This window comes from Rissa tridactyla, chromosome 1 (assembly GCF_028500815.1).
Source record: "Rissa tridactyla isolate bRisTri1 chromosome 1, bRisTri1.patW.cur.20221130, whole genome shotgun sequence".
Taxonomy (NCBI): domain Eukaryota; kingdom Metazoa; phylum Chordata; class Aves; order Charadriiformes; family Laridae; genus Rissa; species Rissa tridactyla.
This window is the reverse complement of record NC_071466.1, coordinates 71,363,196-71,433,676: the sequence shown is the minus strand read 5'-3', so window position 1 is coordinate 71,433,676 and position 70,481 is coordinate 71,363,196. Positions and strand designations below refer to the sequence as shown.

Below are 70,481 nucleotides of genomic sequence, written 5' to 3'. Positions count from 1 at the left end.
ACAACCTCCTCAAACCATCTCGAAACTTCAGTAGTAACCTGAGCCAGAGGTGAAACAGAAGCAGAGTCAGTCCCCCGGAGGTAAAAAGCTCCTCATCACCTTATTAGCCAGGCCTCGATCAAATTTGGCTCACTTTGATCCTTTTTTGCCAACCTCTTATGCTTGAGCAGAATTCTTTTGTCCCAAGGCCAAAGGGAGGCAGAAGAGAGAGGAAGAGCTTTCACCTGTTTGTTCTTCATTTGTAGTAATAATTCATATTTCTGAAAGCATGTATTGCTAAGAAAAATGATGCTTTCACTCTTCCTTAATGTGATTTTTCAGGAAGGAATTTTTTTTCAAGTATAAATAAGGAGAACCTATTCAAGGCATTTTTGTTTATTAATAGTCAGATTCTTTCTCTAAAAAAAATAAAAAACCGCCTCCGCAACACCTTGATTGCGTTACTACTTCATATTTGCTTGCATAAATAAACCTGAAGCTTTACTGCAAGAGAGGCAGCTATTTTAAAGATGGCAAAATGTCAGCTTTTGGATGGTTGGTTTCATTTAACAGGGCTCCACATGAATTTATGAACTGTTCCGTAACGTCTTCTGCCTGCACCAAATGGCAGACTTTAGGCAGAAACCCAATGTATGTTTAGCTAATGTATAACAAACAGAGTATTTACATGGTCAGTGGACCCTATTAGGTATTAAGAATGGTCTCTTTCTAAATTTACTGTTAATTCCCTTCCGCAACAACCTAAATAAAGTGTTCGCTTCTCAGAGACAGCTAAGAAAATGCGTGCATCTATGTGCGCGTGTGTATGGGTCTTTCATTTTAAAACGTCTTTAACAAAACTTCTGACAGTTATCTTATTTTCTTTTGCTGCAAGGGTGACAATGTAGTTTAAGATATTGTTTCCTGACTTTAAAGGCGCTTTGTGGTTTTTAAGGATATTTCAGCAGCTAAAGAAATTCTACTGCAGACACAGTGTAACAGTTCATTTCTTAAGCAATAAACGGCAAGCAGGGTGGTGCTGAATAAGCATGCTTATATGGAATTTCTCTTTGAAAAGCCCACTAGTTAGGGCCTATAACACTTCACTTGATATTTCTACAGTGCAAACACGATAGTGGAAATTAAGTTGCCCCAGCAAATTCAGTTTAGGAGAAATTTGTTATGAATAAAATGCTGCTGCTGGCCTTAGAACATTGAATTTATCCACCAAATAATATCTTAGAAATACCACTTCAGAAGAAATCAGCTCTAAATAATTGATAAATTTGGTTTGTTTAGAAACCTTTTGACCCCTGTAATAGAAAGTAAAAACACATTTCAGTTATTAAAGTCACATATATTCCCTCTGGTAGGGGAAGCTTTTAATTTTAAGCTGGTCTCTGTTGGGGCCATTTGATAAAGCTTGGAAAAACCTTTTCAACTGCTGCTGGTGGATTTGGGTCAGCTTCCCTTGGGAAAATGGCAAAAGATAAATTTGTAGCTTTTCATAACACATAAGAAAACTTCAGAGATTTTAAACATCAAGAACTATTGGAACTGAAAGACAGAGTTTCTCTTTTGTTTCTCCCCCTCCTCCTCCTGCTCCTTCTTCTCTTTTCTTTCCAAAAAGAACTTTAAATTCTCTTGTTGTTTTAATTTATTATTTTTTTTTTCAACCATGGAGGTTAGAATGTTTTGGCCTCTCTAACTACACTACCAGTGGTCCTTATTAACATAAGATTTATTTTGAGATAGAAACATCATTATGCTGGTTTTGTTTTCAAATGGAGCCATTTCGTTCCATTGCTTTCAAAGCCAAGAGCAAAATAAAAAACCCTCTATCACTTTTTTTTTTTTTTAAACACATTCCTTAAACTTTGCTTCAGTTGCTGTCACCAGATCTTTATGTTCACAAATATAAAGTGGTCTCTTTTCCCCCGGACAGTAATCACAGCTTATGAACGAGGGCGCTGATTCTACTGGGATTGCCAAAATGGACCTAACCTCACCACACTGCCGTTTCACAAGAGGAGAACTGGCAGGGGTGTGGGAGAAAAAATGTATTTAATGCATATTAAAAAGAATAACACTCCATAGTTGAATATTTAAGTAGCCATTTGTGCATAAAACAGATACTTGCCGGCAACAAGGCAGATCATGCCGCCACCTGAACCTCAGACCTTCATGCATCCCTGCTTGTATTTGAAGATGTGGCTGCTGCTCCACGTCCCTTCAGGAGTTATCTCTGAGAAGTACCACCCGAAATCTTTGTGGTACGCATCCGTTTCTATACATTCACCAGAGACTGCTAGATTCACTTCATATAAACTACTGAATGGCCATCATTCAATAAAAACAGCCGTTTTTTCTTTTGCCTGGGATGAATGAGAACGAACACCCTAGAAGAGAAAATCTGTGTGTTCTTTTACAGTCTCTACGACGATTCAGCCTCTCTTGCCTGCTGTCAGTAAGACCAAAGGATGATTCCCTGGGATATACTGGTGAGCACAGAGAGAGACTGGGGCAGTAGATGGCTCTGGCAAGCTGAGTTCCTGCTCCTGCATTTCATGGTGAACGTCTCATTGGCACTTTTGAAATTATAGATTAGCTGATTTTTTCGAAAACTAAACAACTCCCTGACGATCTCCATTACACACAATCTGTGAAGAGTGCACAGCAACAAACTGGTAGAAGCAAAGTTTTCTCTCTAGCCAACTAGCCTTTCTTGAACAGCCAGTTATTTCTCTTTGCCCTTTCATGCTTGGTTGCTATTCCCAGTGTAAGAGACTTTGTTGCACAGACTCAGTGGTAAATTATTAAAAGGGTCTCTACTGGGTGTCCGTTCACGCAGCCACAAATTATGTGTTCGTGTACCTCTGCCTATTCTTGGCAGGTGCGGTTCCTCTGTGAGTACTTCAGCAATTCAAACACCTGCATTATTTCATTATGTTAGAGCCGTTCTTCAAACAGTTGCACCTACACCCCATTAGCACCCACAGGGGGAGGCCAGCCCTGGGTAATTTATGTTGTGAAGGGATTGCCTTCTTGGACAAAAAAGATGCCATGCAGGAAGCTCGGCTGTGATTTAACAGCCATTCTGTTCTAGCTTCCCAAATAAACACACTTAGCACGCATCTTCATGGTCACTTGCACCACTTGGGTGAGTGAACTGGGCCTCTCTGTATTCACTGTGCACTCAGTGTTCACATAGGAAATGACTGAGCAGCCACCAATGTTCAAAATGGTGACAGCCTGGAGTAGTTCATGGTGTTTTCCTCGTGCAGGAATGTCTTGGAAGGATGTGACATTCTGCATTGGAAAATTTCTTTTCTTTTTTTGGTTTTGGGGGTTTTTTGTTTTTATTTTGCCATTTATTCCTGTTGATGCTCTTCACCTGATGTCTAATGTTCTGTTTACACTAAATCAATGTAGTCTGTTCATCATTTATCTCAGACACGGTCTCACAACTCAATACATTCTCTGACACAAAGGCACGCTTTCATTGGTGAAATGAACTATTCAATGCCATCTAATAGTACACTTTGTCCTGCAGTTTTCATCCAGTTGCACTCGATCTCCTGGAAATGTAGGTGACCACCTTATCCTGTCTTTTCTTTGACTATGGCGTGATGCTACAGGCATTTCATGTAGTATCTCGACTTGTGGTTTTTTTCATTCCTTGGGTTATTTCTTTGTCTTTTCTCTTTTCCCACTGTTTTTTGTTTTTTGGTGTTTTTTTTTCGTTCTTCCCCCATCCTTATTCTACTCTCTCTTCCACCCACCTCTTCATAACCTCCAGCACATAGACAACTGCTGGCTGATCCTGCCTTTCTCATACTTCAGTAGGCTGATTCTTCCCACCTACTGCATCACACAAACTACTGCTGGCTAATTCCTCATCCCTAACAATTGCTAGCAGTATCTTCCCATGCGTATGCACCAGCACATATTCACCTGCTAGAAGCCTCTTTGTGCTTTTCGTCATCTGACACACTGAAATATAGTCTGTTTCTGGCCAAAACAATTGGATGCTTACACTGGTTACAGAGGAAGGAGCCGGCATATGTGAAATGCAATCGTTACAGTTATCTTGAATGGTAAGCCAGAAGAAAAATCACCACATAAGCAGGAATAAAGGAATATTTTTAAGTTTATGTAGAACCTAAAACATGAGTACAAACTTTTGGAAACTAATTGCCCAATAGCAAAAACTCTGAAGTCACAATGCAGTAGAAATACATTCTTTTGGGGTGAAAAAAAGGAATCTTGCAATTATTTTTGTCAACAAGCAGTTCTTGATGAATACATGTTGGACAAAAGCCAATCAAGTTCAAATAGGTAATGTCTGACATGGTGCAACTTGGAAACAGTTTTACAGACTCCTTTTTAAAAAGGTGAAAAACAGTGGACAGAAAGTTATATTGTTAAGAAGAGAAATTGTTGAGTGTGTTTACATATTTAACTTGATAGTTTCTTCTGCAAGACAGATTTTCCAGAACACCTGTCTACTGAGTAGCAGAAGAAGAAAGCCACAGTAAAATGATAAATTAAGAATACTGCTGACTATTTTCCACACAAATTCTATTAATTGCAAATGAAAAACACAAAATAGATCTACCTGTTCAGTGCTAGAAGGGGGTAACTCCAGATGAACAGCCACCAGAAGAGGCGAAATTATCCAGAGGATAAAAATGTTGTAGCACCATAATAACAAAATAACCACTTTGACTCTGTGTGAAGAACACCACTGTGTCACTGTAGCTTAAAGCAAGAAATCATAAATGGTAGAATTATCCCTCAGGCTTCTTTACATAATTAGAAAACAGAATCCGAGATGTCTTATCAAAAATAAAACACCCAACAATGAAATCAGCAGTAAATACTGTAAAGCAAACGCAAACAAAGCACTGAAACCTCATGAGATCCATGATCATGTCAGCCTAATGTTGGAACAGATTTATTTGAATCAAATGGGAAGGATTACCTCTTGTAATGATTATTTCTTGAGTATTTTTTAAATTGAGCTGTTGAACAACCCATTGATGCAACAATGTAATGACACATTGAAAATCACAGTTTGCTCATCACAGGATTCCAGATGAGTTAATAGCAGATAATTGCACACATTTCACAAGCATCTCATTTCAACAGTTCTCTTTGATATTTCAATTTTAGTGCACCTTGTAAACTCTGTCTATGTACAACCAAGTGTGTTGCGAAAATAGTCTTTCCAAAGAGAAATGAACTTAAAACAACATGATAAAAAGCAACCCAAAATCCACTAATACAACCAAAAAGCCTATATTTTCTAGTTTAAAATGTTTTTATGAGAAAGGCATACATGTTAGTGTCATAATCTAACAAGCTCTCTGAATAAAAGATACTTAAACCTAAGTTAGTTTCAAAAAATACATGTAAACTGGAAGCAAGGAAACGTAGGAACAAAAATGCCATAACTTATCTGCATTAGCAGCAGAACATCACTGCCAGGAGTTACAACACCAGCACCAAGACCATATACCATCACCATCCTCACTGTTCGTATTACTGGTGAAACATCTGTCCTTAAAGAGCACCCAGGTGGACACTACTACTCTGGTCTTGAGGTTACACAGATGCAGCCTTCTACATCTCATTGATTTTGGCTCCTAGCTGGAAGGAAGAAGACAATTCCGGGGCATAACACATTTCTTTCTAATGTAAACACCTAAGGCAAGTTTGCCTTCATAGAATCATAGAATCATTTAGGTTGGAAAAGACCCTTGGGATCATCGAGTCCAACCATCAACTCCACTCTACAAAGTCCTCCCTTACACCATATCCCTTAACACCACATCTAAACGAGTCTTAAACACATCGAGGGATGGTGACTCCACCACCTCCCTGGGCAGCCTATTCCAGTGTCTGACCACTCTTTCTGTGAAGAAAAAACCTACCCTGCTGCAGCTTGAACCCATTCCCTCTTGTTCTATCGCTAATTACCTGTGAGAAGAGACCAGCACCAACCTCTCTACAATGTCCTTTCAAGTAGTTGTAGAGAGTGATGAGGTCTCCCCTCAGCCTCCTCTTCCTCAAACTAAACAGTCCCAGCTCCTTCAATCGCTCCTCATGAGATTTATTCTCCAGGCCCTTCACCAGCTTCGTTGCCCTCCTCTGCACTCGCTCCAGCACCTCGATCTCTCTCTCATATTGAGGTGCCCAGAACTGGACACAATACTCAAGGTGTGGCCTCACCAGTGCTGAGTACAGGGGGACAATCACCTCCCTCCTTCTGCTGGTCACACTATTTCTAATACAAGCCAGGATGCCATTGGCCCTCTTGGTCACCTGGGCACACTGCTGGCTCATGTTCAGCCGCTTGTCAATTAGAACCCCCAGGTCCTTTTCTGCCAGGCAGAAAAGCCTTTTTCAGTCAGGTAAATCTCACCCGCGCTCACCAGCAATACCATCCAACAGAAGTAACATAGAAACGCATCAGAATGAGAATTCACTTTGGCAACTGCATTTGCCATAGCAAAAAGAATTGTTTGGGGAACAAAAGAGACCAGGTGATTTGAGTGATAGTTACTGACGGTTGTCCTAAATGCCATCTGAGACATTTCTATTCATGTGTGTGTCATGAATAACTGTCACAAGTTGGTAATGTCTTCATTTCAGCTGGTTTCGTTACCTGCATTTCATTTCCGAAAGAGCGGTGATACAGATCTCATGGTATCCGCTGCAATTAGTAAAAACTGATTTCTGCCCTGCTTATATCTGCAGAGAGGCTGAGCGATCCTCCAAGCAGCGCGGCTTCTGAGCCTCTGCCTTGGTGCCAGTGTCTCTGGCTTTATGTCTTGTTAATTGGCAGTAAGAGGCGGGGCAATCATCAGAGCCTCAGTTTATCCATTTAATGCAGTGCTGACATGTGCTGCCGAGCGTTGGCGTGGCTGGGGCTTTGTGGGCTTTCTTAGTCCTTTCCCTGCTGGAAGCAAACAGCAAGTAGGAGGAGGCATGTTCCTCTAAGGTTTGGCACAGTGCTCAGTGCCTCCCCATGCTGCAGAAGACCATCTTAGCTGGAAATATTTTACAAATGTCTTTAGTCATTAGAAACTCGGTTCACATGTTTGTACTACCAGTAATCTCCCTAGAAAGGGACTGAAGACGCTAGTCTGTTTGTCTAAATATAGATAGAAGGACCTTTATACTGCAAAGGTAAAGATTTCTACATTAGGTTAAAAACATTTTAAGGTACATGCTTGAGTCTTTGAACCGCTGCTATTCTGGAGTGAGCTGAAGTGAAGCTAGCAAGAATCACGTCAACTTTACTCATCAGCTGCCAAGTTCCTGAGAGCATATTTCATTTCAGAAACCCCTGTGAGGCTTCAAAAAAATCCCAGAATTCCTATGTCACGAGAAGTTCTGAAAGCAACATAGGATTTATCTCTGAATCAGTAAAGCCTGAAATGCCTCTAAACTAGAAATTTATTTTTCACCCAAATCTAGTTATTAAAAGCTTCAGTCAAAGGTGAATGTGGTCCTCTTGATATGTGTGTGTGGTCCTCTCCAGAATCTGATGATTGTGAATCCTGGATAAAATTGATACCTGAGCACAGTGAGCAGTAGAGGTCTATGCTTCAATGGTGAAGAAGGAAGTTCTAGCTTTTTGTTCCAGGGCAAGGAATATTCTTCCATAAAGTCCTGAGCAGGATCCCTCTACATAAGAAGTAAAATATTAGGAGTGTGCAACACCTTCAGGGACTGAGTTCACAAACTACACTAATGATATGGATTGTGAGGCTATCATCTAGGAAGTTCTTGGAAATTCTTAAATCTTGCTGTTTTTTTAACCAAAGAATGACATACATGAACTAAGATTGACTTTAGTGGATAGTATGTGTTATTTCTGAATATGAGAACATATGAGACTCCAGGGTCACAAACTGCTAGGGAAAAATAATTACTTGGACTGTAAAATCCAGCATTTAAGACTAAAATGTCAGCATTTTAGTTGTATGTGCTAACAACTTCTTACCCCCTGAATACCTCCGCCCTGATTACTGATATAGACAGGGTCAGTTGGAAAATGCAGTATGATCATATGAAACACATTTGCACCAGAGTGCATTAATGTAAAAGGGGATAAATTGGGGTTCAGAGGTATTTTTTAACTCTCAAGTACTAGCTGTTGCAGCCTCAGGAAAGTTAATTTAAAGTTAATTCTGTTGTAAATTATTTTAACACTCCTTTTCCTATTATTTCTGGTGTCATAAGTTACACATGAATCTTGAACCTTCTGTGTTACAGTACAGGATGCTATTGCTAGAGTTATCAAGAACTTCAACTGTACAGGTGCGCATTAGCTGAGGAAAGGTGCGCTTGTGTGTGTGTATGAACAAGGAAAACCTCTAGAGTCTACAAGGCATCAAGAAGCAGCCTGATCTGGCTTACCTGACTCCTACCCCTTGAGCTAAGGATTTTAGGGAGTGGTTTGGGATGGAAGTCGCTCACCTGGGAATTTTTTATAATGCAAGGGCTTAAGTGGAATAAGACCACAGACTTTTTCCCTTCTTCACCTGTCTTTCCTTTTTTTTTTGGCTTCAGCTGGTCCAGTGTGTCTCTTGGTGCTGGCAGTGCCAGTATGAGCCTGGCCAGCGGCCTAGAGCCTACCAGCATTTTCCCAAGAGAGAAAAATAAGAGAGGAGTAATGGCAATTTTTGTCACTTTGCATCCTAAACGGAATTTCATGGGACAAAGAGAAGACACTTCTGTGGCCCATGGGGATTTCCTCTGCTGAATATCAAACACCTTCTACAAACAACAGAAATGTGAGAGATTCTCAAAATAAAAGGTCATGGGGATTTTCTATAATGGAAAGGCTTTAACAACCTGAATACAGGGTGTTGTTATCAGCTGCCCCTACAATGAATCAGGGAAAATCTTGGTGAGGAGCTTCCTCAGTATGTTTTACTGCAATTCTGAGTGGCCACTAATTTGGGGAATAGTCACTGGAATCGTCCAACTTCGAGTCAGGGAGCGTGGCGAACCTTTAGTAGCAGCTCTGAAAGCAAAGAAGGGAAATGAGAAAGGAATCAAAGCAGAAAGGGAGATGACCATCATACTTGAGACGGCTCAGTCGCTCTGCACAGGTAGCATCTGTGTGTCGGACACAGGGAACAGCATTTGTTTGAGTGCTGGGAATAGCCCAAGTTCATTACTAGAAGGGCAGGGGAGGAACACGGCTGGGTAATGATCACTGGCTGCCTGAGGCAGTGAATGGCCTGGCAGCTGCAGAGGGAAAACAACTCTTCCTCTGCCCACCCCCCACTGGAAAAAAAAAGGTATAAGCGTCTATTTGTGACCAAATTTGGCTTGGAACCTGATCAAGAATGAGTAAGACAAGAGGTCTAGAAAAGGGCAACAGGCATTGTGGTCATCCTTGCACCTCATTATGTATCCTCAGAGGTGGGAGCTTCTCCTTTCCAGGAGTGGAAAGCACCAAGATCCACAGCTGGACCAGGCTATTCCTCTCACTCCAGAAGTTTGCGTGCTTGAGGGGTTACTAGCACACGTGGGAGTAGAGTAATAGCAAGTCATTTCAGCATGTGGAGAACATACTAAGAGCAAGCTCCCTCCTGCCCTTCTCTCTCCCCTAGCCCTGGCTCCTTCTAGCTGCCATCATCACCATCTGGCCACCTCCATTCTCCTCCCCCACCCACCCCTTTCCTTGGGACTCACGAGCTCCATTTCTTTGCGCTGGTCAGGTGTAATATTTCCATAGCCTTTATTTCTTTTCTGTTCTGAGCACAGGAAGGCATAGGGAGAGGAACGGCACCTGCACCCCATCCATTTTCAGAACAAAGAATTTGACTTTTAGACCTGAAGAAACTGGAGGCAGGGTGTGTGACACATTTGTCTGTGCTCAGGACATGTATCATGGCCACAGTGAGAGGCCTGTTGCCTGATCGATCATGTGGAAAGACAATGACAATTAATAGGGACTTTAAATATTCCGGAGTATGAAAGTAACATTGCATTTATATGTGTTCTTCCATAGATAAAAAAGAAGCAGGATGCATGAGATTTCAAAATTTGACTTCCTATTAAGCATGAAACACCTCTTAAAATACACGTTGTGGGTCCAGAAGAACATGTCTTTCAGTCTTTGAGAAGTATTTAAAATACTCCAGAAGATGAAGGTAAGAAAACATTCATTTCAGCTAGTCTTTCACTTTGATACATGCCGATGAGTATGGAAATGTGAAAATGAAACAACTTAAGAATGTGTAACTCAAATTACATATGAAAATCGTCCATTCGAAGTGTGGATTTAATCATTTTTGTCTTAGTCAGCTCATTCTTTCAAACACACATTTCCCATTCCAGGTTACAATACTTACACTGTAGTGTAGATTACTATAATTAACAGGTTAAACACATGAAAACAGTTTTTTCCCCTTGATGTGCCTTTGGGTCCTTTATTTTGCTAGCAGTTATACGGTAGAGTCACTTCTTACAAAGGAGAAACGACTGCCACAGGGTTTCTTAATGCTGCTAGTGTTCTTTTCTTTCTGTCTGGTAATAACAGTGAGAAATTATTGTCTGTAAATAAAAAAATATAATGGAGAGTATGTCAGGAAAAGCATGCTAAAAGCTGTATGTGTATCATCCATAGGTACAAACTGCTTATATTTACAGAGTAGCCAATGTTGGTTTTTATTAAGAAGACCCAATGAGAACCTTTCTAATCTCATTTTGCAGAGAAGCTCTTTTCTGATCCGAAGAAACCCCTTCAGTTAGAATACAATTTAATTCTACAGAATAAGAAAGGAAATATCCTATAAATGTCTTTTGAGCTGTGATATTTACAGCAAAGATCAACATTGTTCTTACTTTGTTTTCTCCACCAACACATGCCATGTGGCATATCCGTAGATTTATTTATTTTTTAATCATATGTCCTGCTGGTTATAACATAACTTAATGTACCAGCTGCAATTAACAGACTGTCAAAGGATCAACTAACAAGTGCTGATAAGCTTCATTTAACTAATTTGAGGAGTGGAAGTTTGATTTTCTTTTTTTTTTTTTTTTCCAGGAAGGTAGCTTGTTTCCTTATTTCCTGTCAAGTGAGCCAACTCCTGTGACCTGTAGTTAAAAGGGCCCTTTGTAATTAAGGCAGTGAGTCTCCAAGTGAACAGTTCTCACAGTGTGGGGGGAGGGGGAAAGAAAAAAAAAAAAGGAGGAGGATGCATGACACTGCTTAACTAACTAATCGGAGCTGAGCCAATCCATTTTCCTGCAGGCCAGTCAGTGTACCATGAGCGTGCAGAATCTCGCCCTTCATTGGCTTCGTGTCCATTTTATGGACCAGCGAGTCTATTAAGATCTTGGTGAGTGGCCCTATTTGAGGGCAGGGCTCTCTCCTCCTCGTCTGCCCATAGACTACCAGAAACTGATCAGCCGTGTTATATCAATAACGTTCTCACACCAGGTTGTGTAAATTGATCTTTTACAATTTCTCTCGGTGACAGTCTCTGTAACCAACAAGATAAATCATTCCTCCTGTGGCTTTTTTATTGATTGCTGAGACCTGTATAAAAATTACACTGCTCAAGCTGTGAAGTGAACATCCTCATAAAAGAAGACTTTCTATTTACAATCAAAATACGTTTGGGTCCAGATCAAGCACAGATTTACTATCCCAGCACCGTAAGAGACCAGAATTTAACTGAGATTCAAAGCACTGACAAAGGAACCCACATAAACTTTTAAAATACAAATGGTGCGCTACAACTCCAAGCAAAACAAACAAACAAACAAAAAATCTTCCAAGGTTATAAAGTCTAGTTGAAGTAAAGACAGTCGTAATAGTAAACCATCTGTTAAAAACAATGATGCAGAAGCACAGCAACACAATCAGCCAGCCTATTTTTTTTTGCAATTACTTGTACAAACACTAACACAAATTACTTTCTGATACTATTTTATCATCCATGCAAATATATATATTTTTAAATGGAACAATAAGATTTGAGAGCTCCTTACCTCTTCAGAAAAGAAATATTCTACAACTTTGGAAGAGACAGCAGCAGTAATATCATTCTGGGGAAATTGATTTAAGCTGCTGTATAGTATTGGCTTTATTGTTTTATTAAAGTAAAAAGTCTAATGGTGTTTGACATAGGCAATCAAATGCATCCATTGTTTTTAGGCAGTATCAACTCCACAATGATTATATTCCTTCCGCTTTATACCATCATTTTAACTCTATTAAAATAGTCATTAACTTCTGGTTTCTTAATTATTTAAACCTTATGCTAATATTGTTTATATACACAGTTGAAAAGAGAGTCTTTTGAAGCAAGTGGACTTATACTGAACAAAACCGTTAAATTCCAAATCATCAAGCATGATGAAAGAATTAGCAAGTGATTCACAGGGCTCAAGATTCAGATACTGATTGCATTTCTTGTACTGACACAGCCTGTGGCTTTGAATAAGACACTTGCTAGCCAATACCTCAATTTACCCATCTGTAAAAACGGTATTATAGGATCTAGAGGAAAAAAGTTATTCCCATATCATGCTGATTTAAATCAGTATAGATACACCCAAGTCAGCCTTGTCCTCTGGGAAACTGTGAAGTTTAAACTAGCGTTTGCAAAGTACTCTGAAACCCTTGATGATGAAACCCACAAGAGTGCAAGCTGTTGTTATTACGATTCTCTGGATGCATTCAAGTATTTCATGTTATCAGAAAACTGTGCAGCCACGATTGGTGCTACCTGGAAGAACGCTGTACCAATTAGTCTCTCAAAATGAAATATTCTGTTAAAGTCTCAACATAGTTGCCATGAGGACCAAAAAGTTAATTTTTTCTGTTGATATCAAAATTTGTGGTAGAGCTAAACACCTGTGATGCTGGAGAAAAGGTAGAAAAATCATCCAAAAAATTTTGTTTAAAAGAAATTGTGCACACGTAACTAGATGTTACATGTTTAGAACTGTTAAGTTCTAAACCATGCTAAATTATTTAAAATGGCAAAACCATTGGCTATTTTTACCATTCAGAAACTGGTGGCTCAGTCTTTGCTACAGAGAGAAAACTCAGAAATAAGATGTTGTGCATTAATCTGAAAATTCAGACTGTGAAAATTATGAACTTTTTGGTAATGCTGTAAATCTGTCCCTAAATGGCAGAAGCACTTCTCTATTTGCTCAGTGAGCAAGATGATTTCTCCACTTAAATGGAAAAGAAGGAAGGCAAGGAGATTTATTTTTTTTTTTGTTAAGAGCCATGGTTATGACCGCGCTCTTGTTGTCTAGCTGACTTCAGGATGAAATTTGGTGGTACTTTCCATTCACTTCTTTATTCCTCTTCCTCTCTCCTCTAAAAGCATTTTGAAAGAGGAAGAGTTGAAACAGGATTTCTTAGAGAAACTTGGAAGAAGTCAGTTCAGGGCCTAGGATCCAAAGACAAAGGACTAGTGCAAACAAAGGATTGCTTGTGGATAGTAAAAGTAGTGGAATATAGAAATGATGTTAAAGAACATGTTTTGTCTATATTTTGCCATACTTTGGCAAACAATTTGAATTACCCAAATCAGAAGTTTATCTTTTCATTAGTAGCTTTATTAATGTGCCACTCTCTTGCATCTTAGTAGCAAACTGATGAAGAAGAGCATCAGTATCGTTTGGGATTGAGGGGTTTTGTTTGTTGCCTTTAGACAAGAATGGAAAATAACTGGAGCTAATTTTTAGCAGCATCCTCTTGATTTCTCTTAATCCTGGATTGTGATGACTCTTCAAGCAGCTCATTGGAAGCAATTGTGGGAAAAAGACCATTCTCTTTTCAGCTGTTCTTCCAAACCCTAATGAGTTAACAATTGAAATACAGAAAGTTGCTTCAGAGGTCAGGAGAGTATATTCTACACAATGGTCGCAGCATTTGAAACCATGACAGCACTATAAATTGACAAACTAAAGCAGAGCACTTGGTGGTCTGAAGTGGAGAAAAGAACATCAGCCGAGAGCGGTAAAAAGACGAGCCATGAAACCACACAGAAAAAATGAGTGATTTTTTTCAGATCACCTTGTTAGAATTTAGTGTATCGGAGGTCAGACAAGTAGAACAATAATAAGGTCCAAGGTTGAATACCAGTGGGGAAGCTTAACCCAGGAACTCCAGGTCAACCATAAGTGAATGAGGTAGAACAGTGAAACAGTAGTCGCCCGGGAAGGGAACGTACAAAAGTCAGTGGGTTAAGGGGAGGAGCCCGCCAGTTATCAATTAGACTAAGAGAAAGCCCAGGCTCGAGCACCTGGGATAGAAAAATAATCCCAGTGTGATGAAAAGAGATTTTCTCCTGTGCACGGTTCTCGCTCTCTGGTTTTCAGGTTTTGAGAAATTTGAAATGTTGTGGAGCTAATGATCTTATATCTGTAACAGATGAGGAAATGCAGGCCAGTAGGATGCGTTTTCCCCATGTCTTATGTGCATATGACAATGTTTTGATCACACGCCGGACACTCTGCTGAGATAAAGGAGGCATAAAAATAAAGTTCTTTTAAAAATATTAACAAACACACGGATGCATGCACACACACACATACACGCACACCCTTGCAAGGGGATGTTTTTTACCTATTTTCTTCTTTAGAAAAGTGCAATTCAAACCAGTTATATTTTTATCTTAGGAGGAGGAATTTCTCAAGATTTGTGAAGAAAACTGCTTCAAGTGATGGAATAGATTAAGTGACATTTTACAATATAGAACATATATATATACGTGTTTTTGCAAAATGCCTATACAACTTCCTCTTCCTGTGAACATGCATCACCTAATTTAGTATTAATTTTGCCATGTTATAGGAGCTAGAACAAACCCAAAGCAAAGCAGATCATGTATGATATCCCATAGCTCAGCATACACCCTAAATATCCAAGCTAAGCTAGCCTTAACTATCCACCAATATGGACACGTTTTTTCTGCTCTGCAGATTTCCATGTATGGGTTGTTGTAATATATGAACAACGAGGGCATTACCTTTGTATGCATCTGTGCGCATGGGGTGGGGACAGGGGGGGAGTGTGTGCGTGTGTCCACACGGCAGAAATTTTGTGCAACATCTACAATATACAGCTGAAACATTATCCAGGCCTCGTGAGCAATATGTAGTAAAAGGGCAAGGATGTATAATGTCAGCTAAAATCAAGCGCCAAGCATACTCTATTTGTAACCCATCACCCTATTTTTCTATTTGTCTATTCTTAACCTCACATTTCTGAGGAATTACATGGTCCTGGACTGCTGCTAAAGCCAGCAAAACTCTTTGAGGCATTGGAAGTATCACCAGCTGTAGTAAAGCGTACAGTATCCCCGCTATCCTCTGGTTTGCACATACTACTTTTTTGGGTTACAAAAGACCCATTGTAAAAGTATTGTGATAACTTTTCGAACCCCTTCCCTTTTGCCTCTCCAGAACAACAGTATTAGTGCAGATAAAGTGGGGACTGACTGCTGAGCACACAGTACACCCTGCTCCATAGCCAACTCCTTCCCACCACCACCAATGCAGGTGCAGGGATTACATTGCCAAGTGGCAGCTTTCTGGTTTAGACAAGATAAGTTTTCTGACCTAAAAGCTCCTCCTCCAAACACTGAAGCAGAGAGGCCCAGAGGCAAAAAAAAAATCCTTTTTTCACCAAAAGAATATCAGTGGTGACCCCTGAAATCTAGCAGGACTGGAGAAAAAATATGGCCTACTTAAAGAAGCTGGGAAAGGGAAAAAGTTTAGGAAAGGAATGCGTAATTCAAGCACTGCAGTTTTCAAGCTCGTGACTGGGTATTGTGCTTGTTTGGGAAAAATAATTTAATATGAGGCCATGATCTTATTGCATATGATGGAGGAAAGACGTTGCAACTCCTTCACAAGTTGATTTAAAGATTTGGTTTGTCCAGAGGAAGAGATACTTGAATTTGATATATTTCTCTCTAAATGGTTCTTTTTTTGATGTCGTTAGACAGCTAGGTCTACATCCTGGAAATTATGAGAGGTCATGCCAGATGTAAGCAGGGGAATCAAGAAAAAAAGGATAAAAATGTCCCTTGTTTTAAGAGAGGACGTTCTTTATAAAATATTCTGTTGAAGCGTGGGTGGCAATAGCTGTTCTTTTGTGTGCAGCAGGGGAAGTTGGATTAACTAGCATTACAATTTAATATGCTTTTCTTAGAGGAAAGTTTGTTTCTTTAACTTCACACAAGGCATAAAAGTGGTACACCATTCAGTTTAATGACCATTTTTGCCTTCTCACAGAGAAAGTCAGCTTCAAACTCAAGTTGATAACATCTGTTTGCAGTGTTCCCAAATAGTGTTGCCTTTGCCCTCATGAGTAGGTAAAAAGTACTCTGTATGCATTAAAGATCATATATTTAAGGTTTTTATACAGCAAATAGTCCCAAGTCATCAAGATCAAAGGAATAACTGATGACTGAGTAGATGCAGTTCCGTTAACTGAGTCTGCTGATCCAGTATTACAGTAAGCTGAGGTAACAGTGGTAGCTTCATTTGCCAGCAACACGAAACAAAGTTTAGGCAAATTAAGCTACCAGTTAGATGGTTAGAGTTATCCAAACATAAACATATCAGAGTCTTGGGGAAGGATTTGTATTTAGTTCAGATGGGTTCAGGGTGGGGTTCAGTATAAGGTAAAGACATCTAAGTCTACATACAGATGTTGACATATGGGCTAGATGTCCAAGCCCCTCTTGTAGTCTGTGAAGATCCATTTAGAACAGACTAGAGAGTAATTCTGCTCATTCTGGTGCAGACATATGCTCAGCTGAATTGCTCTCCACACTCCATCAACTCTACTAACTAGATCTCCATTGATATGATGATAACTTAGACTCCTACATGACATGTAGACACCTACACCATGGGCACCTAAATTTAAGTGTTTAAGTCTATAGATATATATAGACTATAGATATAGTTTATATCTACTCGTCATTGGATAACTAGGTAGGCTTCTTGGAATAGCTGCAAAATCATCTGCATCTGAGCTGGCTTTTCTGTGATCCCCAGCAGTCAATATGAAAGAATAATCACTTGTAAAGTGAAACTCATCTTGCCTTGCAGTAAACACCTGAAATAAGTCAGATGAGTTACACCATAAACATGTATTATTTTCCACTGAAGATAACAGAAAAGTAGTTCAGATGAAGACATCTCCATAAGGAAAACAAAGCTCTCCTTAGGTCCCAAGCAGTCACTGAGAGACGGAGAGATTTGAAGTTTTGAAAGAAGATAGTGAGGTGACTTTCAGAATTGTTGGTCAGGGTAATCTCGCAAAGGAGGAGGACATCATTGAGATCCCATCTGAACTTTAACCAGTAGATGGTGGATGTCTACCAGAGACTTTTACAAGAACAACACCATGCAGTATTGATAAGCTAAGTCAAGAAGATGAGAAACATAATTTTCAGTGTGGTGGGGAAAGGAAATCCAGTAGAAGGACTTGAGGCAATGTCCCATGAGTCTGGAAAACTGTGATTGATGTTGTCTTTTCAACAGACATAAGTGGGAAACAAGAGCAGCTGTCAGTGCTGGAAAGGAAAAAAAAATGCAGTTCTCCAGATAAAAGTTAAGGTGAGTGGTAGGTAAGTGAGAGAAGGATGCATCTTAGACATGCGTTGCAGAGTCAGCAACATTCAGACATGGCCTGGATGTGAGAGATCAGGAATAGGTGTGAGTCACCAAGAGAAATAAGCATTACATGTGCAGTAACAGACGGGAAAAAAGGTTAAGGGACATTTGGCTGTTTTGCTTTGGCTCTGCTGAACTCGAGCTCATGGCTGGACATCCACAAGGATACATTAGCCAGTAAAGGTGAGGGGTTTGCTTGGACAGAATGCAAATTTGGCAAAAACAGGCATCTATATGGCCCAAAACAGAACTGCTAGCTACATTTATATTTGCAGACAAAATTATCCAAAGGTGAAAAAAAAAAAGGGTTGAAAAAGAGAGAAGGGAATCAGGAAAAAAATCAGGGGATCTTTACACATAAGATGGAGGGAGCATTGGGGGATCTAAGAGAGCATATAATGAAGAGGTATTAGAGTGTTAAAGCAGCTCAAAGGAGAAAAAGCATAGAAAACTAAATAAAAGAAAGTGGGCATGTGAAGTTAGACATGAATAAATTCTGTTCTGGAAGCAGGAAGGATGCCTGACGGATTTTGTTGAGAGGCATGGCAGTGAAGACTGATGGATCAGGAAGTGCTGAAGAAATAATTGGAAGAAGAGGAATCCGAGCCATTATAAGTATTTCAAAGGGACATGCTCAAGGAAATGGTGTTTGTTGAGTATGCAAGAAGACCTGTAGTGTTTCCTTGCTTGCTTCCTTGCATGTTCATAATGTGGTGGAGACTAAAACATATTTGCCTTGTAAGGAAAAACAGCAAAAGAAGGCAGACGTTCCAAAAAATAAAAGAAGTACAGGAGTATAAGTTGCGCAAAGGTGATCTGGGGATGCAGTGGAAGTGTTTGCTATGACATGTGAAATGCTGAGTGCTTCCTTTGAACTCCTGAAGAAACTGTGTGCCTTCAGTAGGAAGCACTCAGGTATTTGATGGATTCGCCACGTCAGTGGGAAACCCTCGCCTGTCAGGTGCGGCTGCCCCTGCAATTGTGGAAAAAGGATTCCCGATCACAAGAAACGGCAGATGTAACACTTCAGCTCCCCTGCCCTCAGCAGATTTAGATTCTGCAGGTTTAAAATGGGTCTTCAGCAGTTAAAATGTCAATAGACTTTTATCAGAGGCATGCTATTAGCTGTACCTCATTTTCACGTACAGTTAGAAAACCTGTGTAAATTGGTTATGCAGATTTACCAGTTTGATAGACAGCAAGACAAACTCTGGTCATCTTATAGTCTCTCTTAGCACTTTTTTTTTTTTTTTCACAGTTGAATGAAGACCAAAATGACTGATTACATCTTTGTCAAAGACTGCAGGGAGGGGACACTGGGAAACTGTGGGAGTAGGAGTTCATTGAAGTAAATCACGTGTACTCTCTTGTGTTAGTGCAGAGTGGCAGAGTGGACAGATGACCAGCATGATCAAGCCTATCTGTTTTCATAAAACCAGTGAATCCCTAACTATGGGCTGTAAAGGGCTCTGATTGGGAAAAAAAATGGCTAAAAGACCACAGTTAAAAATTAGAGTGTTAGTGTCAGACGGCCCTGTTATTCAACCTTTCAGCATGGAAAATATGCAAAGCTCTCACAAGGGAAGAAAGACAGATATAAATATGAGATAAGTTATTGTCATGGAAGCCATAATTCCCTCTACTCACCCATAATAGAAAAGATCAGTTCAAAAGAAAGACTGTACAGTTTTCAAAGATTTTGCAAAACCGGTGATCCTGGGCAAATCAACACCAACTACGCTGCTTCAAACAGCACTTCTTGTACAAAGACAATATTCCTTTGTGGCAGTGCTGGATCAAGTTGATACAATAAGAATTCTGTGGGAAATACAAGTTAATCGCACCACCAGTAATTCGCTTCCGAAGTCACTATAGAAAGACGTCTAGCAAGTGGGCAATCAGAAATGAGGGCATTACCTATCCCCTTTCACAAAGGGGCAAAAATATATCCTTAGAAAATTCAGTTCACTCTGGTGAGGGGGTGGAATGATTTTCACCCTTTTCTCATCAACTAGAATGCTTTTCACAGCCAACAAATCACAAGGTACAGTTAGATAGAAGACCACTTCTGTAGGAAAATGTGTTCATGTTAAAAATGAATAGAAATTATAGCAACAGAAGAAAATGAAACTTGCAAGCCTGGAGAAATAAAACAACTTGTTATTTATGATAAACAACAGGGGATTGTTGTAGGTCTGAAGCAATCAAAAGAATCTTGCACCACAAAGCAAATCTGAACAAAAATAATAATAATACTTAGGATTCAGACTTTTCATTTATTGAATTGTTTCTGTACAACAAGCTGTACAGAGTAACACAATACATACTAATGCTCTGGAATTAGTAATGAAACAACCTAGTTGTAAAGGAATATAGAGCTATACAGAACAGAGGGCTGTGATTTTGTTGGTTTGCATGCTTCTTACTCAAATATCCATTGTGTGTATTTTGATTCTCTGTCCAAGAACTGTTCCTCACATTAGTTTTTAAGAGCATAGGAGTGCATTTAATGATTAACTGGGAGAAATAACTGCTCAATAATGCATTACCATGTGTGGACCTAAACTGGATCATAGTCTTTTCTTTCAGTGCCTTTTCAATTCCCTTTGTTATTATTTTTATGGTATACTCCCCAGTCCAAAATCTAACTTATTCCATGGCTTTTGATTTGTGCCCTTGTTCATACTTGATACATCTGCTAAACTCAAAGGAGTGAATATAGCTCTTTTGCAAGTCCCAATCATAGGTCACAAAGAAATCAGTAATCACTGTCAGATTACAGACTTCTCCTTTTTAAAAATTTGCAAACCCCTAACAAACCCTATCTCAGCCTGCTCAAAAAACTCAACGTTCTAGTAGCGTACAAGTCACGACACCATTTGGTCTTACCCCCATGTAAGAAAAACACTGTATGTCTGTCAATGCCATCCACAAAATTGAAAACAATTTTTAAATTCAGATGTGTTTAATACTTAGACTTTCTCATACTCTTGCAATCAAATAAGAACTCTCCAGAAGGATGGTCTGAAGGCTTTGTCAGGGAAGCGTTATTTCTTTTTTTATCCTCAGCTGCAGTGCGAGCACAGAAGGAAGAAACATTTTCCTCCAAAAAGTTTAGTGGAGCTTGTGTGGCCAAAGCAGAAAGATTTTTCTTCCTCCTTGAAGAAATCCAACACAGCTTATTATCCTTGGAATAGCTGAAGAAAGGGAAGGAGTTACCCTACTGTGTCAGTTCAAGTCTGTCAAAATACTTCCTGGCTCTCTCAGGGGACTGATGATCCCTTCCCAGCAACTACCTTCTCCAGCAGAGTCTTCATCATCTTGCTCAAATATTAAGGAATAAACATATGTACACGGCAAATATATCTTAAAAGCCGCTTATATGCTAAAATTTGCCTGCGTAACAAGTGTATCCGTGAGTTTAAATAGTGAACACCTCTGGAGTGTGCAAAGTCTCTCTGAACTGACCTTTGAAGCTTTTGCATTGCAAAGAGCAAAGGGGACGAAATTCTTTGAACAGATTGTTATAACTTGTTCTCCTAAGTCTTTCAAAGGCTACTGGACTGCCAAAAAGTGTATTTTATCCACCAAGATAGGTGAATATGAATATGGAAAGTTAATCGCACAATATTGATAAAATGGGGAGAAATTCATGCAATAGGATTACATTTTATCTCAATTTTATTGAAACTAAATGGAAAGATTTTTGTATATGAAAAGAAGGTACACAATGATACTAAAAAAAAAAAATTAAAAGCTAGAAGAGGCAGAAATTCTCTAGCTACAAAGCATAAGCCATTCACTGGTTGTCTGGAATAAGAAAGAAGAATCAAAAGCTGGATATTTCCGTAAGTGTCTTGTTCATACTTCATTGCACCTTCCTTTGAAGTGTGTGGCTTTGATCACAGTTCACAGGACAGTGGACCAAATGGACTTCCAGTGTGATACAACTTAACATTCCTGTGATCCTGAATGCCGCAGGATTCCTTCATGCTAGAAGACTTTCAGCACGATGGATAAACTTGTGAGACTTTTCAGGGAGTAACAGATATCCTAGATCATTTTTGTCATTCTCCAAGAACTGTTTTTCTCAGCTGTTGTCCTGCCTCTATATTATTTTTTATGTGAATAGGCCTTTAGCTATTTTTACTGCCCAGGCAAATAGCCTCCCAGAAAAGTTTATGAAACTGGTGAATGCTAGCAAGTTGGACAGAGAGAAGCTAGCAACAAGTGAGCGAACACCTATAGCGCAGAAGTCTGATTTCATTCCCAGTTCTGCAGCGTGAGGGATTACCCCCACGTTTTTTCTCCAGACTTTACCCAAAAGCCCTGTGGGAACAAGATCGCATGACTGTTACATACAATTGAAGGTTTTATTCAGAACACAGCCGTGCCAGAGTTAACCTGATTCTCGTGGATGTGCTTAGGACCAAATTTTGTTATTCCTTCTCTAACCTTACAGAAACTGAAAATCAGGAACTGCAGACCGGGATACATGAGGTTCCAATGACCCTTTCCTGACTAAAAAGTGCATGGGCAGAAGTTATGTTAGTGTCACCCTGTGATTTTCAGGGCAGTCTTTTGTCCAGGATTATTGCTTTTAATTTGAACTGCTCGAAGTGATTTTTCTCTCTTTCTTTTTGGCACAAACCAGTGCACAGGGAAATGCTTTTGTAAGGAAACAAAATCTCCTTCATTTTGTGGAATCCACTAGACAATGAGGAATATTCAATTATACCCCTTCCAAATACATATTTAATTTCCCACGTTTCCAAAACTGTCTGATAATATTAGACTGTTCCTCTTTCTCACTCTCTCTCTGTATATATACATGTATTTTTTTCTTTTGCTTTGATTATTTCTTTTATATTGAAAAGTTGCCTTTACCACTGGAATAACTACTCTCCTACACAAGTCCCTCACTCTTCATGACAGCTGCTCTTGGCCCCAAAATTATTGGGCCTAAGCCAAAGTTCTTCACAGTTCAGCAATGTTTGTTCGATTCTTGTCATTCCATCACAGAGATGTTGATAAGATCAATAGAAAATACTTTATAAAAGTAACTTTTTCCTCACTAAAAGAAGACCAGCAATTTCCTTTTTGAAAGGGAAACATTTTCACTGAAAATTTCCATACTTCGAAAACCTCTAATTAGTTTCCAACTGAAACATTCATTTGTCTTCCAAAAAGCCTGCTTTTTGTTTAGTTTCACTCCTCTCTCTCTCCCTCTCTTTGCTTTTTAAGAATTTATTTCTTGTTTGTCAAGGAAGGCAAATATACTAACAGTGCCTAAACTATTTTTCACTCTTAATTTCCCACTAATTTCTCAATGATACTCTAGTTTGTAAAGTCATAGCATGTGAAAGCAAAGGAAGCTGCTGAAAGAACTGTACAGTTGCCAAGGTGGCCCAAGGCTGTTCTCTCACTTCTTGGACATGGATCTTTGCACAACACCGTACCTTTTCGATGATCAAATAGCAGGATTTTTCAAGCCCATTGTTCTTGCAGCAAGTCCTGAAATCCAGACAGAAACCTCCACTGTTCTAGTAACTACTAGCTTGCACATTAAGTGATACAGGATGACCGGGTGTCAGGTAGTCCATGGTCTGCTCTAGCAACCCGCACTGTCCTGTGTAAGTTTCAATATTCCAGGATTTCTCTCACTGGCAAGTGAGTCTAACTGTCTGAAAGACTGCCTCTCACACTGCAAGGTTTTTGTGCTGTAGAAACTAAATCCAGTGAAACACAACTTTCTGGGACCAGAGCCAGGTCACTCTCAGTTCAGTAGCCTTATCTTTGAATTTAGAATTAAGGGCTCACGCATGTCTCCTTTCATGAGAGGCAAACCTCATTCTTTCAGTGATCCATCCCCTCAAATATCAAACTGGTGCTACCAGTAGACTGCATCTTTGCACACATGATGAGATTTTGCTGGCAAAAATTGCGGTAGAGTTTTATTCCTCCTTGACTGAATATCTGTCACTTCCAAACTGATGTTAATTGATGCCTCCTTGCTGTGGTGGTGGGAGTTTCAGAACAGATGTTAATGAGCATGTTAAGGAAATTTAAAATATAAAAAGCCTAACTTCTGCTTACAGTCTATATATACTACTGCAGATTTATTGAAAAACAAAATAAAGAATATACTTTGCTGCTGGGGGTGGTGTCTGAGATTAACACATTCACTACATTTCTCAAACCAAGGCCATATGAATAGACCTAATTCCCTTCCTTATTTTAAATGTACCACATATCTCTTTCTGCACCAGGTAAGCATCTGGGATAGTAGGGCCTACCGATACACTGTTTTTTAATCTAGCACTAGCATCTAGCATGAGAGGTACAAGTCAGCTGAACTTAGAAAATATTGCTGTTAAATAATTACACAGTATCTCTAAATTATGGCTTACTGTTTCTGAAAATGACTGTATCATCCATCAAAGTATACTGTAAGCTTTTTAAATAAATGTATCGCGTAAATGTATTTTGTAAGATTACATGCAAATGCATTTTTTTCATTTGTATTCATATTTAATCGCGAGTCCATTATTTGAGAATCAAGATGGGATAAATCTAAATGTGAAGCTTTTATACTGCCCTGTAAGTTATACAGTATGGTTTAATATTAAGATTTTACTAGACAGTTACACAGTACTCAGTTTTAATATGGAATACTTCATCATGTTCATTATTGCCTATTTAGACTCATGTAAACTGACACTCCTGAAATAAGCAAGCTTTAAAATGTTAATATAAATGTTATGCCTCTTTTAATTGCAATAGACATCTCATTAAGTAATTTAATGCCGATGGGACCTCTTACCAATACACAAAAAACCCATACTTTGCCCAGCTTTTATATACAGTACCATATGATGGAAATATTTTTTGCCACAGTGACGTTCATCAGCTGTCCCCTTGCTCTCCATCACCTGCGTGAGGAAGCCCCAGCAGCAGGCTGCCTCGGCGGCCTGGGTTACCTGGCTCATACCAGAGCACCTTTAGCAAGGCTGTACCTGCCTGCTCAGGATTAACTAGCGGGACCTTGTCGGACACAGCACCGGAGAGCTACCTAGACCACGGCCATGGTGGAATTAGTTCTTCATCTAGGTGGAGAGAAAAACATGCATGACATTTTCATTAGCCTAGGAAGGCAGAAACATCTGGTAACTTGGTTCAGCTCATCAGCAGGAGAGCCTGTAGTTGATTAGCCCTTCTCTCAGTAGTAGGCGTTACTACAGTCAGTGGGAATTACTAAACATGGTTTCAGGGGACTGACGTTAATTTGGCTTGCCAAAATAATATGCAATTTTTTAAGGAGTTTGTGTTAATTAGTTGTATAATTTGATGTGATGTGATTGGGTTTGCACAAAGAAAAGCAGAACAGGGTTTGCTATTAGAAGCTGCAGTAGGAGAATCAAGAGGTGGCACTTAAATAGTGCACAGTATGAATTTGCAGCGGTGAAAGGCCTTAGTTCATGATCTAATTATACAATGGGATTCCCTTTCTCAAAAGCTAAAAGCCTTTTAATTCATATTTTTTCTTTTAAGATGTTTTATTTTGATCACTGTACTATTAGGTCTTGTGCACCTACTATTTTACCACAGATTAAGTCAATTTGGATATCTCATTTTGGCCTGTTTTGTATAATATTCCACTTTTAGCAGAAAAGGAATATGTAAAATGATAAAATTAGGCAATTTATAGTTTGTATAATTCCTCACTGTGTCTCTCTGCCTGCCTTCTACTCTTCATTCACTAACTCTTTTACAACTATTATTGGCAATTTAGGCTTCTTTGCTACCTGTGAAATGGTAATCAGTGGTAGCCCTGATGTCAGAATTACTATTTCTGCCAGGCTAACTGAAAACTATGTAGTCTGGGAACGTAGATGAGGTAGTCAACATCCTCTCATTAAAAGAGCCTGCTGCCTGATGGATGTTGGAAAAATTTTGTAAGGTCGCACTGAAAGGTATCTATCTGCTGCGGGTTCTGGCTGAATGAAAAGGTTGTTTGGTTTTTTTCCTCGGAATTTACTGACTATGGGATTAGACAATGAAAGCAAATCCCAGAAATAACATACCCTTCTATGTTTCTCTGTTCTTGTCATCTTTCTTGTCTATTTGGATGGCAGATTCTTTGGGCTGATGGCTATTTCTTCCTATGTGTTTGTGCAGTGCTGTGCACACTGAGTTGCCAGTCCTGGAGGTGGCCTTCACGCACAGCTCTCATAGACATGCCAGTTAATTAACTCACAGCTCCCTCCCATTGTCTACCATCCCCCACCTAGTATTTTAACATTTCATGTCACCTCCATGAGGAACAGGGGGCAGGACTTTATTTATCACTATTTGCATGGGGAAATCTGAAACATACAGTATGAGGTATTAAGACTATCCAAATTTAGCCACATACTTATTCAGGAGATTTGTCTCCTTAAGCTGTTTGTGTTGTTAATGGCTACTGCTTCAGATCACCCCTGAAGTGACACTGTCTCCCTCCATTAATTGTCCAGTGCCAGAAGTTCGACAGCGTGGACACACCTCAGGAATTCCATTTCTATCCTACTGCAAGAAAACGTCTTGATAGATATGTTTGAAACCCTCTCTCCACCAGGGATGGCCAAGAAGTAGAGAGAAACGTATTTGCGTTTTGCTTGAGAGAGATCCTCTCGGGACTGAGGTTTCCTACAAACTTGCTGGGCAACGGGGAACCTTCCTACACACTGCTGAAAGTTTGCCTGAACCCTGCATGCTGAGGCGCAAACTTCTCAGAGATGTTCACAAATCTCACAGTTGCCTGAAATCTCATACAATGCAGGTTTTCTATGATACAAGGTTCCCTTATAAATGTTGCACAGAGCCTTCCTCTTCAAGTTTCTAAAAAGAGGCACTGCATAATTTATGGAATGCTCTGTTCAACATCCAACCCCTGTGAAAAAGCCCTGTAGTTTAGGTATGACTTCATATAGAATAGCAAGTCCACCCAACACAAGAGAGAGAAGAGTCATAATAGACTCTTTGTCCGAATCATCAAGGCTTGGAAGATATGAGCTTACTAGAGGGAAGTTTTTAAGAGCCCTAGGTGTAGAAAGACTGGTGTCAAAGGAAGCATGTGTAGTAAGTAGTGGAGTGGAGTTGGTATTACACATAAATAACAGGAAAGCGTGTGAGTACAACAGGCTATAATTCCATTGAGCAGCTCTAGTAACAGAAAATGAAAAAAAGAATCCAAAACAAAAAAACCCCACCAACATTTCACTCGCACAGGCCAGCATTGAGGATGCCTGGACAGATTCCAGGTAATTTCCATTAGGTTCAGTGAGGGTGCCGGTGTCCATCAGGGCGGCTGTCTGCACAAAGCTAAGCTGTCCGTCATGGGATCACCTGAACCCTTTATGGAATCAGAGCCTCATAATGCTGATATGCTTGCTATTTATTTTCTATTTGAATATCAGTTATTACTGAAACCATATTTGTTTACCCTGAGCAGTCAGTTGGTACATATACAGCAATTCATAGTTACTCTTTAGCCCCTTATGCACGCTACCTACCATACTGACCAGTGTTGCCTGTTTCTGTTATGCCCTCAATTATCTGCCCCTTTGACTGTTGTCGCCTATCTTATGCCTAGCTTTCAAGCTCATGGAGAGTGAATTTCTGTATTGCTTTTAAGCTTTTGCAGAATGACTTTCTGTATTTTGTTCTGTATTTTCTACTCCATCTATCACAGTGGTGTCCATGACTGGGAATACTAGGAATTACAATAATGCTAATACTGAGCAAGATTGATAGGAGAGAATTAATGCATCTGAGAAACACTAAAAAATAAATGTGTAATTTTGTTCACTGAGGACACTTCATATGAAAGACTGTTGTAAGGCCAATGGTTTAATTACTTGTTGTAAGCCACTCAGAAACTGTACAGTAAACAGGCTTGAGAAGTTCCTCATTATTCAACTCCTGTGCTATATATGGGTAAATATCTCTTATATCAGAAAGATATGCCCCTCAACCCGTTATTAATTTACCAAAAAAAAGAAAGAAATTTCTTTGAGGAAGCCTACTGTTTTAGGTCTGATTGACTTCTACAGTCTCATAGTACAACTACAGAAATATTTCAATTGATGTAGAAAGGTTAAATCTTTGCGTATTTAATGAAAGGCGGTAGCAGTTAGTGGAAAACCAGGGCATAAGTACCATGCTAGTAACTAGGACTGGTTAAGCTAACCTATACAAAACTATATTAATTGTAAAAGACCTTTGAGAGGGGTTCCAGTGAATACAAAGAAAATTTTCAGATTTTACTTGGATATAAAAGAAGAAATGGATATAGAGATTAATAGTGAGTTTCCTTTCTTATCAAAACTGCATTTTCTTTGTTTCTCTCTCTCCTGTCCCCTTCGCTTCACCAAGTGATACCAGAAGGACTTGAGCCAGGCAATTTTCCTACTTTGGGGTGAATTACAGAAGTAGCTTGAGAACAATTGCTAAATGAATGGATTTTAAAGTCAGTAGTGGTATCAGTATTGAAAGAGATACAGAACAGACAGCTGAACCTCACGTAGAACAACAAGGTTGTCATTTCATAGTCACCTGCATACACTGTGGTATTCCCATATGAACTTCTAGACTCATGAAATCCAACAAGAGGGTTTTCATCTGTGTCAGTGGCACCAAGGTTTCACTTGATGTGTTTACACAGAATTTTCCTGGAGGGCCTGAAAAGCTCGGAGCCTGTTGTGCTATCAGTTTTCTTCTTGTTACCCACGTGTATTTTCCTTGTGAAGTGTGTTACAGCTTGGGAGTGTCCAGTCCTGTGAAAGGTAATTTAGTCAGAGGTCCCTAAGTCAAAAGCTTCACAACACAAGGAAATCACAAGGAAATCTAGTAGAACAGAAAGTACTGACATTACAGAACAGTTGCTGTAAATATGCAGATCCCTTTTCTTCATAACTCATGATTTTAAGATCACAGAATCACAGAATCACAGAATCTTCAGAGTTGGAAGGGACCTCTAGAGATCATCTAGTCCAACTCCCCTGCTAAAGCAGGATTGCCTAGAGCACATCACTCAGGACTGCATCCAGGCGGGTCTTGAAAAACTCCAGAGAAGGGGACCCCACAACCTCCCTGGGCAGCCTGTTCCAGTGCTCTGTCACCCTCACTGTAAAGAAGTTTTTCCGTGTATTTGAACAGAACTTCCTGTGTTCTAACTTGTGCCCGTTGCCCCTCGTCCTGTCGCTGGGAACCAATGAAAAGAGTCTGGCACCATCCTCCTTCAGCCCACCCTTTAGATACTTGTATGCCATAATAAGGTCTCCCCTCAACCTTCTCTTCTCCAGGCTAAAGAGTCCCAGCTCTCTCAGCCTTTCCTCATAAGGGAGATGCTCCAGTCCCTCAATCATCTTAGTTGCCCTACGCTGGACCCAGTCCAGCAGTTCCCTGTCCCTCTTGAACTGGGGAGCCCAAAACTGGACGCAGTATTCCAGTTGTGGCCTCACCAGTGCAGAGTAGAGGGGGAGAATGACCTCCTTCAACCTCCTGGCCGCACTCTTCCCTATGCAGCCCAGGATGCCATTGGCCTTTTTGGCAACAAGGGCACATACTTGAAGATACTCTTCATCTTTTGAAACAGGGCTGAATTCTCCACACTTCATCTCATTTCCAGATGTGGCGATTCCAATTTTTCAATCAGCATAGATTCAAATAACAGTTTGAGTGGGTACTTTCCCCCATTAAAAAAAAGTCAAGTACAATTAAAACTTGTTCAAACTTCTTATTCTAGCAGTCGAATACAAAAGGCCAACAACTTAATTTTAAAAAATACTGTCTATGTGTACATAACTTTAAAATTACCCATTGTCACATAAGTCATTCATAAGCATTTGAAAATGAGTTACCATTCACGCTGAGTTGAAAATTCCTTTTTTTAACCATTTAGCCACAAACTTTTTCCTAAGACTATTTAAGATTGCAGCTCTCTGCCTTAAAAATTTCCTAAGTTTTATTCAAGCATCCTCTGATGTTTGGATCTTGAAGAGAACTACAGAACAACATAATGTCATGGCTTTGGACTTATGACACTTCAGTGTCACAGGTTAAGTGCTTTATTTGAGGATCCACAAAATGTCAAAACAGAGAAACGGTAATGGGCAATATAATTAGACTGTGTCACAAGGTGTTTGCAGAAAGGCGGGAAAATAGTCCATTTAACCTTAACTTTCATACTCCTGACTTCTAAGTCTCATCTAGGAGAGGCCAAACATAGATCTGGTATGGAATTGTGCAGTAAGATCCCCAAATTAAACAATTAAGTAATACAATTAAAAAGCTTTTTTTTAATAAAAGTTTAAGGGTAATGAGGCAAAAAGGATTCACCGTCTGGCAACATTTCATTATGAAACTCAGTTACACAGCAAAACTATCAGTTTTCCCTTGTTGCCTTCCAAGAAAATGCTGTTACTTTCCAGAAGACATTATGCTCAATTAATCCCCGGTGGCATCGAGGGATGCTAGCTGCGTGTTCCTCCACCAGAAGCATCCTGTGCACGGTGAAGATGGCAGGCTAATTTGCACAGCTACCCTCCAGCAGGGATTTTGCCATTAAACTGGGTGTAACTCCAAACTCTACATTTACCTCTAACCTTCCCTTCCCTCTACCCCTTATGTGATGCTGAGCTATTTGTTTGCATGCAAAATCTGATGACATTACAAACTTTCCCTGCTCTTTCGTCTTTTTTCTTCCCCTCCATATTCACTTTTTGCTTTTTTCCCTGCCACCTTTGCAAAATCTGCCGAGGAAGAAGGATAATTAGCCCTCACTGAGCCTGTCTTCCTGGGGCTAGGTTACCAAGCGGCCTTACTTAAAACTGACTCCAGTATCTCCATGCGACTTGCAGTCACTTCTGTGTTCTGACTGCAACACAGACATAAATTTAGCTCAAGAACGCTTTGGTGGGGGAGGCTGTCTTTTCATTACATGCGCAATATCCATTATAATGGAACCTGGCTTCTAGTTCAGGGCCTGAAGGCATATCACAATGCAAATAATAGACAATAATGATAATAAAAAGAAAATTTTCATCACAAGAAACTTGATTAGTCTCCTGCATCCTGGGTAAAAGTGTCTATATTTATATAAAGTTTTACAATTTTTGTTTTGTGTTTTTAAATACAGCGCCAGTTAAGACTAATTCCCTATTTCCCCTGATTTCCATGCAGATATATTTATGTCTCAGTATTCCAGTGAGTTCCCTTGGCTGATGTTCGAAATGCATCTCTAAAATTACTGTATCATCCCAAATTTAAGCTTATGGAATCTCCACAGCAACAATTGTATCTGGGTAACAAATTGTTTGTTAAATGGAAATGGAAACGATCAACTACTTGGATTATTTCTTGTGATATTCTTGCAATGAGACGCTTTCATTCACATGCTGTTAGAGACTTACTGTGACATGCAGCAATGTTTTCAAGATGCCCTACAGCTCCCAGAGGTGTCATCACGAGAATTAGAGGTCTCAGCAGTTTCTTGATGGGATGGGATTTAAAGTAATATTTGTACATTACTTTCTTGTTTGAACATTACCCCTAATAACATACCCAGCTATACCTTCTTTTCTCTCTTCACTCATACAGAGATGAGGAGAGCCTACAAGAGAAGCAATCGACTTCTGGTAAACTTGCAGTTTTGAAGAGCAGATGATTCAATCACTTGGAGGTCTACTCTGGATCAGTAGTATCAGTCCTATAGCAACTGCACATGAGCAGCAATACGTTTTCTTTTGGGTTAATTTTCTACATGCCACAGTGTCCCAAATTAATGGTATAGGCTTTTATTTTAGTATTTATGTCACTAATTTGGTTCAAGTCACTCTTTGGGCCCTATAATGCAGTAAAGATAACTGATTATAGTAAAGAAATAATTTAAGAAAAATCAATAGAAAAGGCTTCTATGGCAAAATAATTGGCAAAAGACACAGATATCCAACAACATAGGGAGAATATGGATAAGTACCCATTTAATCACTTTCACAGAAGTTTATATGCAGATGTGCCCTAGCTGAATTAAATTTTAAGAATAATTTTATAAGATTTGTGTTGTAGCATTCTTTATGGTGAATGATTCTGTGGGAATTGATTCTCTATTCAATAACAGCCAGAGATATTGCTGCCACAATTTTATGTAGACTGTTCACTTGGAGTTTCCTAAAATTCATTGATATGTAGCTCATGGTTACTGAGCTACAGCATTTAGACCATTCCCTATTCCTGGCAACTAAGTGCTATTTTCTTTCTTCTGGATGTGGCAGAATGTGGCTGAGTCTGGGATGAACATGGTGAGAAAGTACCATCAAAACACTGAGATCAGATATGCATAAACTGCTAGTAAAAACATTAATGTACCTACTATTAGTGGAAAATTAAGCATGTCTTTGTTTCTACCTCATTAGCATGTAATGTCTTCAAGGGGCTGGTGACAGACCCATCCTTCCTGGATTTTTCATATTGGGGGCAAGTCTTTCATCTCAAGAAGGAGGATGCTTCGCCTTCTCCGAGCTTCCCAGCTTTCATTCCCACCATCCTCCCAAAGAAAGACTTGTTTTCTTCTTCCACCTCTTCTCCTGTGAACTTGCCCATCTGTTTCTATTTACTACCAGATTCCCCCCTCCCACACTCCCCATACAGTTGGTGAACCGCACAGTACCCTCCTCCTGCCTCTTCCTCCCCCAGGATTTTGCCCACGGCAGCTCTCCCTCCTCTTCCTGAGGACCCATTTCCCCGAGTGAGGGGGCGGCTCGCACCGGGCTTGCTGTCCCCGAGGTTTGTGTGTGGCATCCTGCCTCTGGGCTATGAGAGATTCCCAACCGACCTTGTAGCTCTGCTGACTCCCCGTCACCCCCTGCCACCCACCAGGTCCTCAGCTCAAACCCCAGGACACAGAGGGCCACAACACAGCACGTCGAGGCGTCTGTGCTGAGGGGTGTCATCAGAGGTGGTGTAAAATTGACGCTGCTTCTCTGGGAGGACATCCCACTCCAGGGCACGCATCCACACATGTGCGTGCCACGTTCCCAGCACCACAGCTCCTTAATACGTGTATTACTTCTTGCTCCCTCACCTGTTTGTGTGTTGGCTATAAGCTGCTCAGAGCAAGACATTGCTTTCTTAAATGCTTATGCAGCACTTAGCACAGAGACCCTACAAAACCAAGGCCACACAGCAATAAAAATGCTAGTAACAGATAATGAGTGGGAGACTTCAGAAATAAAGGAAGGAAACAAAACAGGAGCTGACAGGATAAATATTTGCAGAATAATAGTAGGGGTCAATCAGGAACCTGCATCCTCCCTCTCCTATCATCACACGAGGGTAAGGAAATACTGCCTGAAAGTAAAAGCTGATCTTTGGAAAGTCTCGAAAAAAAAAATATTTCCCCTCCCCAGCCACAGTGTAAAATTAGCTCGTGGCAATAATAGTTACACAGATAGTACAAAATACTTGTATTTATCTGTTTTCTAAGAAGGATGCTAATCCCATGCTTCGGGCTTTAGGTCAGTCTCTGTTAAAGACAAGGAACAGACCTGATACACTGGTACTTTCAGAGAGACTGAATATTAGACCTGAGAGACCTATCATCTGACAATGTGTGGCATTTTCTACAGTAAAGAAAGCAAGGAGGAAGCAGAAGGCTGGAGGGCAAAAGGAAAAAAAAAAAAAGAAAAGATCCATCAGAATAAAAAGAAAATAAAAGAATGGTAAAGAAAAAGAGTAGAGCTGATGTTTAGGTAAACTCTCTTTTATTTTGTTCCAGCTTAATATTTCAGCGGGGCTCTCCATAATTTTTATTTAAAGACTATGTGTTTACCTGTGTTTTATAGAAAAATGATTTTGAGGATCATATTATTTGACTTGGAAGCTACCTCCATTGTTTACCTAGGTGATTATCAATATACCAGTAAGACTGATTTTGTTCCCAGTTACATTTACAGTAATATTGATTTATTACTACAGTTAATTAATCCTAGAGAGGAACATCCAGCAACTAGCAATTTGTGAAGATCAGATACCATGTGCTGTTACAGTTAAAGTATATATATTTTAAAGCACCAGGTATAAAGACAAAAAGTTATCTACTTTAAAAAATAGGCTATTGGAGAAAATATGATTAAAAGGTATCTAATTATTGCATAAAGTAGGACAAATAGCAAAAGATTGATGAAACGTTCTGGACAGGATAGCAAGCTAAATATTTGTTGAGACTTGAGCAACTTTGTTTTGGTTTTGCTCCTCATGTCTTCCAAGGTTCCCCCCCTGCCAGCCAGCCCCCAAGAAAGAAAGAACTGATCTAATCCAAAATACTAAGACAAAGTTTATATTTTATGTGTTACCGACCCACCTGAAATCTTAACTGGAGGTAGCTTTACCTGAAAGCCTGAACAAAGTGGTACAAAGTTAATCAGTGTTATTGCGTAACATGCATTTGCAGTGGACCTATTCTGAACCACGTGTTGGAGTTACTCCTTTCAATATTTTTTGAACTGTCCTTAGTCCAAGTGAACTTGATGTCTTTCAAAAATTGCTCCTTTTAAAAAAAAATGTAGCCTGGAAACACAGTGCTTCCCCAGAAATCAGAAGTATTGACTGTAAGAACAGTATGTCCACCAATCAAAGCAGTGCTCCACAGTGTAATTTTTAGTCTGTGTTTTCAGTTTAACTCATAGCTCACTGTTGTTTTGAGAAAAAACATAATAGGGAGTGCCAGTGAAACGTTAAAACATAGAAAATTAAGTCTGGGACAGAAATATCCCATGCACACTTCCATTTCGTTGAGTTACTTTAGCGTTTCTGAGTTTTGTCTGGCGTTCATGCAAGACAGTAGTAATTGCAGCATAAACAAGTAAAGAGCAAATATACCTTTATTTGGGTTACTCGGCTTTCTATCCTACTGTTTTCTCCTTTATATTAGCCCCTATTCCATGCCCCAGGGCTCCTTACCAGCTCCTCATTAAGGCATGCACCTTCTTGTGGCTCCCTATCAGCCTCCTGCACTGCAGCAATTAACCCATTATAGTACCAAGTACACGACTGTTGCGGCATTTATTCGGATTCATAATACTCTCTCATTGCATGCCAGGTTTTAAAATTAATTTTGAAGGAAAGGAGAGATGCGTTGAAATACATCAGGTTTTTACCAAAAATAGATCATGCCATACTGCTCTCATAACTTTCTTCATAAATAATGGGTTTTTTTCAAAGAAAGGAAATACAATAGATCTCACTCCTGTGGGCATCCGTAAATCATATTATAGGGCGTTGCGGGGGGAGGGGTATTATTTAAACTGCAGAAAGCAAAGATCTGTAAGGAACTTACTGAAGAAGAGGTGACTGTGGGTCGTGCTGCAAAAGGATCCATTGGGGTGGGCAGGGATTAGTAGTGGAGTCCTACACAGGCTGCTCTTAGGACTGATCATTTCAGAGGGTCATTATTTTCATTAATAACCAAGCTACAGAAAAGGAATTAGGTGATATTGAAATTTGCTGGTTACACAAAGCTAGGAAAAATGACCAGTATCGAGTTGTGATAGACCAAGCAGAGGAAGGGGAAGCAAAGGAATGGGAAGGGACCACGTGAAATCCAGGAGTATAGCCTGACGATGGTACACTTCAGAAGACAAATAATGAAGCAGTGGGTTTAGACACCCAGTTTGGGTGGATGGCATTGCTTCAGCAGCTGGCTAAAAAGAGAGGTACAAGTTAGGTACTTAGACAATTTGGATCACACTCCTTGCTAATAAAAGGTGGCTGTGAGCCTCAGATAAGTGCTGCCTATAAAACAAAAGTGTGATGAGGGAGAGTTATCCAGCATTGGTGGGGTTTTCATCTGGTTTTTGTGGAATGCTGCTGCTCTAGACAAAGCACAGGCACACAGTGTACAACTTGAGTCACCCTTGTGCAAGAAAATTAACGCAAACTGGGACAAGCACCGGGAAGGTGTACTGGGAGGAGGAGGAGTAGAGGCTATCTAATAAGGAAGACTAAAAGTACTTCACTTGTTTACACAAATAAAACAAAGGCTGAGAGGGAACATAACTGTTGTCTATAAATATACAAGGAGGGAGAAGAGCTATTTAAAGGACAATGTTGACATAAGAACAAATGGTTATAAGATGGCCATGAATAAACTCAAACAGGAAATTAGGAGGAAGCGCTGGAATGAAATCCTGGAGCAGCCCTCCAACAAGAGTAGGGGGAGCAAGAAACTTCGGTGCTTCTAGTGTGAAACTTGAGCACTTCATGAAACCAATTACATGATGTGTGGTTGACAGCAAAAGCTGGGGTTTGAACCTGATGCAGGAGGTCCTTTTAAATCCTATTTCCTACGTTTCCAGGGGAAGCTGATTTAAATCTTCAGCAAGAGATGTCTTAGATGCTGATAACAATAATTAATACCTTGCACTCCAGTAATACCTTTCCATCTAAAGACCGCACAGCATATTGAACACACGTGGGAATTAAACATCTAAATATCCACCTGTGTTGTTACTGTTATTTTGCAGCCAGGAAATGGGGTGTCCTGAGCAACTCTTTTTGGATCACTTGGAAAAATCTGTAAAAATGAAGAATAGACCTCACAGATCTCCTAGTCTTAAGAAAAAAACCTATAGTTCTGAAAATTGCCATCATGTTTTCAAGGCTTTTTAATTCCAGAAAATGTATGAATTGTATACAATTGCTTGTACAAAGCTATAAGCCATATGCTGTTTAGCTTAAAATGTCAATGAGCGAGTCAGCAACAACAAGAAAATGAAGGTGTTTGTAAATGTTGCATTTAAAAAGCATTTAGAAAAATGAGAGCGGTCCTCCAAAGATGTACACATCTTCAAGATCAGAACAATGCAGTATTTCACAGTCATTAAATAACGTGTCACGTAGCTACAAACAAGAATCATATAGCTTGAAAAAATGTTGTTTTCCTCTTGGGGAGCTGGAACCACACCAGTTACATGTGTGTTAATTCCCACTCTGACTTCCACTGGGAAAGGCGCCAGGGGTGGCGAGGGACGGAGAGCAGTTGCTCCCTGGCTCTGCTCCCTGCCCTGAAACCCTTCCTTCTCAAACCTGCAGAACCCCAGCCACACTTTGCCGGTGTACAGACAGGCATCTGGCATGCAGAGGAGACTGAACATGCTAGCTTGGCTCTTTTCTGAGGGCTTAAAGTCCTCTGACTTGTCCCCGCTCTTCCACCTCCATCAAGGGAGCATAAGTCCCCCCTGGTTTCTTACTTGCCACAGGGCTTCTTGCACTGTGCTGGTCCCTAAGCAGTGAAGCACTGCATATAGAAGTGCATTCAAAGACCTGGTTTGCACAATTCCCACCTACCAATATCCTCCTGCTTCTTCCAGTGCCATGTCGGATGCTGGATATGGCCCCTGAACAGAGCAGTAAGGCCATTGCCTGCAGCTCCTTCAAATTTCTTCCCTCTGTGGCCTCTGCCAGGGCATTTACGAGCCCCAAGCAAAGGGGAGCCAGCTGGGCTCCCGTGCCTGTGTAGAGCCATACCCCAACACGACAGACTCTGCCCAGAAAAATATATACTCTAAGTCAAAGGAAACCACACGCACGTGTAGCTGAGCACTGAAGTTGGCTCCAGCGGTGAGCAGACCCTGTTAAAAGCAGGTGCTTGAAACAAGACCAAGAACCTGCCCAGGGTAAAGCAGCTTTAAGGCTGAAGACTACAGTTCAGCAAACACGGGTTGGGAAGCAGTGTCGTGCTGGGGGCGGGGAAGGATGGGAGAATTTTTCAGTCGTCTGAATACACTCCATGTCAAGAAATTCAGTTATCTTCTAGGTGGCTAAATTTTACGTACGCTTTTTTGTAATTGGCACAGATCTAGCTGTGCAGAGGACCGATGGTTAGACTGCCCACACCCTTCACCCGCTGCTCACTCTCCTGGACTGTAATCTCTCCAGTGGACAGTACAAAGAGCCTTGTTTTCCCAAAGCTCAAAACAATGAGGCCCTGATCCTCGTAACACCATACAAATAACAAACAAATCATAGGAATTCCCATACACAAAAAGGCCAGATTCTGCCCATAAAAATATATGCTCTGTTCAAGCCAAAGGAAATTGCACGTGTGTAGCTGAGCACAGAAGTTGGCTCAAAGCCCACTTGTAACTAAGCCATGCATGTGAGGACAGAATAGAGCCCATTGTCTCTCAAGAGCTTTTTAATTTTTCTTTCTTGTTCTCCGGACATGTATTACCTAAACCGAGAAACAGAATTTTTCTCTAATGTAACATGTCTCTGACAAGGATTTTTTTTTAGTTGTTTTTACTTTTTTTTAAATCTGTTAACTCCAACTTTAGAGGCTGCTGAGAGAAAGTGATGTATGTCTACAGTCTCTTCCTATAGACCTACCTGAGGAAAGTTTGATCTGCTGTGGATGGTGCCTGGGGCGGCCTCTGATCAAGTTCTGCCCCAACTCATTTCATCCGAGACAAGGGGTTTCTTCCCTCAGGTTCCCACACAGCCTTTTCAAGGCCAAACTTTTCCACATATGGACTAGAAGATAGACTGCACTAGAAGACAGAGTGGAAAAGTGTCCTTTCTGACTTTCCTCAGCTTACAATATAGTTTTACTGCCCTTCCCTTGGTTTCTGCCACTTCCTTTGTTTAAGGGCCTTCTGAAGAGCAAAGTGAAATACAAAGATTAAAACAGTTTCCAACCACATTAACTTTCCATAAGTTTCTCTGCAGTGTCTTAGCACAGTGGTGCCAACTCCTTCCTATTCCTCCCCTCTTACCTCCAGCGTTTTCTCCCTGTGCGTCCAGAAGGTCTTTGCAGAAACCCAAACAGAAGAAAGCAACATGACGCTTGTTTCCCTACTTTGCAGGAGAAAGATGATAGTGTGAGAAAGATGTTTAGCCTAAAATGTCTTTGTGGCTGCTGCTTTTGCCCTGGGACACACCGGCATATCAACTCAGATCAGCGTTTTTAGAAAGATCGGTACATATGTTTAATTGGAGAATCTGCCTTGGTTCCAGATAGGGCTCCTAAAATCTAAAGAGGAGATGGCTGGAAACCTTGAGGAGTGTCCATCTGGCTAGAAGTAACCTGGGACCAAACAAACTCAACAGCCAGTCTTCTGGTCCCTGACCCCATCTCCTCCTCTCCCAGCCTCGCTCCCCACCTGAAAGGGCTCCGTTGAACAGGCAGAACTGCATCACTAAAAATGAACCCCCAGCTTGTGTTAACAATCTTCATCTGTCTGCTCTCTCACATCCAAAACCTCGGTATCAAAAACAAAGGTGTGTTCATTTTGGTTTCAAAGCAGCTCAGGTAGAGCAGACGACAATTCAGAAACTTGAGAAAATCTGCAGAAATAAAATAGCTGACGATGAGCTGATAATGTATGACTTAAGGGTATTTCACCAGGATTTAATAATACTGCGGAGGGAAGGAAGCATTGAAAGAGGGGTTGTTTACTTATTATTTTCAACTTCAGCATTCATTTGATACATATTAGAGGGCTCAAATGCAACCACATTAGCGGCTAGGAGGTGCACTTCGCTGTGAGCTTGTGGGAGGTCTTGTGCTTGAAGACACTGAAGTATTTTGCTTTTAAATGCTCTGTGCTTTTTTCTTTTTTTTTAATAAAAGAAAGAGTTATGGGATTTAATTAAATCGGTGGTCTGCTGGCTTTTTCCAGGCAGAAGTTACACGTAAGCTGTCTCCTACATCCCTCGCTCTTCCTCTCTCCTCCTCTCTCTCCTTTTTCCCTCGCAGAAGGTTTTGTTAGGCATGTGCATCCATTTCAGAATCTAATCATAGACAACTTAAATCTTTCCAACGTTACCCACATTAGTAATTGCAAAATAATAAACATGACAAAATTCAGATTAATAGGGCATCCTGCGCAACTTGGATGGTGGGGAGAGCCCTCTGGAATTCTAAGCGTAATAGGTCTGTGTTTATTTCTCAACCGACGGCATAATGTGACTGATTTACAAGAGTTTAACTCAAGTGTTAATCTGACAGTGACGAAGAGCTTCTCAGTGGCAGAATCACTTACACTATCATATTAGTTGCCTCCTCTATTAAAGCAGTGTGGTCGATAATTGGAATGCTTTTATGTCTAGTGGTTCTGACAAGGCTCTCTTTAGGTCACATATGGGCGGTCTGGCTTGCTGCACAGCTGAACAGTGGCAAATGATTTAAACTGAGAAAGTATTGTTCTCCTCGTATTATGGAGCAAGGGCAGTTCAAGGAAAGTAAGGCTCTGCACCGGCTACCTGCTGGTGTGTAGTAAAATAAGATGGACATGATACTGGGTTGGGAGTACAATTAAATCTATTTTGCACCAACGTGTTGGTGGACAGATGAGTTTCCACATGGCAGAGCTTTATGATCTTTAAGGTAGACTGAACTAATAGATTGGTGTGGAGCGCACTGAAGTTACTAAGGATGAGAAAGCAAGCAGCAGTACATTTGAACTACAGGTTTCTCATATGCTCCACGTCATGCTGAGTTTTTATAGCTCCTGGCTTTCAAAAAGCCTGTTTCAAAGAGGTTTGCGCTAGACTGGGCATGCAGTTTTGCTCTGCAGATATTGTCGCTACCGATTTAGTGGAATGCAATTAGGAAGCCTAAATTAAGTGGTAATGGAGAACCAGCTCTTGAAACTGGGGTTTCCACGGCAACCACTGCTTACAATACAGCCTTCAGTTAGTTTTCCCACTTTATCTGCAAAATGCACAATTGAGCTTTAAAACAGCTTTGTGCTGAAAAGCGCACTGTAAACAACTGTTTGCAATGAGAGTTTTACACTGTCTTTAAATACAACAAGCTATCAAATAAAATTTACTTGTCCACACTAATAAAAAAAAAAAAATCCACGCAGTGCAAAACACTAAAGGGTCCAGAAACTTATTATTCATTCTGGAATTTTATATATAATACAAAAATTCAAGATCTTGTGGGTCCTCAATTTGTCTTTTAAGTCTTATCGTTATTCCTCAATTTTAAGACACATAATCCCGTATCTCTCAGTAGTGAGAAGAACTGAGCGTTTTGGTACAAATACTGCATTTATCGCAATAGCAACACTATATAGTTATAAAGTGCTTTTTGCCTAATGTGAACTAATAAATGTGCATTTTCATTAGACTTCCTTTAACATCTAGCAATCTTTTACAGATTTTTTTTTTTATTATTCCCTTTATAATATATTATTATGTCCTTCATAAATGTTCATATTTTATGGCAAAGTAACACTGTGCCATTTCTGAACTGCTTAACATTCTTGATTGCTTTAGGATCATAGCCCAACTTTTGCATCTTGTCAAATGTAACCGCAGGTGATTAAATATGCGTAAAATATGGGAAAGTGGAAAGGATGATGTTAAGGTCATATGTGTAATTTGTATTGACCGCCCTTTTCATGATAACCCCGTCAAACCGAATCTCTAAACTGAAATTACATGTTTGCAACCAATTGTTTCTCCTCTGTTGTACAATCACTAGTCCCGAATTAATACTGTCAGGTGATTTGTAAGAGTTGTGATCGTGGCAGTTTTTAATTTTCCTTTTTTTTTCCCTTTTTATACTTATTTGATTTAATCGAGACAAAAATCTCAGCGAAAACATTTGTGTAAACTTGACCAAGGTAATTTCAGAAGATGCATCACGTAATTTTGATTTGTGGCCTATCAGCTGGCAGAGTCCTCCCTCTTTTAAGGCAACGCTCTTCGGAAAAAGGGAAGAAACGCTTACACCACCGAAGGATTGCGCACACCGATTTGTGTCTCAGAAGAAGCACGGCAACCCAAGCACCTCACAGTGTTTCAAGGCTGATGCCCTTGTGTGCGTGTGTGTGAGCGTGTGAGCGTGTGTGTGTGTGTGCGTCTGTGTGTGTGAGTGAGTGTGTGTGTGTGTGTGACAGCAGCCACACCAGGTCGATGCAGAGAGAGAGAGAAAAAGGTGTGGGGGGTGAAGGTGGTGGGAAGGGGAGAGGAGGGGGAGGAGTGGGTGCCTTCCCTCGGGAGCCTGCCGGTCAGAGGACTGTATCTTGGCATCTGCAGTCATGGATAAATCTGGATTTGATATAGTCTCGGCAGACTTTGAACGTGCCAGGCAGGGAAGCTTGCCCTTCACAGTACGGGTGCGCTTTCAGCCGTGGCGACGGGGCTGCGTCGGTTCTGATCTGCTCGAAACAGCCTTTTCAGCGCTAACCGAAACCAGAATGAGGATGGGAAGGCTGATTGCAAAGTTCACATCTCCTCCGCCGTGTGCCGGTGCTAATGGGAGTTTCTCCTGTGATGGGTAGGTCATAAAACACACAGCTGTAGAGAACTGTGCAGGGTGAACAAATCAAAGAACTTAGTAATAAAAATGATGTGTGTGCCAATATTATTTAATATTAACTTGCGAAAATTGTTGAAGAAACACATCTTCGTCATATATCAGAATTGGCTCTAAAGCTGAATCAACGCATTAATAGGGTTATTTGTAATGATATTGTCCTCGTAAAGGCTTTATTATTTAGGAATCAGAGTTGGAAATCGTAATTTCTTTAATGATTTTTCATCACATAAATTAGCCTGCCTCAACTCCTCCGTCTAGAAGGCAAGAGGAGAGGTTGAGCTGGTCCCCTTCCTCATTCTTACACAAAATCTGCTCATTTGGACGGGTCCCAAATTTTAAAGAAACAAGTTCCTGGAAGAAATGCAGGATGCCAGTGCGCACAAGACTTTCACAGGGCATCTCGTTTCAACACTGACTGCCTGCATTTTATCGGAGTACTAAAGGACACATTGAAATTATTTTGTTCTGGCACCGGCGCGCGTTGTGATGTGTATGCATTCAATTGCACTTGACAAATCTTTGGGGCAAACAAAACGGTCTAATGTAAGGAAATATCTTAGCATATTCCAAAATGACATTTTTAGACCAAACATGTGTTCGATTGATTTGCCTTCTCCAGAGATCACTTTTGAATCCAGGCCAGCGATAAGCAGGATGGGGGGTGTTGGCGGGGGGGGGGGGGGGCGGGGGGGGGCAGGCTCTCGCTGAAGGCCAGGGGGGTCAGCCCTGCTTCCGCTGGTATTTCCTGCGCCGCAGAGTCCCGTACCTAACTGTACAAATAGCTCCACATGGCACCCTGAGAGCGTGCCAGGGAATTTTATGATCGCACGCCAAGTATGGTTGTCAGGTTCCACTCCACTGCTGTGTGTGTATGTGTGTGCTCATATGTGTGTGTGGCGGGAGCTAACTTCAGACTGAGTAATTACCATAATCCAAACAGGGCCTTTACCATCTTATTTGCATTCAGCCAGCAGTGCTGTTTTTATCAGCACCACTACTGAATTGTTGCAAAGTTTTAATTATCTTGACAACTCTCCTTTTTTTTTTTTTTATTCGTTCCTTTTTCTTTTTCTTATTTTTTTTTTTTTCTCCCCCCTTGGGTTGTGTTTGGATTTCAGCAGTCATCTCCCTACGGCAGCAATCAGATTTCTGCAACAGGAAGTTTTCTCACTTTTTCTTCTTCTAGTAGTAATTTATAGTATCCCGCCTCAAAGGCTGCTCAGAGTGGGTACAGAGAGGTTGCCTTTATTAATTAATGCCTAATATTTTTCGCAGCAAAAGTCACTCCAAGTGCCTCTTTTTAAATTTTATTTGAAGCCCTGGTATAACTTTGCACATGTGTGTAGGCTTGCTGAACTGAAAGAACCCATTTCCAATGCAGAAAGCTACCCCCTTGCATAAATGTTTGCCAGACTAGAGCTTTAGTTGTCATGTTTTCTCTATTTCCATAATCTTTTGATTTAGGATTAGTATAAAATGTATCACGTCACTTATATTTGCTCTCTCTCAAACACTCCGTTTCCAGTATTTGAATGCAAAGTTAGACAAATTCAACCTTGAAATAAGACACCGTTTCCTAGCAGTAAGGGTAATTAGGCCCTGGAAGAGCTTACCCGGGGAGGAGGTGGACTCACCATAGCTCGGAGTTTTTAAAATGAGATTAGACATCTTTCTGAAAGACATGATTTAACCCAGCTTCTGCAGAAAGATACTGGTGTACGTATACAGGAGGTCAGGCGAGACGATCGCCAAAGTCCCTTTCGACTTCTGAGCCTGTTGGCCTAGAAATCTGAGTTCGGATTTTAGGGTCACATTTAAGGATCAGTTACAACATCTACCTACAGAAATTGTCTTTTGGGAATATTAAGATGAAATATTTTGCAAAATTGTGCTGTCCGCTGCAGGCAATAAGGTTTTGCTTGCTAAGTTTTGCATTGCCTTTTGTTTTGCTTTTATAAGCAGTTAAAAATCACACAGATTAATGCAGATTAAAGTATTCTAGTATGAGATCGTTGTGGAGGAATAGAAGGCTTTAAAGCCTAAAGATTCATGAACTGAACAAATGCAAAAATGATTTCTAGGCTGTTGGTTTCTCGGGTGCAATAAATGCTTTAAAAATAAGCACAATTAATATTTTTCTAACCACAGAATACTATGATTGTATTTAGCTTCTCATCTTTTATGAAGTTTATGCATCAGGTTGCTTATAATTGCTATCAAATGGTATGGTGGTATTCTGTTTGTCTGAAAGGTAAACAAATTCTGTTTAACAGTCTTTAGGCATTTGTTTTGCTGCAGTTTGGCCTTACGAACACCTTATCCTTGTTTTCCCTTTAAAAGGAAAAAAATTAAAGGTAAGAACCATTAGGGATTTCTCTTTAAATCCAGCAATCTATGCATACTACTAAGAATCAATGCTCTGTAAACTGTCTGGTGTTCTGCAATAAATTCTAGCTTTTATAGACTTTTGCTGGGCCAGGTAGCTGCTAATGCCATAGAAATTGATTATTTGTGGTGTTCTTATCACTGCTTAAAATATCTAATTGCTTTTTCTCCACAGATTTGGATTTGGCTCGCTTGATGCTGGACGATTAATGAAGGAAGCCCTAACTGGACAAATGTTGGTCTCCTGAGACAATGTGTTGTTGATAACAGGTCTGATTTGAGCAAGTCTAGTCAAATTCAATTTTAATAGTATTTAAAGACACACGCAGGGCACATATCACTGAGTTTTGGGCTGGTTTGTTTGGATTTTAAGTCTGTTGTGCTACTAAAGTTTGTTCCCATTAAGTATTAAGCTTTGCAAAGCAGGAAAGACACATATCTGTCAGCTGCAGAGACGTGTGTTTTGCCTCAGTATAGCAAGTTTTGTTCAAATTTTGCCTTTATTCTTTCATACTTATGCAGACTGGGGTATGTAATTCATCACTGTATGACTGCTCCGGGGGAGAAATTATTGCACTCTGATTATTTTGAACCCTAAAAATTATTGATTGAGGTAAAGAAGAGACAAGAAGGTATTGCAATCAGTTCTCAATCTAGGGAGGGCAGCCTTCTTTAAAGGCAGCTAATCCTTAGCCAAAAAGCCGTATGCAGTTGCTGCTGCTCCCGTAGGATTTTTCACGTAGCTGTGCCTGCGTCATTTATGTGGAGTTAAGTACGAATCGTTTTCCGCTGCACTACCAAATCAAGATAACCACCAAACATCAAGTCACTATCTTACTGGATCGCTGCTGTCAGCCTGCAATTCAGCTCACAGCTCAGTCACAGCTCCAGCTGAGGAGGAAAAAGTTCACCCATCCCACCAGAAAAATGGACTCCAGGATGTTTCCCTTCTGCATCGAGATGAAGCAATGACATATAGAGTCAGTAGGGTCCAGAGTACTTTCCTCCTTCCGAGAGCTCCCGTTTTCTAGAGAGAGGAAAACCAGAGGGAAGAGGAACTTGCATCCATGCACCTTGCGCCCCTCCTAACCATGGTGCCAATCTTTCTCTCTTTGTCCCCAAAAGGAGGGGACACCCCAGGTCAGTTCTCTCTCCAGCCCCAGGACAGTAAGCCTTGTCACTGCCACCTTGCAGAGACACCCACTAGGCACAATGCTCTGAATCAGGGTGTTCCCTCTCTGTTGGAGACATGTCACACTTCAAGAAACAATTTAAGGTTTATTCGTCTGGAGAAAACAAAAGAGGAACCACAATTTTTTTTTTCCTGTTGTGCAGGTAGAGAGCAGTTACCTGGGAGGAATTCATCCCACAAGCCAAGGCATGTTACCGCTTATCTATTTTAGCCAGAATAATGTTAACATAGACTATGCAAGTGCCTGGTTTTGAGCACTTGTGGATCAATGACTTCTGCATGCTTTTCAAGCATTTCTATGGAAAGTGTGGGAAACACGCACTAGAAACATGCCTTCCTGTGGGACAGTTGCTTCCCAAAGATGTCTCCTCCATGCAGTCCTGCAGTGATTCTCCAGCAAAGTCAATGGCTGGGAGTTACGCCCCTGAGGGACAGGAACACTCTCCCTTTTCTCTGGATCAATGTTACTGCGTAGAAGGCACAGCAAGGAAGTCTGTTTCTCGATATTATACCTACTTGAGGCTCCTGAAAGTGTGATTAATTAGGTGTGATTAATTAAACCATGAGTCATGACCTTCTTTTTTTCCTGTCACATGACTTATAAACAAGAGGGCAGTCAGTGAAGTTAAATGGTATAGAATAGTAAATTTAGAGGAAACAAAAAGAAATGAGTTGTGTTGCATGTTGTCAACCTATGGGATTTGCTGCTACAGGTGACCGTATGATAAATAAGGTTCCTTGGCTGGAAAGAGCAGGTGTTAATGCTATTACCATAATAGATGGGGCCAGTTCTCTGTTCCTGGGACTTCTGGGTGCTCTGGGAAGGCAGAAGTGAGTCCTGCTTGGCTAATAAAGTAAGAGCAAGTGCTCCACGTGCTGGGAAGTCAGGCAGGAATGTTGTTCTCCATGGACAGCAGCACTGCACCATTAGCTTGATCTATGACTTGCCATTTTGTGGTTTGGTTGTTTGTTTATTTGTCTGTCTTTTTAATTCCTCTGGAAAATACTGTACTGGCTCTCTCTGTTGACTGAATGACCAGGCTTGGGCAGAAGATATAGCATTCTTCTTCTCTGACCTTTATATCGAAATTGATTAACAATAATTCTTTTGCAGAAAAAGATTGACAATAAGATGTGGATGTTCATCTTTAATGAACTCTAGTTACCAAAGTGGAAACCAGCTAACTTTGGTGGCGCGGCTGACCACCTTCACAGCAACAGCTGAGTATTTACTTCTTGAAATGGTAAAGTAATGCAGTATCCATAGATAAGAAGAACCACCTGTTGCTCCAGTTGTTTTTTCCTTTTTCCCATATCATTGATTTCTTGGGACCTTTCTCATTACTGGCAGAAGCAGGATGTGCTGGCTAGTATTTATGCAGTCCAAAATGGCATAACTTAAAATTAGAGCCTGTGTAATCCTGTCAAGCACTCAGAATTATTATGTTTATGTATTTTAATCTTTGTAAAGTAAGGAGTCCACTCACAATCTAATTGTTTTTGTTTATTAACATGTTTGCCATTTTACAGAACAGTTCACTGGAAGGTGCCTACTTTATATTGTTCTCACTTCCTAATAAAAGATCTTATTTAAAAGAGTCTTTCTTTCAATTACGAAAATACTTTTCTGATCTCATTAAGCCCAAAAAAGATGAGGTGTTATTTTTCCTTTTTATTTGTGACAATACAAATTAAACACACCTATGGCGAACTAATTACTGTTTATTTTTTTTTTATACAGAGCAAGCCTGTTAACTGTGAATGCGAAGAGACAAAGCAAGCAAAAAACAAAAAGAGAAGCTTGAAGAGCTTTGCTGCCATATCATCTATGACACTGTATCAGCTCCTAGTTTTAGGATCGATGAGTGAATAGGTATGTAAGAGAGACACTGTTATTCTACAGAGGAGTTATTTCAAAGGAAATAAAGAAAAAAAAATAAAAGGCATGTAAATACATTCTCAGACACTATATAATGGCAACACTAGAGAGGGAACTTAATTTGGTCTCTTAATTTCAGTGAAATAGTATTGAGCAGAAGTCTAGATAATAACGTCCTTGATCTTATCAAGCATTGCCATAGTACTAGCATTGCCATTTTCCTGTTGAGGTTACTCATGTGAGAGAAACCACTCTGTTGTACAAGTTAAAGGTTCACCTTCTGTCCTTCATTTTTGTACTTAAACTAGATTTGGGCATTTCAATGTTCATGCAAATTGCAGCATCTTTCAGAGTTGTGCACTTTACATTATAAGACACTTTCTTAATTGTAGAGGTAATAGATATCATCACCTTTGTTTAACCATGGAAGGGCTGATTTTCAAATTACTTGAAGTTTTAATTATTGTGATTCTAACTCAATACTGCCTCCATGACATCTCACGTGCAGAAGTTACATCAGTGTAAACCACTTGGGATAACAGGCAGAAGTAAATAGCTTTTCCTCTGTATATTCCTAGTATGCTGGAAATTGGGAGGCTAGGACTTCTCACAGTGCAGACCATTTGTTGCTGTTGGTTCCCCCTATGGATGCCCATGCTACATTCCCTTCCTCCCTTACATACCAAAGTGAGAAAAACGATTCCCTCACTAGCAGGGATTCAGTGGTCTTCTTTATCAGGCAAAGGTTTTGGTGCTGTACAAGACTGCTACCTTGGAGAATATACGCAGCATGTCTGGAAAAGCTGCCTGATCTTCCATTCCTTCGCTTACCCAAAGCAAGAGAACACACTTGACCCAGGAGCCAACATCTTGCCTTTCTTCAGCCCTGGCCCTGATGACCAAATACAGACATAAGCTGGGGAGTTCAGTCTGCGTGACATCGAGTCTGTCCACATAAAATGGCCTTTCTCAGCATTAAGTGCTGGCATTAAATGCCAGAGGTGGAGGAGTTTTGGAAAGAGCTGAAAAAAAACCAAACCTGTAGATGAATTTGCACTTCACAGAAGTTTCTGTTAAAAAAGAGACAGAAAGGGACAAAACGAGGCAGGAGGAGAAGCTAACACAGAGGGGAAGAAATGGCAAAAATCAAGCATTAAATATTTCCTTTAACTGCAGTCAGGGATGGAGACTATATTTGACCAAACAACCAAATCCTCCACAAGTCAGGACTAAGACTGGCTTCATTTTTTATTTCAGGGCTCCCCATAGAAAGGAGCCAGTCAGTTATTCTCTGTGTGTTAAATGGTGTACCAACATCACTAATAGACCAAGCAGATGGTTTTGTTTTATTGTCTGAATGCTGTAATATTTTACTCTAAATATAGAAATAGGATATTCACTTGCCTTATACAAGTTCCCAATGTACTTTATAATAAACCAAGTAATTTTGACAGAAAAATGTTGACCAACTCTAGCCTAACACCGTTCAGACAATGAGCTCAATGCTGGCACAAATCCCATCCATTAAAAAAGTCAGTGGTATTACATTTAGTTTTACAATTTGAAGGATAAAGACAGAAACGCAAGAGATGGAGCAATAAGAACCATGTGGTCCCTCCTCTTCAAGGGTCTCATCCAGAGCCTATTAAGTTAATGTTCATACTCCCTTTGATTTTAATAGGCTTTGCATAAGTCAGAAATTAGTGAAAATGAATAGCAGGAAAAAGAATCATTCTGTTTACATTTGTTGGGTTATATCCATAATAAACTTGTAAAAAATGAAAACAGTAGAAAACATTAAAACAGATCCAAATACTAACTTTATTTTAGAATTCAAGATGACCTCATTTCCTGCTCCAACATAAGTACGTGATGTCATGAACATCAGCAGATTTTTTCAAAACCTTTACTGAAAACACCCCTTTTCCCATCATCGAATACTTCATCTTGCTTTCTTCTTGCAGCTGTTCCTTCTAGAGACACATATCTTTGGGCAAGCAGTTATGAATATCAGGGAGCAATCCAGAACACACCACCACCTGGGGCACCAAAAGAATACAGATTGCTCTCGGGGGAACCGCTGGGTGGGAGCTGGTGGTGGGTCAGAAAACTGTCCAGCCAAAGCAGAGTGATGACGGGTGCTCCAGGGATCAGAAGCAAGGCCAAACGTCACTCTTCCAAGCAAAGATTTCTAAACTAGCCTAGATTTTTCATTCCTAACCTCAGTTAGGAATTCCTAGTTAGAGCCAGTAGATTTTATTCTTACAGTAGGACTAGGGTACTTCACAGATAAAATCAAGCGCGCAAAGGGATAATAAGATTAGACCCTAATTCTCCATTTCACCAGAGAACTGAGGAAAAGACAGATGGAGTGATTTGCCGGAGCAACCAGAGCCCTTGGTGGAACTCGATCCCCTGTCCTGTTCAGAGGCTGCCCTTTCCTGCCTGTGATGTGAAGGAAACGTAGCCATTATCAGACACCTGCAAAAGCCCTCCACCCGGTTTTGCTCGAAGTGACAGAGCCCAGAGGACGATGTGCGTGTTCCCCGCTAGTCTGTAGGGAGCGCGATGTAGCCGATGCAATTCCCGGCTCCAGCACACCTGCAAGGTCTCATTGATCTGCTGCTCGGTGCTCTGAAAACTCAGAAATCTATTATCAGTGTGAGCATGTGCTTATTGATCAGATTACCTGCTTCTGCTCCCAGTGTGTACCTAATCGTACCGGTGTACACACACACACGCGCGTAAATATGCACAAACGCGTGCATATATGCAGGCATGCGCACATGGGTTATTAGGATGTCTGTATGTTAAAGGCTTTACATATTTTTTTTGTTCCACAAAACCGCACATAAATAAAAAGAATGGACCTTCTCCGTGAAACGTGAGCGCAGAAACACTCACAAGTGGCCAAGAGCTGCTAAATAATTAATCAATAGAGCAGTGTGGCAGTTTGAAATGTAAATGTGATGGATGAAGGTGTGATGCTTGTCATCAAGCAGAAAATGATGTGACTGGAATGGATAACCCACGGTACCTGCTGACTGGCAAAAGCTTGGACACAAAGATAAAGTAAAGCCATCAGAAAGCAGCCCCGGCAACCCCTAATTCTTGCCTTTGACCCACAATTCACTTTCATGTCCCTGTCCCAGAAGAGATGTTTAAAAAAATGATGAAGAGAGATCTTGGGGTGGGAAAGGGGAGAGAAAAAAAACCATCTGAAGAAATGCTACCTGACAAGGCTGCGGGCTACATTCTTGAGAACACCTTTCTTTTCTTTATGTTCTCCTTCTCCTGTTAAATAAAAATGCGGCTCCTTTTTTCCCTTTCCTTTCTTCCAAAACTCTCCCGAGCCGTTCCTGCAAGTGGTTCTGTGACTCGGGAGCTGACAACAGCCGCATGCAAAGGAACAAAGAACGAGAGTGACAATTCAGAGTGCACGCAGGTGAGAAAGACACCTTTTACTTATCAAACTAGGCTGCAAAAAATGCTCTTTTTACTCAGCGAGCTAGAAATAGAGGTGATCTAACAAGGCACTGATCCAAATTCTTTATTTGTGCTGAGATGTAATGCTAACAGGATTTTTAGGTTGACTAGTAGTCTGTGGCCCCTCCGTTCAAGTAGGGAAGCACTCCTCCGATTTGGAAAGAGGAAAATCCATATAATTACCGTATATTATGTGACGGGAAAATGTATGCCGTGATGGCAAAGGGTGACAGAAAATGTCCATCAAAAAATTTGTTTTCAAGGACTTCCTATGCCAGTCATCGCATTCTGTCTGTGGGGAAACTAAACATGACGGGATTCCACTCAATTCTCTGAATTGGAGAGACATTAACTTTTGTTAAAAAAGAGATTTTTAAATCCTTTTTTTTTTTTTTTCCTGTAGAAACGCAAGCCTGAAAGTGGGATTTAAAAGTTTGATGGCTCTTTCTCCCTGGAAGAGAGAATCCTATTTCTCAGTAAGTACCATTTAGCAGGTTGTCTTTTTTCGTCTCTTTTGTTATCAAAAGCCCATTCTTTTCAGAAAGTGAAAAATACTACAGTTTAACACTAGATTTCAAAACTCCCCGAAATATACATTAGCAGATAACACCTACTAAAAGTGAAAGCTAAATATAGATACATAATAGTGCTTTGGCACACGAAATAGTTGTTTTACCATTTCTTAGACATATACATACAAATATTCTCTGAAAATCTTCTGGGGTTCTTTAAAACCTCTATACGCATGTTTACCTCTGAAGTGGCGTAAAGAAGCAGCAGATCTCCAGGTGAACTGGCCAGTGTTTTCATACTTCCTCAACTGATTATTTTTATTCGCTTTTTGTTGTTCTATTTTTTAATCTTTTTGTTACTGTTATACAAGAGGCAGTGAGAAAACACATAAGTATTTATACAAAAATAAATGTGCCAAAATTAATTTTAGAAGTCAAGAATTAAAGCTTACACTAAAATAGAACCTTAGTTGGCCCAGCTCCATAGTAAATAACCTACTTTTATTCTGGGACAGGTTACTGGTGTAACGCCATTGAAGGGAAATCTTTCCTGTAACTTGGCCACCTGGACAAGCTTTAAGCAGAGTGCCAACTGTCTATGTATACAGGGAATCACCACACTCCACAGAAATATTTGCCATTTAGAATGACAAAACGGTGGGCTGATTCCGCTTGAATTTCTTTTCTGGGGCTTTTTAAGTTTTGTTTTCAGATTTGTACTTTGGGAGCTTTCTTCTAGCTCATCCAAAAGCCACTCAGTTCCATATCTTCACCTACACGGCTGGTACATTCTTATTAATTTTTAGTCCTTTTGCACAGCTTCAAGAATCATTGCAAGTAGGAAACAGACCCTAGAATTTGGAGCAATCTGGGTAAAGGAGTCTGTGGGCTGGCAGAATGATCCCACGCCTAACATCTGGTATGTTTCGGGTAGGAGATGTTCATAGGTTTTGCAGCAGTAAAAAGGAATTTGGTCTAATGATTCACAGAGATTGATGCTGAGTGTGAGCAACTGCTGTATGGCAGTGCTGTAGCAATATTTGTCACTACTAGGACTTCGATTCCCCCATAAACTGCTGTAGAAGTGGAAAAGCGCCGTCCCAGGACTGTGTTGTCACTAAGATCTTAAAAGTCCATTTCTGTACCTTCAGTCTGTCTTAGCTACAGAGGGACATACAATAGAGAAGTGACAGACTAGGCTGCAAACGTACAACGGTCATCCCCAGCCTCTGAGCAGGAGACCCACCTACTCAGGCCAGAGAGAGCTGTGCCCTGTCCTGTGCCCAGTCTGGAGAACCAGCTCGCTAGTATTGTGGGACATACGACGCCATGAGCTGTATAGCTGCCCACATGTAATGTAGAGGTGCCTAACTGCCCAGCAGTAGGAGCAGTGGTTCACTGCATTAGGGATTGTACAGATACACTAGCAACTGGCCACTAGTGTCTAGTTTCAGAGAAATATAGTGGTACGAACATGGCTTTCTGTTCTTTCCCCCTTTAAATTTGCTGGGTACGTAGAGAAGAGGAACATAAAAAATGCCCTGACAAAGGCAGATCTGAAAACCTGTGTCCTCACCCCAGCAGTGACCACCAGCAGCTGGCTACAGAAGAGGAGAAGAGGGCGACCTCATGGCAGAGAGCCCCAGATCACTGTCCCAGCCTCCAGCAATTGGCAGCTCAGTGCCTTCCTAAGCTGAAAAATTTGCCTACTTTGCTGTAGTGATGGTGGGTAAAACATGCAGCGATGACTCTCCCCTACCAGCAGGCTTTGTTTCACCCCAAGTGTTATGCCAAACTAGTTGTATATCATCATGAAGAATAACTGCATTTCCCCAGAGTTGATTTCCTATGGCACGTTTTACTTAGATACTTTCTCAACACCCTCGCAAATACGCCATAGATCTAAAGCACAATCTCCTTTTCAAAATGAATGGGTCTGATTACAGGCGTATTCATTTTGTAAAAGGTACAAAAGGATACAAATGTGCCTTTCCATCTCATATAATGTCAAAGTAAGACCCTCTTGCCCTTTTATTTCAATCCCCGCAATTTGAAAATAAAAAAAATGACTTGATTATATGTTTTTTACCATTAAGTGTATAATTGCTTTTGTGTTTTGACATTTAATTCCTCTTACCAAAATACATGGTAGGAATTAAAAGTCAAATCTTTTATGTATTTGATGTACAGATCCTTCCATGTATTTCAATGAGAGAAACAGAGCAGTGGAACCTTAAAGCAGGTACAGTGAAGCCATCTGAAAATGAAGCCACTTTTTATATTGGAAATCTGACTGTGGCTCCAGTTCTGCCCTCCCTTATCTAGGTCGATGGCTTTTTGAAATCGCTGGAAGGTCTGAATGAGTCAAAACCAAGCAAAACCTGCAGGACTTGACCTTTAAAATAGAGCTGGGATTATACTGTGCCCTGTCGGGCAGATTGCAAGATTATGGTCCAGTCTGAAAATGACTTTGAAAGCTGTTAAACAGGAGCTGGCCAGGCACTCGAGTGTTCTGGCCTGGCGTGGGATAGGATGGCAGTAGTGAGGAACACAGGTCCCAGCAGGGAGGGCCAGGAGCAGCCAGGGCTTCACCAGGGTGTCCTGGCTGGCCCAAAGCTGGAGGGAGGGCTCTGGCGCTGGGAGAGAAATCACACTCTGCAGGCCGGCGAGAAGATGTGGATGCATGCAAGGGAAGCTGGATGTTGCTTACGGATGTTCCATGTGTTTTTTGTCTCCCCTTCATCTGAACTTTTCCCATAAAGACTTTCCCACTTCATGCACTGCCCTTCATTCGGGGCAGCACCCCTCTTTCCCTTTTACAGCTCTACCCCTCCTTTTCCTCCCCCTCCTTTTCTTTCTGCCACAGGAACTTCTCTCCTTCCCTCTACTGCATTCTTCCCTCTCTTTCTCATAGTTTTCCACATTTCTGCTTTTTCTCTGTTCTTCTGTTTCTCTTTCACTACCTGTGCCCTTTAAGTGAATTCTCTCTCACTTCTTTCTTCTCTGTACATCATGCCAAATTCTTCAGCTTTGCCTTAGGTTCTGTTCATACTCACGCACAACCTACATGCTGAGATTTCTTCTGGTTGTATTTTCTCCCACTGGTCATTCCAATGTGATTTATCTCCATCCAGTTAATTCCTAAAGTGACTTGACCCATAGAGCCATAGCTGGGATTACATGGTGGCCTTCAGATTTATGGAGTCTTTCACTGTCTGCAAAAGTTTTCTGCAATCCGGGAAGTAGACATTAGCCAGGAACTCAGTTGGACTGAGCTTGGGACAGTCTGAGCCAGGAATGGCAGCGGTAGGCAGTAATGGTAAATGAGACTCGGCAATGTTCTTCCCAGTGTTCATATTCTTATACACAAATTCTGTCATGCCTTCACTCTACCTGTTAACAAAAAATGCTGCTCTAGGTGAATGTGCTCTTGGAGTAAGATTCATGCTGTCTTTCTACTTTTCCTAAAGCTAAGGACACAATTTTTTTTTCTTTCACCTCGTGAAAGACATCTTCAATGAAGGTAAAGGGCAATACACAAGGTAACCAAAAAGAGAAGTAAAGGGAGCAGGAAAAGGTTTCATCAGGAAGAAGCAAGTCAGAGAGAAAGACAGCTGAGTGTATCTCCCCACAACAGCTGTAGTGTCACCATATCTCATGGAGACACGCTCAGCTTCCCATAATGAAAGCAGCTTGCCTTGCATGGGTGCCAAGTGCACGGATGCTAGAAGTTGTCTCCCTTTGGCCATCGCACGTTTGCACTTTGCAGGGGGAATGAGGCAGCGGGGGGCTGCTCCAGCCCAGCCATGGCTTTCGAGGGCCTCCGTTCCCCCCTCCCCGCTGCATCCTGCTGCTGACAGGATTGTGAGCGTGAAGCGCTTTTCAGGTGGTAAGGATATGTTTGGACACACACACACATGCACTCGCACATTTTTTTCCACCATTGTTTGCACATGCAAAAAAAAATTGCAAATTAAAAACTAAAAGGGAACAGGAAGCCCACAACAAGTAAATCACGTAGTTGGCCCCAGACCATACCCTCAGGAGAGGTAGAAGATAAGACTTACAACAGGGAAATGGAGCTCATGCTATTTTTGCTAAATGAGTAACTGCGAGAAAAAAAAATAGTAGATTTATACCTGCATGGTCCAGTCTTTGAAGAAGTCTCTTGATTAAAGCTTAAGATCAGGCATCCAGAATACCTTGAGTTTATTCTCGTGAGCAGCTATTTTACCCACAAGCCGGGTGTCATCTGAAAAATCTGTATCTTTGAAAAATCTGTATCTTTGCTCAAGGGCTCTGCTTCACAGTTTCAGGATAGTAATCAACTCAAGGAGATGCTTCAAAGTTAAACACTTTTTCTTTTTTTTTTTTTTTTAAATACTCATGGACCCCTGAAATGGGGAGGTGCAAATTATTGCTTTCTTCCAGCTCAGGGTGACCAAAGTCTTCAACGGGTCACTTTGGATGTTACAGTTCTTCAGAACACACTTACACACAGACAAGAATATTAACCGAAGCCACTCATAGGGGATTCTCTGTTCACACTGGTTACAGAATTGCGTTGGGGTCATTCATACTGCCCTTTAAAATATTTTTTTATGAAAACAATGAAAACAATGTCAAACAGCTACAGAATTTACTGCTGCTTAGGCTGAAAGGGAGCTGTTTCTCAGAATGGGGAACTTGGGGAAGATGTTTTTGCTCAGCTGGAAGCTTTATGGGGCTGATTTCATCCATGGTCCAGAAGTAAATGTCAGCTCCCTTGAGATTTTGGAACTCGATGTGTGTTCAGCCCCAGAAATCAGGTGGCTGAACCAGAACTTCAGACTCTTGGAAACCAAATACTTTGTGCTTCTAAGAGGTTGGGTTTGTTTTTGTTTTTTCTCCATTTTTTGCCTTTTTCTTTAATTTTGATGGATGATGTTTTGTTCTGCAGTGAGTTTTAATGCGTGTCGCTGTGGAACAATTTCAATTGTCGAAAACAACAACAACAAAAAGCAATATTTCAATATTTCTCAAGAAAAGGCTTCAAAGGTTTCAGATCTTTTTAAAATGTTTCTGCTTTATTTTGACGTGGCATAAAAGTTTTGTATGCATTCTCGCATCCGCTATTGTGACAGCTGTATTTAATGAGTGCAAAATGATCAGAAAAACATCCTTTACTGTGGGTTGCCATTGCCAGCAGATGACAGGAGAGAGGCAGTACTGTAATAAGAGAAGCAATGAAGTAGTTCGTACTACTACTGATGAGGTATTTCTAACTCAAACGCCTAGGTATGCCTTTTGAAAATAATGTATTGGTCACATTACCCGATAGTTTCATCAGATTTTGCTTCTGAGTATTTCGAAATACAATTGTGCATCCTTAGCCTCAGGTCATGAAGTGGTTGGTTGTGACATATTATTTGTGGATAACACAGTCCATTTCCCTAAGATAAAGAAGAAAAGGTCCTAGTCTTGTCTATAAACACCGGCCTTTCCATCAAACTGATGCTGAGCATGAAATGCAGATCCGCCGATATGCTAGAAATGAAACATTACACAATACGTTTGCTTTCTGTTTTATATGCATATTTAATATCAGAGTGTTTTAGTCCAAATTGTAGACAGTATAAAAATAAATCTAAATGGATTTGAAAGGCAGGGTATTTCTTTTTTCAAAGCTTTGTCGTTCCTGACTTCCTCTGGTGACTGTTAGCTTATCATGCCTTTGTACAGGAGATCTAAGTATTTCATTCTCTCTTGTGTCTCCATATGGTACCATTTCCCAGATAGTCTTCCTTTGGTCACAAGATGACAGTGAGAATGGATTGTCAAACTGGACCACTACGACAATTTACTCTGGGGGACAAAATCCTGTGGGTGTTTGGAAGCTTTACTGTAAGTTATATTTGATTAACTTATCCTACTACTGACAAATAATTAGGTCAGCAATTAATTTCAAAATGCAAATGTGCTACGGGCCTTCATGTTTTAAGAAATTCCCTTTGTTTTTAGTTTTTTATTTGTGTTAAAGCCTTAATGGATTTAACTGGGTGAAGGAACAAAATTATGTTTTCTAATGCGTTATTTACCAGGTTGAGTTGGACTTTTTTAGCAAATATTGACTGCAAATGTTTGTTCAGAAATGATCATGTGTGATGGAATTTAATGGAATAAGAAAACAGCAGAGTAATGACGACCGACTCATTTAAAAATATATATATTTTCACACTTCTGCTGCAAAATATTTATCTGCCGTCGTGGATTAGGAACAGAAAGACAAACCAGAGTTTCAGGAGCAGACCATGGTAGCAAAGTCATTAGTACCTGCTTAAGCAATCTAGAAACCCGGGTATATCAGAAAGAAAACATGCTTAATATTGCTACAAGTGTGGCTCAAAGAAACCTATCTACCAGCCTATCTCAGAGACTTTATTATTAAACAAACACAGATTAAAGGCTCAGCCCTTCCCAAGAGAAGCTCAAGGGAGTTTTCTGTTGACTTTAAGGGAGTGAGGCCCCTAAGTCTAAGTTTTCTGTGATTAAAATCATGCAACGTTTTAGAAAATATTCAAAATATGCAGCTGTAAACAAACCCAACCAGCTAGCCTGATATAAAATCCAAATGAATTTACATAGGTGACAGACTTGTATTAGAATTCCCTAACAGTTTATTTGCTTAATTGATTCAAGTCAAGAAGGACAGCATCTGCTCTAGAACTGGGTGAGGGTTTTTTTACAAAATTTTTACTGACCTTAAGATGAATTTTTAAACCGGTCATGAAAAGCTACATTTTTTATGCTTAACTATGCAAGCCGCTTTGGATGAAATAATGATAAAGAAAATGAAAAGCCAAGATATTTTTTGGGGGGTGAAAAATGGTACTTTTACATCACTTTTGCTTAAATTACTAATGAAAATAATTAAATGAGGGGAGAAAAAATCCAGAAAAATTATAAAACTAAACATTGCATTATTTAGGAGAGTTTCATTTTGGAAGGAAAAACAAAAGGAGAATTGTATGGGGTCAAAATTATGTGTCTCACCTACGCAGACAAAGCTTGGTTTCCAATCTCCTCTGGAGGACCACACCCAGGACCCTCTTTCCATCTTAAGCAGCACCTGAAGAACTTTGAAGGTTTCACCAGGTAGCAGCGGGCAACACAAGACTGAAGCTTCATTTTGCATGAGGGAGAGTCTCTTTCTTTCTCCCTAGAGCTGTGGGAGAGAAAATCAAAAAAGTAATTGGATATAAGAGGGCTAAGCTCTTGGGAGCTCTGCAGACAGAAGTTTTCTTGTAAGATACAGAAAGTAAGAAGTTCATACTGCTCAGCTGAGCACTGGCATGGACCCCGTTAAAGCACCGCATTTCAAGAGAGATGCAGCTGCCTTCAAGACCGTCCAAAGGAGAGGAACTGGAATGATCAGAAGTTTGGGAAGTGTGACCTGCAAGGAAACCTGAACTGGGGTGATTTCATCTCGAGAAGAAGAGAATCAGTGGACATAAGCAATGAAGACTTAAAATTTGGAAAAAAACTTCTGCAAAGAGGGAAAAGTTTGTGTTTCGGGTCTACAGTGAAATGACAGAAGGTAACAGCCCTGAATTGAAACAAGGGAGATTCAGGTCAGACATTGGCAAAAACTTTCTGACAGTGAAGACACTGAAGCTGTGGCAGAGATTGTCTGTGGAGAGCCTGGAGTCCCCCTCACTGAAGACCTTTGAGAGTAGACTGGGCAAACTACATTCCAAAATAATGTGAATATAGTTTCTGGCTGAAAGCAATCCCTTAGCAGCTATTGCATTGATATTTTTAATTGACTTTAAGAATCTGATGGAAGTCCTACTTTTGTGGTAGTATAAAATAAACATCTAAATTAATCTAGGGCAAGAAACATACTATGAATGCCCAGCACAGATGCCATTATGAGTGAGAGCAATTGCAGATGGGGTTCAACTGCAGAAGCAGGATAGACAGAATGGTCTGCATGACCACAGGTGAGCTCATTAAAATTTAAAAAAAAAAAATCAATAAAAGCTTTCAGCGATCAGTAAGCCAGTATTAAATACTATAAAATAAAGGGAGCCAATATGCCAGAACTTTACCACGGAAGTTGAGGTTTATTCAGCAGCTTTTAGTATCAGAGTCACTATGATTGTGACCAAACATAGAGGTATGAGGCAAAGCAATCTCAGATTCTGGCCCAACGTTGGTGTAATAGCAATTTGGCAAAGATACACAGAACACAACTGGAACAATGCAAGTTTAAGTGAGAATAATTATTTCTTCCAGGTAGTATCTGTTTATTTTATGAAAAAAAAAAATGCACATTAATAGAGCACTTCACTGTTAAGTTTCAAAAAAAAAAAGCTAATAAATGTCTCATAGGTCATACTGTTTAGAACATAAATCTTTCAAATCAGAATGATCTCTGGATTCATCTGCAAAAGTGTTACGGTACGTACCAAACTACAAGGAATTTTAAAATATTGTCACACTCCAAAATTAGGACATTTCAAGATATTTAATTAATGCATTTGTATCTGTTTACATTGAAGGAACAACACTAAATACTGTAGCTGCTTTACAAAAGCCTTTTGCTGGCTTCCCTTCCCTCGGATGCTTGTGCGCTATCGTTCTCTCTTTGTCTCAAACGGGGAGCGACACATCCCACCTCGCCCAGTCTGTCTTTCTCTCTTTCTGTCATCCTTGGGAACAGCAGGATTTTCCTTATCCTGTAAAATGGTGACTGAGGATTGCCTTGTGGGGATCAGAGGGGCATTTCCTTTGGGATTGCCAGGCAGTGGCATAGGCCTGCCGAGTATTTGTTCCTCCTGTCATCCACTCTGAAGGACATAATCCCAAGGAAATCAGTGGGGAGTTTTAATATGGACTTTGAAGGCCAGATATGCTTAAGAATATAAAGGTGATTAAAAAATGATTCTACTGAAACCCTCTCAGCAATCTGGGGCTTTTCTTTGAACAATAAACCAAAATAAAAATGCCTTGCTTTGTTTTTCGTAAATATAAGATGACAAATCTTAGACTTCCTATGGCCCAAAGCACATTTGACATACGACTGCAAATGGTTACTTCCAACTTCAGGTAAACTTGCACTAAATCCTCCCAGTGATGTCATTTATACCCCAAGTGTTGTTTTGAAGTTGGCCCAATTCTTTTCTCACATGGTTTCAACTCCAGTGAGACTTGGTCCTGTATAAATAAATAGTGGTACAACAACTGCCTTCTTTTAAATAAGTGGAATTCACATGCTTTACAAAAAAGTTTGGCTTGATAAACTTTTTAAAAAACCCTCTTATCTAACATTCTGCTTTGATAAATTTTTCTCTTTGGCATAGTATGGCAATGTAAAAGGTCCTTATTTTGTATAACATGGCAGGGGCGGATTCTGGTGTCATCTCAAAGCACGTACCCCACCTGCACCCTGCAGCAGCCCCACAAGCTTTCTTTGAGTGTCCCCCATCTGCTTGGGCCCCAGGCATTTGGCATCCCTTTGTTTCAGGGTCCAAAAGCAGAGACAGACTCCAAAGGACCCCCTGCCTTTCCAAACATGCTCTCAGCAGAGTGAGGAGCAAAGGGGTAGCTTCTCACTCTTGAAAAACCCCTTCAGGACTCCAAAAACCCCACTGTTAAGTGTCATAACCACTTACTGGCATCAGCATCGCTTTTATACCTATCACTGAAGAGGCTGAAGAGTAACAGAAAGATGCCTTAAATCAGATGGGACGCTTTGCTTTGTTGAGGAATAGTATAACCACACACAAGCAAAGAAGCGAAAGTAGGGAACCAGAGGGGAATTCATTACCTGGAAGTCATGCACACCTGTTTGGGAAAGGAGATGAGGGGAGGAGCTCCTTTTCCCTCAGGAAACAAATATTGAAGCATCTTCATCCTCATAGTAAACAAATAAGTATGAAACCTTGAGAGCCGTTACCTTAGTGCTGCTCCCTTCTTTACCACCCAAGTCAGCCACCCATGGTAACTGAGCAGTTAGAGAATCCCGACCGGCAAAAGGAAAGAAAAAAAAAAAAAAGAAAAGAAAAGAAAAAAAATATAATCCACCAAATCTCACACTCCCCAGCTGCAGGCATCGTGGAAAAGTGCCTCAGGCCCCAGGCATGTGACTTCACAGCAAAACCTAGAGCCAGCCCTGAGGGGTCTGGTACAGAGAATGAAGTAATGTGACTGTGATTAGGCCGTGTGGAAATTAGAAGCCCTCTTGTTTTAAGTAGGTGGGTTGTCTACCGAGCCTGCTCTATGCTTCTTTCAACTGTAATGTGGTGAACAAAGGCTGTCTGTAGAAGATACTGCATTTCTCTACCCAGCCTATGTCACTTAGAGCTTTTTATGCTAGACTGGTTTTAAAAACTTCAATTTAAACCAACATGAAAGGTCCTTAAACAGTAAATAGCATATTATATCAAAAACAAATAGATTAAAAAGTGAACATCCATAGCCAGTATATTTCTTTCCAGAAGAGTTTCGCTTTCCACACTAACTAAAACTGTAAGACTGGCAGATCTGGGCCAGAGGCTTGTAATGGGCATTTTACTTTTCTTTATCTTCCCTCTCCAGTGATAAATAATCAGTTTTAGAGAATTGATAAAAAGAGACAAGAATGAAAAGTGAGTATGACACATTTATGAGACGGATTTTTCATCTGTTTCTTAAATACAGCACCTTTATTTCAGATCATATTAAAAAAAGAGACGGGAGAGCCACCCAATTTATGTTGTGCTGCAGTAGCAAATACATATGAATACACAGCGTATAGCCTGGGAGCACAAGAAAATTCACCAAAAATTTCCTGACAAGTTGAAAAAAGTTATGTTATCATTCAAGAGTCATTTATTTAAAAGAGAAAAATAAAAAACAGGCCACATGACTAGAGACAGCAGAGGATAAAAAACACATTGTTTCCAGACAAACCCCCATCAAAGACTTATGACTGGGGATTCTGAAGTCAGAATATCTTCATATTTTAAATTTCCATGAGCACTTTCAAGAAGAGCTGGAGTTCTGCTATATGGCTTGCTACACGCCTTCCGCTACTGATTGATAACAAGAAGTAGCATTAGCAGTATTTTTCCCCCATCGTTCCTCTGAAGCTAATGGAGTCGAGGATTTGTTACTTGATCTAATGGCAATAGCTTTCCAATAGACATGCACAGAATCATTGATTAGTTTGTCCTCTCCTTGTTTGCGTTGGAACACTGTTCAATTTACACCAATTAAAGAATGCTTGGTTTGTGTATTGAAGAATAATTAAGGGATGGAATTCCCTATAGGCTACTAAAAATGACATCTGACTGGAATGGTGATTACAGCATGAAGGCAGCATTAGTATTTAAATAGTTTGACTGCTATATAAAATCATTACAGCATCTCACCATGAAAAAGAGCATTAGTTAATTTTGCCTATAACAAAATTAGTTGTATGTATTTGCCCGGTCACTTTAAGTAAATTTGACAAGCCTAATCTTAAAGCAAGCGTTCCAGGTTTGGTGGAAGGAGTGGATAGAGCACTGTAATCATCGTGATAGATATATATATATAATCTTCAACCAAAATACAAATATGCACAAACGAATAGCAGAGCTTTGCAGAGACATTCAAATCAAATTTAAACATTAAAAACACATCAGTTACTGAAACTGAAAATCCATGGGTAACCAGCATGTTCACTATACAACAGTCAACGTTTCACGAACTGTAAACACACAAGAAATCCTTTTGTCCACCACTGTGGTTCTCCAACTTTTTACACCCTTTCCAGCACTGCATGGAACAAGGCATCACAGGAAGAAACAGGCATGGTGGAAGGAATCATCCTTGCAAGCCGGAGTGCCCTATGAAATATACCGAAGAATTAAAAAAATTGGAGTAGCCTAGCACATCCATGCTATGCTTCCTTAGATAGGCTTGTTTCTTTCTTTGGAGTACAAGGTGGAGGAGAGGTTCATTCTTGAAAGTACATTTGAAGAAAGAGGGCTTTTTATCCTCTATTTAACTCTCTCCTATGCATATTAAATTCTATCTCCTAGCCTTAGATTATAGTATCTACAGTAATGATCTTCCCAAAACATGACAGTAGCATTACTGTAACATAAAGTGCTTGGGGCCATTCCTGGAGCGTATTTACCTTCCCACAGCCTACTTAAATATAGTGTGTTTGTTTTACTAAAGTTAGATACTGTAGTATATTTTATAAGGTCATCCGCCTGCTTCAAGACCTCACATTGCAGCTACTATCCTTCCTACGAGAATTTATGCAGTTCCGCTTGAAGGTTGTCAACACCCTCTTTAATTCATTAAAGGGTTCTCTGTGAAGGAACATAAGACTTTTCCATTTAAGCCTCTAAGGGGAATGAGACTTATTAGCATGTCTGCATTGTGCAATGCACAACTGTGTTAAAGATGCCTGAACTCACAAGCCCACGTTCCAAATTAGGTGATACATCTGCACAGCACAATATACCCTTATTTGCATGGCCCAGCACCCCTGGCCAACCTGCAGCACATTTCTGCAGATCAAATTAGTCTTTGGTGTCATGCTGTTCTCATGACCATGCCTGGTTCTACAGGTCAGTTGTGGATATCTTCACTGCACCATATTCCACTGCATGGATCTGCCCTAAAACTAGGTTTGGGACAGTACACTTCATCAGAGAGTACAACCACTGACTTTCGATGAGGTTTTGTTCCAACATTTAAAAAGTCCTCTGTTCTGGCTTTTGTTTTCATGTTGCAAAAGTAGTTCTCGCTTCTGTACTAGACCTCCTGTTGGGATCTCCCACTATAATCTGCCTGACTAGACCTTGGGCTTTCAGGAGTGAGACTAACGCTTCCTTTCAATGAATAATCTTCTTTTGCAGCAGAGCTGATATAAGGGTGTATTCTTCCCTCCACCCACGAGAAGAATGTCCATTAATTTCAATAGAAACTCTCCATGCAGAAAAGGGAGAACTGTGCCCTGGGGAACATTCATGGAAGATTAATGGTGAGGAGAGAAAAGTGATACAGTACAGGCAGAACAAAATCAGAACCCACCACACAAATAAAACTGGACAAGGGTTCATTTTTTAAAAGTCAGTCAGAACGGCAGGAAGGCTTTGAAAAAATCAGGGCTGTTTCAGTGCACTTTTGCATACATTGGCTTTCAGGAGACATGAATAGAAACCTAACAGTAACTCTTTTTTTGTACCTTCTTTCACAGGTCTCACTGGCAAAGAAGGATTTAGCACTTAATTCCTGTACTTTTATGTGGCAAATTAGGAATTTGCACCTTAAAAGGAAATTGCTTTTCAAACTCTCATAAATTCTGGATTTTATTTTTTTAAATGGTGGAAAACATTCCCTACCTTCATCCCAACACATAATAAATAGCACTCTCCGTTACTTCTCCTCAGAAAGGTGTAGGAAAGTAGACCTGGCCAAAGAGAGGTGTTTATCATTCCTTCTGAGGAGAGGCTAAGGGCCTACAGCGTATCCTTAACCATTTTGTCTCCTCAGGCCTTTTCAGTTTAAGCTCACACATTGCTCTTTTCATCAAAATCAAGTGCCCGTTGAGGAAAATATTTTACTTGAGGCTTGGTCATTTGATGAAGTAAGGCCCGCTGGCACTGAATAGGCCAGACCAAAACTGCAGTATCAATGGAGTTGCAATATGTTTCATTTTTCAGTCTAACATCAGCTAAAAGTAAAATCCCTACACCATTTTTGCCATGATTTTAGGTAATGACTGGTTGGTTTGTGACTGCACCGAGTCAGTAGGAGGATGGCGAAGCAGACTGGCGCGGCACAGAGTGTGCAGCAGACGGCGGTCGGTGACTCTCTAGTAAGAAGCACTGAAGGTGTGGCTGGTTCTGCTGACCCCACCTCAACATCCCTTGAGGCGGTGTCCACCGGAGTGGGACAAAGGACATGATCAGAGCACCTCTAAAGTGCTTTTCTTCATGAAGACAAGGCAAGACTGAAAGACAAGGAAGCGCGACCCAGTGAAGAAGCGTACTGTCACAACGTGGCACTATGCTGGCAACTGTGGCTGTCAGCAAAACACCCCCCCATTCCGACTGTCAACACCCAAGTGAAGATAAGCTTACAAAAAGGTTAGTGCACATCCTGACTTGATTTATTTTTGAGTCATTTTTGGCCCAGTTTCTTCCTCTCCGCACTTCCTAGAACAACAAAAAGCCAGAGGCAGGTGTTAGGACGGCACTGGTTTTTCTCATTTAAACTGTAAGGCACCGTAAAAAACAATCAATGATCATGGAGCATGCTCTGGATTTGTCTAAGCATAAGCGACTCAAATACTAACATGTGAATTTAGTAAAGTTAGAGTCTGTGGAGTGGAGATAAATTACAGCAGCAATTGAAGTTGAATGTGATATAGAAATCCAACCAGCAGAAGACTGTCTGGAAACAATTATTCAGAAAGCTGCTGACCCTCTATTTCTTTAAAGAGTTAAACATTTGGATTGGTTAACTGGCAGCCACAAGAATAGGCATATGCTCTAATCTTTGATCCGTAGCTGAATTTGCAACTCTTTGTATGAGAAGCAGATCACATAGATTTGCATATTTTTAAGGATCTATAGGGAGAAAAAGAAGAACAAAAACTGCTCTTCCAAGATGCCACTTTAAGATCACACAGTGTGTCACGGGTACCCCCAAGTACACTAATGTTCAGAGCCAGTTGCAAGACTCACAGATTTTATAAATGGCCCTAAAATGTGACATTCACATCTGAAGTTTAATCAGAATTCCTCCTAGAACAGAGCTGAGGTTGCATCATAAGTCTTCACAGAGGTATGTACGTCTGTCATTAAAACTTAATTTCCACATCCAAATTTGTGTCAGAACTTTCCTAAAATCTGAAAGAGCCCAGAGTTAATAGATAAGTTAGAAAATATTTTGTGACCCAATGAGAAACTGTTGTCCAGACTCAACTGCATAAGCAAGTAACAGATTTCTGCCAAGGTCTTGACATCATCTTAGTTTTGGCAAAATTTTCCTGTGTAGATGAAAATTCAGCAGACACAAGAAAACCATGAATCACCCCACTGGTAGAATGAACGCTAACCAAATTTAATTGTGGTCAAGGTTCTTTTCTTGCACATCTCTGTTTTCAACACCAACTGAAAGATGTTTACTAATCACTCATTTTGCATTAATGATCATGCTTACGCCACAGGAGAATTTCTCCACTTGGTAGTAGTCCCCCAGAAGGTAGCTCCTCCTGATAGAAGTGAGCAGTATAGTGAGTACTGTGAAGCGATAAGGCAATCATTTCTGCAAATGTTCTCAGTTGGGGGATAGTTCAACATAGTTTTTACTCAATTTGAAAGAAATCCCTGCCACTTTACAAGAAGCTTTCTGTCCTGGTTCACCTACACAACACTGTTTGATACCTACAAAGAAAATGGTGATAGTGGTTACTTGTTATTTACCTACGGATACTTCCTATATATCCCAAACAAAAATATGGATTAGTGCATGGGCCTATGCAGACATGTGCAAGGAAATCAATGTAAAGAGGACACTCTCCAAAAAATATTCTGCCTAACTTTCACGTAGTTCCGCGTTGCGGGGCATGGAGGAATGGTAGAGAAGGTAGACTAGAAGCCTGATTGACACAGGAGGCAGTGCTTCCAGGCACTGTCTGCCTTGTCCTGTGGGCAGGCAATACTCTGTAAAAGTCCTGGCAAAAATCCCATGAAGAGGAGAGGGAGGTGATGCATGTTCCTGGATAAAGTGTAGTAAGAAGGCGAGGTGATGCAATGGTATTCAAAAAGCTTCTTTTGAGAGTGATCAGATCATCAACAGGGGAACCAGAACATGAGCCGGCAACAATGGCTTGAGTATCTTAAAGATTAAGGGAGGGAACAGAGAAAGAGAACAGCACACAACTTTTAAGAAGAAAAATTAATTGGTGATGGAGTTTTTGAGAAAGGATGACCAACCTGGGTCCTGAAAGTGCACACATTCCACAGGTTAAGCAGACTCCAAACATAACCCAAAACCCAAGGCTAAGCTTTGCTACTTTTTGCACCTTGCCAACAGCACTAGCGATAAGAGGTGCTCTTCTGTCACTGGCAGGGCCATGTAACTGACTTTCCAAACCCTGGAAGCATGATGAAAATAAAGGGCCAAGACTTACCTTCCTTCTTTATTAGGATTTTTGTCTTCCTTTTACTAACATGAACAGATACTTTTCTTTCTGTGTTTTGTATACCTTTGGGTGTCCCTTCCACAGGTCTCTGAAAGATTTCTGCTCTCTCAGAAACTTACTTTTTAGGGGTTTGTGTAACCTGCTTGTTTTGTGAGAAGGCAGGGTGCAAAAATGGGGAAATAGAAATTGCCTTAAGTGCTGTATAGTATAATTTCAATTGCTTGACGTAGTTATTGCTAACCATATTTCATAAATATCCGCACATTATGTTTGTTGTGGTCATTGAGATGATAGTTTTAAACCAATTTGAAAATGTATTGTGATATATTTTGTCAATGTAATATTATAACTGCACAAAATTGGTTGTATCAGTTAGAAGAAACATCTTAAAAGTTGCCTCTCTACAGTTTATTCTCTGTATTTTAACTTTGTACTGCACTACAAGGCCATTTGCTGAGAATTTGCTCATGCACTGTTAAGTGGGATCCTAGCATATCACTACATTCAGTCAAAATATTGAAAGTTAAAACAAAAAACCCTATAGGTGATGAAAATGAGACCCAGAAAGTAGCATTTCTCTTTACATTGTGTAAAGCAGAAAATCTGAAAATCATTTCAGTAAAAACAGGTAAGAAGTGGGACGTTTGGGAGGCATCGACAGTATTGTGGAATACAGTAAAAGAAAAAAAATATAACAAATCAGAATAACACTAAATTAACTTAAATTAAAAATGACAATGAACCAAGACACTAACAATGGGATAATGTTACCTTAGTGGTTTGGTCTAAGGCAATTGCCTGTGTTCCTTCTGTAGTCAAGCGAGAGAAACAGAGGCTCCACCAGCAAGAGAGGCCTATTTTACTACGGTCATCTGGCGTACCATCCTAAAACGGCCACATAAAGTACTCGAACGAGTGAGATCTGGAGATGCCGCCTGCAGTGGATAGAGAAAGAAAAGAGTCACCTCAGACTAGCTAGCTAATTCTAAGACAGCTACAGCAAGTTGCCTGCCCTGTATATGAATTCCCAAACTTTAGGAAATTAGGGACTTAATTAATTTCTTTTTTTTTCATTTATGTAAACAGATGTGCTAGGAATGAGCCTATTTGTAACTTGACATAGATTTCTTCGACTGGACTTCGACTGACAGCTCTAGAATTAAGGATCTTAAGACATATTTAACATGAACCTAGAAAGGTGAGGAAGTTCAGGGTCTTTTTATCTATTCCCCAAATCCAATGAGAAAGTAGAGCTGTTTGGTGTAAGATTTTTCTTCTTCACTTGAAATAAGAAAGCTAGTGAAATAAGGATACCCACCACCCTTTCTGAAAGCTAGGACAACCTCAACAACACGTATCGTTTCCATACCTGTGCCTTAGGCAATTATAGTTAATATTGATCTCATATCTATCCCATATCAAAGGGATGTTTGTCTGTGTCTCAAATCAGGTATATATATCTTTAGTGACTGTAATACAAATTAAGCTAGTATCTGGGGTCTGTTTCTATAAACAGACCAAGTAGTGGTCATCAAAGTTCATTGAAATAAGTTTTATAGGGTTGGACTAGATGACCTTTAAAGGTCCCTTCCAACCCAACACATTCTATGATTATGTCACAAAGCACGGGACTGTTTGCAAACACGTGTTTTCATAAAACTGACCCTTTTTTGAAACATCTGGACTAAAGGCCAGCCTACACTGCTCAGAGAATAAAACAGGACACAGAGAATATTTGCCCCATTTCTGATGATCTAGTTCTGTCCTTCACAACCATTAATGACGGGATTGGCCGTACAGCAGTTTATGTCTGTCTTAAAACAGAATGGGAGTGGGAAGCAACAGAAATAAAGATATACAAAAGAAAGATGGGGGGGGGGGGGAAGGGAAAGAATTGCTGCAGCCCTCTGGCTTCCCTTTATGAAAGGTAAAAGACCAAAGGGCCATTCACTTGGCAGAGGGCCAGGCCATAGGCTGGGATATGGGCCGGGATATGGGGCCCCGCTTCTCCTGGCTTGTGGAGCTGAGCACCCAGCCCGGCCCTCTGTCGTGACATGCCGGGGGGTCCCTTGCTGTAGCGCTAGAGGAGGGGGCTCCTGCAGGACCAGCTCCTCACCTGAGCATCTTCCTAGGGACAGGGCCAGTTTGTGTCAGCAAGGATTCAACGCACCTGTGACAAATGTAGCGCAGAGGAATGCTATTGGGCTTAGTAAGCCAGCCAAATAAGATGTGATGAGAGTGGCTGCAGTAACACGCAGAAATATCCTTCAGCGGAGCAGCGAGAGAATACCAGCTGAGAGCCAAGCCTCACCTGTTGGTGAATATAAATCTTAGGCTGGGTTATGTACCAAAACACCCCAGAGATCCCCACAAATCCGTATAAAGTGGGTCAGGAGAAGAGTGCAACAAGCTAGCAGAGGAGTTAAATGAATCTCTTGCATCATGTCTGCTGCTGAGAGTTGTGTAGAAATTCCTGTGCCAAAGGCACTTTGCAAAGAAAATCAGAGTGTGGCCTTTATACAGATTGAAGTCTCTAAGGAGGAAGTTGTAGAGTAACTTGAGAAACTCAAGTGCAGTAAATCACCACAAGCGGATGGTGTTCATCTGGGAGTTCTGAGGGGAAATAAAGTGAGAAAAAGCCAAGATACTGACAAGGGGATGCCTTCTTCCCTTGAAAAATGCAGCAGCACAAGAAGGCTGGGAAGCCCTATTATGTTGCCTGTCTTCAAAAGGAGATGAGGAAAATCCTGGGAATTGCAGACCTTTGAAGTTTACCACAGTTTTAGGGAGCCCATGAAACCGGTTCT

General features: G+C 40.5%; 2 long non-coding RNA genes across 2 annotated transcripts; both read left to right on the top strand.

Annotated features, from left to right (window-relative positions):
- The first annotated feature begins 10,017 nt into the window (after positions 1-10,017).
- LOC128917144 (uncharacterized) lies at positions 10,018-47,476 on the top strand. Its single transcript, XR_008469182.1, has 4 exons — positions 10,018-10,157; positions 44,604-44,698; positions 46,735-46,864; positions 47,362-47,476. It is a non-coding gene; the product is annotated as an uncharacterized LOC128917144 (long non-coding RNA).
- A 3,910-nt stretch (positions 47,477-51,386) lies between these two features.
- On the top strand, positions 51,387-65,379 carry LOC128917159 (uncharacterized). Its single transcript, XR_008469184.1, has 3 exons — positions 51,387-51,461; positions 57,272-57,380; positions 65,238-65,379. It is a non-coding gene; the product is annotated as an uncharacterized LOC128917159 (long non-coding RNA).
- The last annotated feature ends 5,102 nt before the right edge of the window (positions 65,380-70,481 follow it).